The sequence below is a fragment of the Ixodes scapularis genome, unplaced genomic scaffold, assembly GCF_016920785.2.
Source record: "Ixodes scapularis isolate PalLabHiFi unplaced genomic scaffold, ASM1692078v2 PGA_scaffold1__304_contigs__length_218370807, whole genome shotgun sequence".
Classification (NCBI taxonomy): domain Eukaryota; kingdom Metazoa; phylum Arthropoda; class Arachnida; order Ixodida; family Ixodidae; genus Ixodes; species Ixodes scapularis.
Window position 1 is genome coordinate 95,071,088 of NW_024609846.1, and position 72,089 is coordinate 95,143,176.

General features: G+C 46.2%; 2 protein-coding genes across 2 annotated transcripts; both read right to left on the bottom strand.

The window, feature by feature from the left end:
* Nucleotides 1-24,352: 24,352 nt before the first annotated feature.
* On the bottom strand, nt 24,353-37,615 carry LOC120840590. The gene is made up of 2 exons (XM_040211162.2): nt 37,566-37,615; nt 24,353-25,668 (listed from the first exon to the last, which is right to left on the bottom strand). Exons 1-2 carry the CDS (start codon nt 37,613-37,615, stop codon nt 24,381-24,383), a joined length of 1,338 nt encoding a protein of 445 aa, XP_040067096.1. The 3' UTR covers nt 24,353-24,380.
* Nucleotides 37,616-38,650: 1,035 nt separating this feature from the next.
* On the bottom strand, nt 38,651-39,907 carry LOC120840591 (mucin-7-like). Its single transcript, XM_040211163.1, has one exon. It carries the CDS (start codon nt 39,905-39,907, stop codon nt 38,651-38,653), a length of 1,257 nt encoding a protein of 418 aa, XP_040067097.1.
* Nucleotides 39,908-72,089: the final 32,182 nt, after the last annotated feature.

A 72,089-nucleotide genomic window follows, 5' to 3' on the forward strand; every position in this document is an offset into this window, starting at 1 on the left:
TGGTCATTCCGGAATCCTGAACGACCCGTGACGTCATGAACTTCGCGCGCAGAATTTAAAAAAAAAAATCTCTCGCTGTCAGTATTGCTCTAATTATTTTTTCTTGTAATTTTTTGTTTTCTACACGCGTGTTTTAATTACTGTTTAAAAAATGTTTTTCTTTTATTTTCAGGGGCCCTTTAACATGAAAGGCAGAAAGCTCGTGCTCGAGGCAGAGCACCTCCTAGGGCCTCTCAACCTGTCACCGACAATAGTTACACGCGGATCGGAAAAGTTTTCAGGACTGCTTAGTAGATGGCGCAATTGTGTCAGTCTGTTATCTCGATCTAATGCCCGTGTCCCACTAGCGCGACAGACAGAAACAAAAGGCAGCGACAAGCCTCAAAGTCATGCAGCATGCTCGCGATGGTTCCTTTGGCAGGCGTTTATACTCCGTCTCACCTTATGTTGTATACCGCAGCGAAGGCCAGAAGCGCGAGCTCATAGCGTTGGCAGCTGCCCTTAATGCACGAGAGCTTGTGCCGCCGAAGTGTGCCCCAGAGCAAGGAGCTCATGCTTGTAGCCTTTCCTGCGGTACATCACAAGGTGAAATGGAGTATAGTCGTTCGGTGCTCGTGAAGTAAGCACGAGCGATTGCAAGCCTGCCAAGGGTACCCTCGCGTGCATGATGATGGTGTTTTGAGCATAGCCTCCTTTATTCTACAAAGTCTCTCAAATCGCGAAAGACTTTGGTTTGAGGCTTGTCGCTGTCGTTTGTTTCTGTCTGTCGCTCTATAGACGCTTTACACACGCGCCAAATTACAGCCGCCATTGCTGACCTTCTCTTGTCTTACCGAGATGCCGAGCAACTGAAACAGTAGTTGCCGATCCTCTCCAAAAGCCGATGCTTTAGAAAAGAACCCAGTTGAATATAATGTGGCAATAACCTGGCCTGCTATGGTAATGATGAAGTGCAATAAACGAAATAAGAGGAGACAAAAACTGAAGGTCAGTTATGGCGGCGCCCATGCACAGCTGCTGCAAAGCGTCTATACTTCATTCCAGCTTCGCTCCGAGCGTAGGACAAGCTACAGGAGCGAGCTCACCGCTTTGAGCTGGTCTGCCATGCACGCGCGCTCGTGAGGTGAAAACGTAGTTCGAGACAGCAGACTCGTGCTTGCAGCATCGGCTTCGCTTAAAGATAAGATGAAACGTAGTATAGTGGGACACGGGCATAAGCATTCTTAAAGGAGCGATGCAACAATTTTTGTACTGTGCACAAATACCGCTTAAATCGGATCCCTAACGTTAATGACCTATGAAACACGCGTTCGTTTTTCACCCAACGCAATAGAAGTCCCAGAAAAAAATTTAAGAAAAACGAGCGGCGTTCACCCCCTCAACTCGCAGCCAGAACAAGCGGCCACGTGATCTGGAGCCGATTATATGCCGCCAGTGTTGATCATAGCCACGCGCAGGGGTTGGCAAAGCGCAGGACACGCGCTGAGTTCCAGACATTGTTATGGCTCGGCTGTTGTCGTCGTTGCAGCGATTGGACACGGGTCACAACCCGAATGCTTCTCAAGCTAGCAATTGTCACGAGCCCAAGTCGAGTGCCCATGCAATGCTCGGGTCCAATCTGTGAACCGCATTCAAATATCGTCACTTGGGTGTACTGCGATCCCCGAGTTACGTCATCAAATTTTGCAAAGGAGAGATTGAATGAAAATGATCGCTTTTGTCCTTGAAATTACACCACAACAAAGGAGTTTCTTGGCCAATGGTGTTGCGTGTGAGTATCCTTGAGTCCGAGGTGTGCCAGTAAGCTAGTGTAGAGAGAAAAACATTCCAATTGAATATCGTTGCACAGCTCCTTTAAGCGGTTGCAACGGACACTCGGATACTACTTAGAAGACAAGGCCTGATCCTTTTCCCCCAAAACGTCATCACATTTGGTTCCAGGCAGCGCCGTCTATAGCCTGCGTCAGCATCGCGGTAAGTGCCTCACAACCGACGCGGCGCTACCAGACCCCAAGACGGGACACGTCAGCCGCTTTGCGGACACCATCGGTCGAGCTTCGGCGTGTTTGCCGCTTCGAGCGGGTCGGGGATCCACTAATGATTACGTCATGCCCAGGCCTTGTTTTCAGGTCGTTATTGTTTGAGCATATTCAGTGGCAAACGTGACCGGACAGCATGGATGCCTCAAAGTGGTACAACAACGGCAAGTACTGACCCCTTCCTTTGCAGAAGGACGTTGTCGCTGAATGCCGCCAGGCAGGTCCAGGTGGTTGCGATGCCGGCGAACACCAGTATGGTTGTGGACGTCATCGTCTTGGCCAGGTGCGGGAGCATGCTTGTGGGCGGGCGAAGTTCCCTTTGTCGTTTGAGCAACCGGCACGTCTGGACCGCAAGATCCTTCAAATTGATTCGAGACTCTCTAATTTAGAGACCGAAGTTGTACGCACGTAGTCAGGTTTCAAGTTACAAAGTTTTCAATTATACTCTTTAAAAAAAAAAGCACAAGCAAAAACATTAGTGGAATTGTAGATGGGCGTTTGCCGTGGAAAAATACGAAAATGGGCCACGTGCTTGCGAATTTAGAGCGCTGCCAAACAAAGACCCGCCTTCGCGTCCAGCATATCGTCACAGAGTGATTGCCGAACCCACGTCTGCATGATTGGGTAAAAGTTCGTATTCTAACCTCTCTTAGATTAATCGTAATGAAACAACAAAGCAAGGAAGACCGCTTCACTAAAGATTGCTTTAACGACAAATACAAACTGGCTGATTCGTGAATTATTTTTGTTCTAAATAAAAACAAATAAAAGCAACAAAAACAAAACCGGCTAAATACGTTTGATAAGGATATATTTCAGCGCCTTTCATTAGGACGCCATGACTCAGTTTAATATATTTTAATAAGTGCATGACTATACTTCGTTTCACTTTACGCCAGGACTCAGCCAGGCGCTGATGGTACCAATCAAACAGCGTGAAAAGCGCGCTAACATGGTGTTCGTCGTGATTCTTTATGTGTTCTTTCATTGCTGAACCAATCACGTGCAGGGAAGAATCAGTAACTTCCACTTCTAATGCGGTTTGGTTGGTCCCATAACCTCGTAGCATTGACTGAGTCCGGATTTAGAGTGAAACGAAGCACAGTATAGAAAAGGTAAAAATACAATATAGCCAAGTGTGAAAAAAAAAAAAAAAATACAGTTACAAACTTAAAGTGTTTAATCGAAATCGAGCGCACGGTCCGCTGTCCTTGCGTGTTTTGGTCATGGACACAACAGGCGCTGCGCTGAGTAATACCATCACCATAACAATTAAAGTCAAGTGGCACAAAACGAATTGTAACGGCCATGGGACTAAATAATTACGATTCCAACGAAAGGCTGTAATGCTGCACTATACTCTGTGTCACTTCAGGTCCGAGCGCAGCTGACACTACGAGACCATAGGACCAACCAAGCAGCGACAAGAGCGCACTTTTCGCGCCTGATTGGGTCCCCCGGTGATGCACTCCGTGACGTTGCACCTTTGCCGCTATTTGATTGGCTCTGTCGTTCCGTAGCGTACGCTGCGCTCGAGCTTAAGGTGAAACTGAGCATAGTGAAAAATGCACCGTCAGTGACATTGATCTGTGTGTGGATTAAGTCACATAAATGTTAAGGTGACTCGTTTTTGAGCACCCATGGAGATATGAAAACGGAATTTGGCGCGACAACAACCTGGCGCGTGATCGTTGCGTGTGAAAACTGCTCCAAGAAGCCCTTTTGCGGACTACCGTGCTGATTCCTAGTCCAATCAAGAGAATACTTATTTTCAGGCAGGCGTTAAAGAATTTTGAGGACGCTTAAGTTGAGCCTTTAAGGCGGAACACAATAGCGTTATCGTGCACTAGGAGTTCGCTTCCGGCTTTCGACGAGAGCGGACGGACGATGATGCGCTCCGATAACGGCGCGTTATCCGCCCACGCGGGCCGAGGAAGCATCGACGCTGCAGCCAGTAGCAGCGATGAGTATCGTGTGGTGTTGCCCCGTTTCCCGGACTGAAAAATTTGCCTGAATTCCGTGTTTTTGAAACGCGGACTTCATGGGAAGACCGTACAGTGCTCCGGATTTTCGAGACGAACTGAAGGACATCGTGGACATGACGGACGTGGTTTCGATTGGACAATTCTAAATGAGCCGCATATGGATGATCACTCTCGCGAGCATGGCCGCCACAAAAAAAGATGAAAAGATTGGACAACTCACGGTCAAGGGGCGGAAGTCTCTGGTGCTCGATCCCAACGCAAAGGATATTAGGGTAAGGCTCCTTGGGCTCCCAACGTATCTGGAGGACAGGCGTCTGGTGGAAGCTCTCGAGCCTTACGTTAAAGTTCCTAACATCGTTAGGGAGAATTGCGAGTCCCGGGAATGGAACACCTGGAAACCATGAACAGAGAACTCAGCATGACGCAGCACAACGCCGTCAGAACTTCCGACCTGCCACATATGATCAAGGCATACGGGGTGCAATCTCTTGTCATCGTGCCCGGAAGGCCACCGCTTTGCTTACGGTGCAAAAAAGTAGGCAATATATGGAAACAGTGCCGCGCACCAAAATGTACATACAAAGTGCAACAAATTTGGTCACGAGGACAACGAGTGCTACGCGACCTATCTCGACCAGTTCGTGGACGTGTCCGAAGTAGGGGGAGCCAACGGCGAAGTGGGCGGCCCTGCCGACAGTTTGCCCTCCGTACCAGGCGAGACTAGAGCAACCAGCGACCACCAGCCACACTACCCAGGAACCATACCTGTGTCATCGCAGACTGGGGATGATCCTGCCGTAAAGCAAGGCAGTGACTGCGGCAGTGCTGCTGCACTTTCGGAACTGTGCGAGCGTGACCAAGGGGAAACCAAGCAAGCAGGTCCCCTTCCCGAGGGTCAAGGGAACAGATTCGACACAAACGCCGCTATGGAAACTGGTGTCAGCGACGTCAAGCGAAAGAAATTGGAACCGGGGGTCATATACGCAAGTAAGCGCTTAAACGCGTCGAAGTTGCTTGCGCGGCAAGTCCAGGAAAAGCCTCCTCCTTAAGCAGCGATAGGCGGTTTCCGCTTCGCCAGCTTAAATGCACGCGGTTTTCATTCAAGGATAAACCAGAATCAGCTACACCGCCTACTTGAAGAAAAGGATATAGACTTTTTAGCAGTACAAGAGACAAAGCTAGAGAATGAGGAAGAGGTTAACAGCGCCTTACGACTTTTTTTGAGCAAATACGAGGTATGTGTCAGCAATTCTGTCGGCCCTTGGTGAGGGTGTTTCTTGTTTATAAAAAAAGTCCGTCGAGTTAAGCGAATTAGCTCTGACGGTTCACTTTCAGGGCCGCTTTGTTATGTGTGATTTCCGGGTGCAGGACTGCAGGTGGTGGGTGATTTGTGTGTATGCACCAAACGATTTAAATTCTCTAGTTTATCTTTTCAATCACTTGCGCTCATACGTGGTGTTTGATAGACTAGTTGTTCTCCTTGGAGATCTCAATTGTGTTTGCGACTTAAATGACCGAACGCCGACCAGACCCCATCTTGATAGAAGTGAACAACTATAGGGAGTATTCACTGGCGGCCATATCCGTGTGCGCGACTGCTGAGCGCGTGCAGATAGCGAGCTTCCACAGCTCTTTTGCAGCGTGCATTCGACACCATCAAGATTGCCGGTCTTAGCAACCTCTTAATGTGAGTTCGTTCTGAGCATGCGCTCTAAAAAGCACTCACAAATATGGCGTCCAGTGAATACTCCTTATTGCTCGAAGTAGTCGAAGAGGGAGACTTGCTAGACGTAGCCAACTTTCAAACAGGAACCAAACTCACAGTTTACGCACTTTCAACTGGCGTCGCATGCCCGATTAGACAGGCTGTATTGCTCTATTGATCTAATACAACTTTTAAATGCTTATACCGACGTTACTAAAACACTCAGTTGGGAAACTGTCATAGAGACTAATCTGAAAAAGTGGCCCCGATCTGTCCTCGAGAACCGAGCTAATGACGAACACAACGCCGCCATGTCTCCCGCAGCGGAAGAAATGGCGGCGTTAAATGACCGAACGCCGCCATTTCTCCCGAACACCGCCATTTCTCCCGCAGCGGAAGAAATGGCGGCGAGAAGTAACGTACAGTTCAAGGAACTGTACGTTACTTCTATTTTGGCTTTCATCGGCCATTGTGTAGCCGAACCAGATACAGCGGAAGAGGTTACAGGGGCGCCACCCCCGGCGGACGCGCCGCGACTTACTACGCAAGTTAAAATGCACCTAGGTCGGGACGCGCTACCTGAAAGCACCGGTGAGGCATGGTTGTATAAAGACAATATTAATTGTGCCGCAAAACCCTGCAACCTAAAGATTTTAAAAACATGACGCGCCCATCATTTGGTACTAAACTCCCATAAATTTTATACAAAAAGAGTCTTTTCCGTTTGTTTTTACGCAAAAACATGCTTTCTAAAAGCTGAAGGTGACCACAGTACAGACAAATGATAAAGAGTGGCGCTGTTGTCGTATTTAGCTCGGTTTCGGTGGACGCCAGCGGCTCAGGTTTCGACGGCGAGTTTCCCAACTGAGTGTTCTACACTGTTAGCAAGTCCCGTGTATTTGACGAATATTTGGGGTGAAAAACACGCTATTTACACAAATTACCATAAATTTACACGATGAGTAACGGATAATTCGTTCAGAAATCATGCGAGGTTGTAAAAAACGTGTTTTGGTTCGCTCATACACGCATAACCGTGTAGCCGACCTCGATAACACGCATCGCCTCCGGCGACGACCGCGGCATTGCCGGCTATCGAAGCACCGGAATGCTTGGGGACACACTTAGAAAGGACCGTCGAGACAAATGCCGCCGAAAGAAACATGTCTCGGAGGCAGATATGCACCAAAAGCAATTGCGCCATGTCGCAGGACGTTGGCGAAACCCGCGCTTACCGTTTCTCGCCGCCATCTTCTGGTCGATGGCAATGCGGCTTCACTCATGTCGCCCATGTTTGTATTTAGTTTAGGGATCCTGATAACAGTTTCTTAGACACCACAAATAAAGTTATGGGTCTAATTATTCGTTCCAAACAGTTAAAATAGATATAAAAAGCGTGTCCTCGATGTGAACACGTGACATTGCAGTTGGTTTTGTTTTTGCTTCAACCTGCTTCAACTGCAAGCGATCTGGCCACGGCACAAGCAGCGCAAGCGCAACGCCGATGTACGCTGGAAGCAAGCGCCGGTTGGCTTTCGTTGTTTTTGTTTGACCGGAGAAAATCTGGCAAGTACGCATGTCGCCGCTACTGTTTTGGTTTGACGGGACGCGAGAAGCTTCGCATAGAGCTTCGGAGTTTGCGAGCACATAGTGAAGACGTGACCGGAGAAGTGCCCCTGTAATGTTCCTGGAAGACGGAAAGTAGCATTCGTAATCGTCGTGTGTGCTTTGAAAGCGAAGGGAGTCACAGGGTCCACGAGTTCGCAACCACAAGCCAAGGTTCACGACAGCGCGGCGTTGACTTCGGCGATCTCGTTCTGTTTGGTGCAACCCGGCGATGCGAAAAAGAGCTGAAACATTCGTCGTGTGTGGTGCGGTGCTTTGTATTCCGGGTCTGTTTGAACCACGCTTTTAACACGGAGCGCAAATTGTTTGTTGCGTGGTGGAGGTTCAACGGGTACAGTCCCGTCGTCGTCAGCTGATCCGGTCCAGCTGGTCCGGGAGGACGCAGCGAGCGTTTTTAAAAGTAAATCTTCCTTCGTTCCGTTTCGAACTGTGGAAGTATCCCGACACATACCGTGAGTAAGAAGCAGCGGGCGTTTTCAACAAAATTCCGTTGTTTTAATTGAATAATGGACTCCGGATTGTTGTCTTAAATCTGCCGTTTTTTATGCTTCGTGTTGGACTGCGTTTGCATAGCGACGCACACCGCTCGAGTAGATGATTCGGTCCTGCAACGAGTTTGTCGCGCCAATCATGCGGCGTGAATAAATTAGGGCAAGGTTTCCTACCTGCCCACAGATGCATGTACTGAGACCATTTTTTATGTTGTGAACGTAGTGCTCTTTCTTTATTTTGGAAGTCGCGTTGGAGCATTTATTATGGTACAATCACTTGAGAGTTGAGAAATTGGAGAGCGAGCAAGCTTTCTCAACTTTGTCTCTTTCTCTCTGGCACTGCCCTGTTTCAGTTTCAGTAGGCATATATACTAGCAGGTACCAACTGCTCTAAAGCAGGTAAAAAACGGGAAGCTTAGGACGGTGCGGACTCCGTATTTCGCGCTTTTCGCAAGGCGACAGGGTAAATGCTTTTGTGAGATATGCGGAATGTGCAAGCGATTTTGTTATACCCGTCGTTTGCGTCTCTCCAGCAAAACGAATAAGATGATCTACTACAAAGGCGCAATCACAAGCCAAGATTTAAGATAGCAGTCGTTTGCTTCGGTGATCCGTGTAGCTGTATTTTACCCTGCTCTCTGCAACACCGTGTCATGACGAAGAGCTGAAATGGTCACGGTTTGTGCTGGCCTCCCGGTTGACAGAAACCCGCGTCGCCCGCATCGGCACCGAAGGCGCTTGGGTTGTTGATGCTCAAGCCTTTCATCCGCGGCTTGTCGCCAGCTCATCCTGCTGCTCAACGGTGAGGAAGCGGCGAAAGTAACCTCAAGAGGGAATGTAAATCCTCGTTCATTCAGTTATCCGGTGTCAAAGTGTGGAAGATGTCCAACGTGTACTGAGGGCGGGAACTACGAGCGTTTTGCCTTGCTTTTATAACCGAAACCAGAACAACGAGATAACTGCCTTGCGTACTCTAAAATGACGGAAGCAATAAGTTTCAACAGGTCGAGTACGTCACCGGGGATGTAGGCGAGACGGTGCACACTGTTTAAACGCTTGCAGTATCCACGAGTGGTACCAGGAAAGCGACGTCAACAGAAGGAGCTCGCGATTCAGCATAATGCACTGCTACGGGCCCGTGTATCTTCAAAGTTCGGGGTGGTGGCAGTATAAAAAAAAGACGCATCAGCGCCCCACACCAGTGTTCACGAATAACACCGGTCACAAACTCCCAAGCCCCACCGCTCTTCTCGACACCGACACGACATACAACAAACTGCATCAAAACGCCCCAAAAGTGAAGACGTCTGCTCCCGTACTGCAACTGCTGCAACTAGCGGAAGTGAAGTGTTGGGCGGATGTCCGGATGTCCTTCACAAAAATATATAAAAAATGCTTTGCGCAAGGATCATTTTCATTTATTTTTGTATACGTAATGACAAAATCCCAATAATTTGTTTTCCTATCTGATTCAAGCTAGTCGGACTGCTCATAACACTGGTCAAGCAAGAAAATAACAAAAATTTGAACTTTTTAATGACCGGTTTAAGATTTATTGTTAACATATCGTTATTTATTGCAACGGACTAACATTATAGATTTTGCCTCCGTACTTTTTAAATGCAAACAGTTCTAACACACGGCTGTCCATTGCGCCGTGTTTTGTGTATTCTTCTATAAATCTGTAATGGTCAGCGACCAAAGAGCTCACCCGCACATGTCAAGCTTATATGCGCCGCGGGGAGAAAGTGATATTGAGTAGGAAGTGTCGGGCGTAGTGTCGGTTGTCGTGTTTGTGTACATGTCGGTGCTGTGTAGCTGTGTGCTGTGTTGACTGCGTTGTATGTAGGGTTGCTGTGTAGTCGTGGTCGTTCGCAGTGTTAACAGACTCGTCTTTTTTTTTTTAAACATGCTGCTAGAAATCTCGATAGGTGGCGCAAGTTACCGCCCGATTCTAAATAGTTTGCTCAAGTTATTTATCCATGTAAGTTCGGCATTCGCTTTTTTTTTTTTTTTTTTGTCTAGCGGCTCGTTGAAGCTACTGACGCCGCCGACCGCCGACAACGCATGTACGTACACTCTAAAAAAAAAGGGTGTCATGGGGTACACCCATAGGGGGTGTAAGTGCTTGTCACATATACTACACCCTTTGGGGGAATACAAGTGCACCCCAAATATGGGAGTTCGTGTACACCCATTGGTGTGGTGCACATGTACACCTTTTTCTACAGAAATCTCATTCGAAGGGAACACAGGTGCACCCCATTCACTGGTGTACGGCTACACCTTTTTCTACACCCAATGAAATGAAAGGGAACACAGATGCACCCCATTCGATGGTGTACCATTGCACCGCTTCATACACCCGCCTCACTCAAAAGGAACACAGAGGCACCCCCTCAATAGTGTACCATTACTCCCCTTTCTACACCTACTGCTCTCAAAGGGAACACAGGAGCACCCCGTTCAATAGTGTACTGTTACACCTCTTTCTACACTCACTGAATTCGGAGAGAACACAGTTGCACCCGATTCAAAGGTGCATGGTCACACCACTTTATGCACCCATTTCATGACTTCATAAACCTACTTAGGACATCAAGGAAAACAGTAAAAAATGTGTGGGCCCCGGTGATTTCAAAAAGGCAGGTAAACGGACACACGGTATTGTTTTCAAATATCATAGAAGTTTATTAGACAGCCTATTCCGTAAACATGTACAAACTTGCAAGCAATCCGTGATATCTGAAGACGTACAAAGAAGCTGTTACACAACTGAAATGATTACTAAACCAACAAGAACCGGAGTGAGTCAAAGGTAGTGTCCAATCTGCCAGCAGCCGTAGAATTATTTCCACACAATTCCACCGGCAGTCGCCTTTAATTCATCGAACGACGTTTTATCGACAGCTCAGATTAGCTTTTCCATATTAGCTTCTCTCCTTTTTTTTCTTGCAATGAGCCGCCCCAGGATGTATCCGCGAAATGACGTGTATGGGTGGGACAGGTGGGTTAACATTTTTATAATGAGCCGCCGCAGACTGTCGTTGGTGTCGATGAAACGTGTTTTCACAAAACGCCAGGATAATAAGAAAGTCAGTATTCCACATGCAGTCGTCGCATGATTGTAGACAGCTAATGGCAGGCGATTGCCGATAGAATTTCGGGGAAATTATTCTCCCGGCTGCTAGAAAATAGACACTGCCTAATTCTAGAGGTAATCCGGAACAAAGCGGTCAATTGATGCAAAGGAGTAGGTTGCAGTGCACTTACGATGAAAATACCGGACTTGAGTTATGTAATCCGGTATATATGTCGACACGGGCGCTGCAGAACCACACAAACACAAAAACGAAAAGAAAGGGGTCCGTGAAGATTCAACACGATGTGGCAGAAGCAGTAATTTGCCGAACCGAACACCGAACACATCACATGAATTCCTTGGGCTTTGTTGAAGAAATCCCCTGTTGCCGATATACGCGTAGGACTTTTCAAACACTGGAAATCTTGGTACACTCGAATACGTTGTTGCGGGCGAAATCTACGGCAGCCCCGCTGGTCGCAGCACAGCACACAAGCAACTACCTATGCCGGGAAGCAGACATTCCGAGGTCGAAAAAAGCTACTACGTCATCCGTGAAACCTCTACCACATGATCACGCTCCTGCCGTTATCCGCGCTCAGACAGAGAAGTCGAGGCATAAAAAAAGCCTCCGCTTCATTGGTCCGGCAACTGCGCGCCTTCTTCCGTGCTTTCAGCTTAGGGAGAGAAAGAAAAAGGTATGAGTCTGAAAACTGCAGCTCCTTCAAGGCCAAAAGGGATAATGAAGATAAGCCTCGCAAAGGCTTATCTTCAGGGGCAACCCAACAATGAAAGGATTTGTCGCTAATATCCTCTTGAAAGTTCGACCCAAAGTTAATAGTGCAGTGGATGCTATCCGTGGCCTTGGCCTTCAGGCAGGTGCCGTGCTCTGCCTTATCTTTAGCCTGGAGACTGTAGTCATGTGATCCTACCCGGAGACCCGATTGGCCTAAAACAAGCATAGCGTCCACTCTACTGTCAATACCGAGGGAACAGGATAGCTCCATACTTCCTAAGAGACTGCCCAACCCAAAAAGTGACCTCCACGGGGGAATCCAAGCACAAGCTGATCGGGGCGCGTGGCTAGCGTGGTGGTGCATTGGTACACCCAGATGTTTTTAAGGGAGAGGGGGATGCTCATTGTCGGTGTACAAGCACACTGGCTGCTCAACGGAGGGTGCGTCTTTCAGGCAAAGGGTGCATGAGCGCCTGATGCACCCGCCTACACCCTTTTTTTCTTAGAGTGTACCTTTGCAAGTAGCTACGTCCGCCGCTTGGAGACTTTACTGTGTATAAAAGACATCGAACGAGAACTAACGCGCCCTGTGTGCTTTCAATTCGGCTGAAAGGCGCGCGGCTCGCTGGGCTCGTCTCTCGCCTGTTCTCGGCCGCTGGCCGCCATGTTTCCTAAGGAACACGCTCGAAACGGTTTTGCGGAAGGCAGACACGGTGTAGCGTGTTAAGTTTACACAGCACCTCATGTGTAGACGAAAAACACAGATGGCCTCGTGTAAAACGAACACGTTTCGACGTGTCCGCTATGGGACAACGGTTTACACGTCTGGGCGTGTTATTTTTGCTAACAGTGTAGTAACGTTGGCTTATACTGTGGAACCTGTGTTCTTCACAGATCACTGCATGGTTTCGATAACGATTGGACAAAAACAGAGGAAGCAGAAGCGCATAAATTGAAAACTTTGGAAGCTAAATTTTCGTGTCCAAAAAGCGAAAATTACTTAGACAAGCAGGTCAAAACGGGGAACAGATTTTTGCGAGGTGGGAAGCCTTTAAGCAAGACGTAAAACAGTTGGCAATTGAAAGAGCAAGCATGCTTAATTATTACAAGCACAAAGCAACTCCAGCGTGACTTGCATCTTTTATACGAGCTTGAATGCAAAAATCCTGGCCACGGAACCAAGAACATAGAGCACATAAAAGCTCAGCTTGACACACTTTATCGGGAGCTGTGCGCGGGCGCGGTTTTGCGGTCGAGGGCAGGGAAGTTCCTCTTGGGAGAACAACCTACAAAGAAGGCGTTGGAAGATGAAAAGAGACACGCACTGAGTAAGGAAATAATAGAGATAGAGCCCAGCAACAGAATCGTCGCTGATAAGGAGGAGATCGAACTCGTCTTTATTGATCACTATCCAACATTGCTAAGCAGTCCCGCATTCGCAGATGATACCGAGGTTCTTGCAAAATTGATAACATTACTGTCGCGGCTGAGTGAAGACTGTGCTGAAACCCTTGAAGAACCGATTAGTGAGCAAGAAACTGTAAATACTGTGGATGCTGTTCCACAAGGGAAGACTCCGGGACGCGATGGTAGAATTACTGAGTTTCATAAAGTGCACTAGAACGAGATTTGTCTCGTGTTACATGAAGTTTTCGAAGAGGCCTACAAGGCAAACGCGCTTCCGCCTTGGTTTCTGCGGGCACACACGGTGTTTATTACAAAAGAAACAACCAACAACCAACGACGTTACATGAAAGGGTACCGCCCGATAGCATTGTGTAATGCGGACTACAAGATATCTGCAAAAGTACTGGCAAACAGAATGCAATCTAATATTTTTGAAGTAGTCGGGGAACATCAAACGTGTGGAATAAGGGGTAGAGCGATCCGGAGCAATATTCACGTGGCCCGAAGTGTGTGTCTGGAAAAGGCGACGAAGTTGCAATGTTGCAAATCGATTTAGAGAAAGCGTTTGACCGCGTTCAACATGTCCTTTTCAAAATATATGTAGGTGTTGGGAAGGTAATATTACAAGACGTTAAGACGTCATACACGAACTGCTATACGAGTTTGGTACTAAAACATAACCGTGACGGAAAGTATACCAGTCCAATCTTCTGTGTGGCAAGGGTGCCCACTGTCCCCCTTACTTTTTTGTCTGTACCTCGAGCTACTGTATCAGAGCATAATCCAAAGTGCAGATGTCTGAGGATATATCTTGCACAGTGTCGAAACCAAAATCTTGGCTTAGGCGGATGATGTTGCGTTTTTCTGCACCGATAAGACGAGTGTAAGCCACGCCTTACGATTGGCGCATACTTTCTGCAAGGCCACGGGTGCCTCGGTGAACCTGCAAAAGTGTAGGTCTGGCACGGAACTTGAACGAGCACGCTCGAAGTTTTTGAGGATACCCAATGAAGCAGCATTCCGTGCAACTACCTCGGTGCGCCATTGGAGAGCCACGAAAGCAGCACGACCTATTGGTCGAGAGTGGCAGCAGATATCGACAAGAGCTCCAAGCGCTGGGTTCACCGAGATATGTCGATTTTTACGAGAGAAACTATCTGCAACGTATTTTTGATTGCCAAGTTTTGGCATGTGTTACAAGTTCTACACTGTGCAAGGAGCAATATACAAAAGTTTCACCGTGTCTTTGCGGTTCTCGTATGGACTTCTACTCGGGAGCCCATGCGACGGGAAAACCTTTTCCGCAGTGTCGCAGACGGCGGTGTGGGCCTGCCCCACTTATTCATTAGGCATTTGGTATCCAGTCTTGGGTAAGTTACTTTTTAAAAGTATTTAGTTACAGTTACTTTCCTTACAATGTGTTCAAGTTACAGTTGCAGTTACTTAAAAATAGAAGTAACGCGTTACAGTTGCATTTACTTCGACAGAGTAACTTAGTTACTTTCAAGATACTTATATGTGTGTGCAACTATGAAGACATGGATGACAGAACAAAATGAGCAACATTTACAGTTTTTGGGAATTTCTGAAAACTCTAAACTTCTCGAGATATATTTAATAACGCCGTGTTATTATTTACTCCATGTTGTATCGAAGCAGCAACTGCTTTTAGAGGTTCTTGTCGCTTAGCGTCCCCCTTTTGATGCTGAAAACGTCCCGCCCCTTGCTGAAAAGACGCTCAACAGGTGCGCTAGAAGGAAGTGCAGCATTGAGGCGTAAAAAAAAAACTTAATGCTGGGAATGTCGTTGAGGCTGGATAACGCCGTCGATGAGGTGTCAGTCTTCCATCGCTGTGCTTCACTGGTCAACTCAACATTAGGATGCAGTCACAAGAAGGAGTCGTCGTCGTCATTATTGTATATGTTGGCTCCCGTGTAACTTCCTCGGAAGAGCGTAGAGCGCTACATTCATCTTTAAAGAACGAGTTTTCTGCGTTTCATACATCTATCAAATTTTTAATATTGAATGCACCGCTGTATCCAGAAGGAGCTTGTCGGACCTGAGGTTTTCAGAAAATCAACGAATGAAATAAAAACATTTACTCATATCTGTAACATTAAAAATTAAAAACAAACGTTTCATGAGCGAGTCGCAGCACAAGTGCACTAGCAGTTACGTCCACAGTATTCGCCATATGATGAGTGCCTTAATAAAAAAATTGTAGGATTATTGTGGCCAACGCCCTTTAGGTCGGATATGTAAGAAATTATTTCAACCGTTTTGCTTATAATTTAATGAAAATGTGTGCATCACTTGTCTTGATAATCGTGAATGAGCCTGCCTGGCAGACGTAACTTTCTACAAAAAGGCGCTAACAAAGAGGTCGTACATTTTCCAAAGAATAAGAAACATATCTCGTAATCACTGCGATCTTCACTGTGTCTACAAGCAAGCTGCAAAACTTGAGCGTAGGCAGTAAATGTAGCTGCCGCATCTGCACCACCAGTGTCGGCACCAAAGCGCCCATGAACATGCACTGCTCACCTTGTAGGATGTCGAGCGTCTTGGCAACTCCTTTCATAAACTGAGGAATAAAAAAAACAGATAAAAAATATCGAGAAAACGTGACAGAGCTTTCGGCATACCTGGCAATTCTACTCGATGAACTTCTGATCCTAATTTTATAGACGCGGCAGTGCGAGGGAGTCGCAGACAGCTTCGATCTTGTCCTTCTGGGCCTCGTCAACAGACTTAATTGCTTGATAGAGTGAATGCCAGCGAGTAGTTTTAGGAACCGGGAAATATCTCCCTAGTTTATTTTTGATGACTTCCGCCGCTCGGGTGGACTGGCCCTGCTTATTCCAAATAAGTTCCAGTTTTCCAAACACGGCCGTTGCCATCTGACGGTACGTGCTGATTGTGCATCCTTTGTCTACGTCCACAGTCGCCACTAAGTTCAAAGTATGCGCGGCACTTTCTCCTGGTGCTTGGGTAGGTGCAGCACTTTGCCCGAGGAGTTGTCCATGCCAGGGCGAACATTCAAGAGGCTGTTGAGGTCTTCGAGAGTCGGGGTGCCTGCTTCCTCATCATCGTGCCATGTCATGCAAAGTGGCTAATTAAATGAACAACGAAACTATTCAAAATAGCAACATCGAAAATATACCATAGTCAAATAATAAGAAATCTATACACTCGAAGTTTCATTGACGTAACCTACGATTTCGCTGCTTACGATATCAAGGGCACACCCAACGCTATATAATTCTGCCGCGTTTTGATGATAATGTACAGGGGAAAGACGGTTTTGCGAGATTAATGTAATTTAGCCCGAGCCAAGAACCCCACTGATCTTCAGCTCCACTTTTCCGACACATTTAAAGGGGTGAGAGAAATAATTTTGGATAGTATGAATGTCAAAGATTTTCCACTAGCGTACTTACACAAGTCTGACCTAAAGCCACTGGGAGAGCAAACGAAATATTTTTTAGTTCTTGTTTTATTTTTTATTTTTTTGCTTTTGCTGTCAATGGTTTAACTGCTCTCTTCTGATCTACAGGCTGAACGCCACTGTAGGCATCAAGAGAGGCAGGGTTCATTTTTAGGAAAGTAACTAACCTTGCCGTTACTTTTCCGTTCCTTTTTAAAAAGTAATTAAGTTATCGTTACAGGTACTTTTTGAAAATGTAACAAGTTACCGTTACAAGATACAAAAAAAAAAAACGTAACGAGATACAATATCTCGATATTAGTAACCCGATACTACCCAAGACTGGATTTCTTTTCTTGTGGCACCAGGAAGTCCCCTTTATTCGTGAAATCATCTAGAATCAGCTGGCATTCTTTATCCCCACTTTTGTTGTGTCAACTGTTTAATATCACCCACCAAGACTGGTGGGATACCTGAAAGAGGTTGTTGACGTCTTTAATTTTTTAGCAGTCTGTTTTTCTCTGGAGTACCTCGCAACAGTGTCGAGGAACAAACTAACACGGGAACTTGTTGATATTCTCTTCCCAACGCCAATATACCGAGTCTTGTACAAAAATCACCCCGGGCACGATGTACTGTGTCGCGTAAAAAACGATGAGACTCCTTCCTAGGATCAAAGCATTCTTTTTCAAATTACATTGTTCTATTTTACCCACCAACGTATGGTTGCAAGAGAAGGGTAACTTTGTCCCATGGACTGTAAACTGTTTATTGTGTAAGGAGCCCGAAACTGTTGAGCACATTTTTATCAACTGCTGGGACGCAGTTATTTTTTTGGGATGTTTTTCACCGAACTTTACGCAAAAACCTAGATATTACAGCACATTCCATTCGTTTTCTGCCCGTAATGCAAGGGGACACCGTTCCGTATGATTTCATTATGCTCCTTAGTTTATACAGCAGGTTGAAATCTCGAATGGACGTGCAAAATGCTGTTCAGACCCCGAAGTTTGTGCACTGTTATTTCATTCAACTGGTAGCACAAGTCATTAGCGTGTACGAAGGTCGCGATACAAAGCCCGACTAGGTGCCATTGTTTAACAAATTGTTACAGATGAAAGAACTGTAGTGATAAACGAGGGACATATTTTTGTAGTACGATATTTTTGTATGCTGTGACTTTCCGTTTTTGTTGTCCATGCAATAAAAAAAAAAGTTATCGTGCCCTGTTCGCATTGCCTCCGCATTCGCTATGCAAGCGTGCCTTGCGTGTCTGGCTCGCAACAAAAGGGTTGTGGGTTCAAAACCCGCCTAAAATTCTTTAAAATTTTTTTTTGAAGGCAGATTAATTACTTTGTACAGTGAAAACATTTGATACACACGGCGACCTTTAATTCGCATTACATGTCATGTTTTTTAATCACTTTCATTCCACGCGTGTAAGTTGTTTGAAATTCCCGCGTGAGGTTATGTGGCTGTGGCGTCATGACCTTATTGACCAATCGGGAGTTTCGATCACGCCGCCGACACCGGTTTTTCTGTCACGCCATCGCCGGCGGATTTTCTACGATACGAGCTCCTTAACGCTATCACGTTAAAATGATACAAATAAAACGTTATTAAGCAGCATAGACGATTATGTCGTTCGTTTTGCATGTTGGCAGTCCAGACACCTCAGCGAACGTTCGGGTATACACCTTTCCAAAAAACACTCGACTCCAGGGGCAACAAACCGTTTTCGAGCCCAGTCACTGAGTTTGAGGCTAGACTTTCACCGGCGTCCCTCCTAACCCTAACCGAGTGGACTGTGATTTCAATAGGCACAGCCTGCGTAGGCGCAGTTTCAAACGCGGCTGGCGACTAAATTCTCGTCTTTTCCCGCTATATTTTGTGTTTCATCGTACATGTGTGTTCCCGAGGACATTGAGAAAGCATTGTGCCACATTTGAAAAAACAAAGAAAGCAAAATAAAACTAAACTATTTTTGTTGGGTACGCGCGCGACAGAACGAATGCGACTGGAATGTATAGTTCTAATTATTTGTTTTTTTCTTACGATAAGTTTTGCCGGCGCCGCGGGATTCGCCGCATGTGGAACGACAAAGTGCTTTGCTGTCAAAAATAAATTGCAACGGAAGATGGCCGAAAGTCATGCATTTTTCACGCTCACAAATAACCTGTTTGCCGATGGAGAGGACACGGACAACTGAGGAAGTGTTAACATTCGAACAATATCTCGTACGTACCACACGATGGAGCGTTATCCGAAAATAATTTATTTGAGAAAGATCTCAAATAACACAGTCACAGTCGACGGCAGTCACATCTTGACGATCGGACGGAATCCGAGATGACTTCGTTTTGGGGCACGTTTTGGGAAGAGCTTCCTTTTTTCACAACCGCACCAAGGCAAAGAAACAAACGCGACTGATTTGCTTCTCACCCCAACCCGGACAACTATTTTTAGAGATGAGTGAGGATTCTACGCGGATTATCTCTGGGAGGGGGGAGAACAATGTTCGCAAAATCGCGTCGAGGGTCGTTCGACGTCCTTCACCTCCTTCGTTTCCCGTGACTGTCGAGCAGAAAAGCTCGAATGGCAGGCACTTACCAGCCTTATTTCTCACAATGGAGGATAACACAAGAAGAGTATGCAGCACGCATAAAAAAAAAATTAAGTGGAAACTTTCAAGAGAGGCGAGAAAAAGTCGAATGCAAAACCGCAAAAACGTAGGTAGAGAACCGCGCTGAGCGGGTCTTCACAGTCCCAGAGAGTGGCAGAAAATTTCTAGCTGATAGAGGGCGCGAGAGTCGCACCAGCCGCATCAGCATCAGCAACATGGCGGCAGCCAAGGAGCGTTTTTTGGAAAAGTGTATAGTAACAGGCGTCTTAGATCAATATAGGTGTTCGCACGTGACGTTCATCCGCCATTTTGTTCTTAAATACGGATTTAATGGCCACAGATGAACCCCTGAAATATTTGGAAAATTGGCACGGACCAGACAGCCCATTACAAAATGGTGGAGATATGACGACAGTGAAAACGCCCTATACTCCTAAAAAAATGTCAGATGTTAAATATTTCCTTACATTCTTACTTTTTACAGCGCCCCAAGAGGATTAAATATTGATTCTAAATGTTCATCTTCGATGGCTCTGTTAAACACGATTGCAGCTCCCACGCAGTGGGATTAGTAATGGTCAAAAGGATGTGCAAGTATTTTGATTCAAAGTCTAAACCCGAATTCTTTGCACGAACAATCGTGCAGCTAAAATATTTCTCCCTCATTTATTGCCACCCAATGTCTCTTCATCACTATACGATTGCTAACCGGGGGACCGGAGAATCACGCGTACGCCCGCCGGTGCGAAGTCTGTCTATGGAATCAAACCATTTAGTGAAAGCGCTAGCACCCTCATGACCACGACCGCAGCATCCTCTATGCTGACAAAACCTGGCAGATTGTCACGAAACGCAGTCGCCGAAAGTGAAAACGTGGACCGGCAGACAAGAGTCATTTACAAGAGTCACGTAACGGGCGCCCCGCTGCGGCTAGACGCCGAAACACACTTGTCCCGAGCGATGGAATGTCCGCTCGTGCTCCTCACGTTCCTCGCACTTCCGCTTCTTTTCTCGTCGGGCTTGAACACGGCCGGACTGAAAGCGCGCGCTCTCTTTCTCTCAAGAAGAGGAAGAGTGCGCGCGCGTCCAGTCCGGCCGTGGTTTGAAAACCATGTTTCGGTTCCTTGCCGCTGCAAAAACTGTGCGCTGACTACAGACTCCCCAAGAAATGCTGTGTGCTACCACATCCTCGCGCTCCAAATCTGTGACCGGGTACTCAATGGCTCCGTCGTCGAACTGCCAGGCTTTGTGAGTATAGAGGAGGCTATGCCGCGACCTACTGTAGTCATGACCTGCCCACAAAATGGCTCCCTATGGAATACGTTGTCACCGATGAAGTGTGTTACGTTGCCATTGGTGGCGTTCGGTAAAGGCGTTTCTGCAACCTAACCGCGGTTCACAGCCTTTTTAAATCACCGTCCGCATGGCGCGCGGCTAGTGATATCTGCTTCTCGGGAACACCTATTGTAGCGTGGCGCCAGCAAGGTGCTGTAGCAGTAGCACGCAGCAGGGTAGATCGCTTTCATGTTTGCTTTGATCGAAAGAACGCGTTTCTCAGGCGCGGAAGCGCAAAGGCGTTTTTTAGCCCCGACAGCTCTTCTGCCATCGTCGGAAAAAGGAGCGTTCTCGGACCACCCATACATAATCACTCTAGTGACGAATTCGTCACGCGACCACCGACTGACGAGATCCCACGAGGCCCGGGAGGAGAGCAGGTCAGGGCCAGATAAGGCCGCCGCGCCTTGCGCGCTTTCGATTTATATGCGGATGCCCTAGGATACAAAAAGGCCTCACTGCAGCGCCGCGAAGCCATAGCGTGACGAACGCTGCGGCCGAGGCCATGTACAGCGCTAATCACACTTGTCTATAACGCGCGAGCGTGCGGCTTTCTCCGGGGAGCGCTAGACTGGTGGCATTCGCGGAAACTAAGGTAGTCATTATTAGAATGCAATTAAATGCAAAGGTGCAAGCGAGCTGGACAAGAATGATGAAAGTAATCCCTGGAGAAGGGGAACAAGAGGGACAAAGGACAAACACAAAACTCCAAACACAGCTAGGTGACTGGTGCGCGACCGAAAAAATCCGTAATGGAGAGGTCCCGGGTTCGATACCCGGACCAGGCGGATTTTTTCGGTCGCGCACCAGTCACCTAGCTGTGTTTGGAGTTTTGTGTTTGTCCTTTGTCCCTCTTGTTCCCCTTCTCCAGGGCTTACTTTCATCATAAGGTAGTCACGTGGCGCTACATGGAACGGCCCGCTCGAGGGGTGTCCTGCCCACTCTATCAGCTTGATAAGCGATAAAAGTAAAGTGCTTTATGATATATTTTTGTTTTTTGATGACGACATCGTTGATACGCCTTCATGATTTAGTTTGTTTATTGTTCGAGTAATTGTGTTTGTAAAAAGCGTGGGAGCAGTCTTTCGCGTTCGCCGCTATACTTCGTCTCACCCTACGATGGACTAAAGGCCAAAGCCACGGGTCGCCAGGTCCAATCACGTTAAACGCTAAACTATGACACGCTTAGCGTTGATTAGGTTTGGACGAATACTGCTCCAAATCCAAAAACGCTGCATCATTTTTTATAGCTTCGACGCTGCAAAGAAACAGTACGTCGTGGCTTTCTTTGTAATGTAATATTGTTGAGTCACTCATTGCTCGATCCGAACCACTGTCCGCCCATTCCCATCAGTGATCCGAGACGCGGGCACCAATAAGTGCATCGAAGCAAAATACCACGCAATGACTAAGTGGCTCGTGATTGGATCTGGCGCTTAGTAGCTTGTGCCTTTAGTCCATCGTAGGGTGAGACGAAGTATAGCTGATAGAGTGGGCAGGACACCCCTCGAGCGGGCCGCTCTATGTTGCGCCACGTGACTAGCTTAGTTTTCGCGAATGCCACCAGTCTAGCGCTCCCCGGAGAAAGCCGCACGCTCGCGCGTTATAGACAAGTGTGATTAGCACTGTACTACAAGGTGCGCGCTGGCGCATGCTTCTGGTGGCAGGTCAGAATTACAGTAGGTCGTGCTCCCGAGATCTGAATCTCCGCTCTAGCGTACAGTGAACACAGTATCGTAACGTTAAGGTGGCATGCAGAACCATCGGGTGTTTAGAGCGTACCGGAAAGATCGCCTGAATACTGAAATCGATGGCTTCACTATGCAGCCTTCCAGGTTTAACCTCCCAGGTTAAAAATGTAATCATCTTTACCCTGAGAGGGCATATAGCTGGCAGGCCTAACACTACCTAGAACATTCAAAGCCTGTGAACATCCTCCTCTACCTCCAATAATGTTAGCGTATTCGCATGACACAAACTCATTAATTGGGCTCAAGTCGGATGCCGAGCGTGTTTCGACGTCGACGCGTCGATTGGGTACGAGGCTCAACCGAACGCTGACGAAGCACTGTGATGACGTCAAAATGTTAGCGCACGGACTTTGATTATTCGGCAGTTGGTGAATTCGCTCACTAGCTGTAAACGCTCAATCGCCTGACCTTTTCGGATCAAAAACAAAAATTAACGAACCTATCACTTACCGTTTCATCGTAAATTCGTCAGCTGTTCAGAGCTCGCCCGTACAAGTTTCACCTAACTTCTTCTTTCGCGGCTTCAAGATGGCTGACTTTTGGCAAACAGAAATTTCCATTGACTCCATTTTCTAGTTTAGGTGAGCGCTATGAAACTCGGTGCTCTGTAAACAGTCAGTAGTTCTATTCCGAAAAGCTAGCAGACTAAGCGCCAAACTCATGACTAGAGTATGGCAATCAAAGTTGGTCTTGTCAGACCAGCATCGATCACTGCTGGTATAAGGCTTACTCTGCTTACCCTGTTGGTTGATCGCGCGTAGATCTGGCTCCGCGTTGTTTCTTTTTCCTCGAGGACGAGTCTGTAACTCGGTTGTCTGGCCTCAGATACTCCGTTCCTAATCCACGCCGCAGTTTCGTGTGTCGGTCGCGACGAAGATTGGCTATCGCAGTTCATCAGGAAGACGCTGCGCGGAGGTCACGTCGACGATGATGATGGCGGCATCACTGCAGTTGCACAACTTCGGTGATGATTAATGAGCGCTGAAGTTCTTCACTTTCACTTTCCGAGGAGTTGCTTCTGGGTGGCATGTCGGCGACATTTACAAAGAAACAGGCCCAAAAAGTAGGGCCATTCTTTTACTCACTTTTAGCAGAGAGCGCTACCAGAAAGCATCGCTGCCGACGCCTTTCCCTGACTCGTTAGAACTTTGCTGTGACGTACATCTGACTGTACGAGGAGAGGGGAGTGTTCTAGAAACTGAGGGAGAGAGGAAGACACTAGCGCGCGGGGACGTGAAAACTCCGAGCTCTGGTATAATGATTAGAGGGTAGACCTAATGCCAGCTGCCTTTGTCTCTACTGGGCTCGTCGAACGCGCTCGAATGCGAAAGCCAAACGCCGGACTCCGGCGTTCCGCGTCCGAACGCGTTCGACCAGGCCGCAGCGCTCCTCCAGTGACGTCATATAAGTCGGCTGGCGAGCGCCGCGGAAAAGCTCCGGGCTGAGGGCATCATGCATAGATTTACAGACGTAGTATGGGCATTTTTATTGACACAAGCGTTTGTTATTATGTAAAAGGGGAGTTATAAACACCTATATGACCGATTTGTTGTTTTTTTTGTTTTTTTTTTTGCAGCTTGTTAGGACGAACAATTATTGTGATGATATGCAAATACAAGGTAAACGACGTATCAAGAAAGGTGGGTTTTCGTTTTAGGCAACCAACTTCTGGGCGATTTAATTATCTCTAGAAGTGACGAAGGAAGAATGATTGCCCTGAAACGTTATTGTAAAAAGTGAAAGAACTTGCCAAAATGAATACCCTTACAAACATTTATATCTGGCCAGATTTGAAAATTTCAGATATGGCCATAACAAAAATTGGCCACACATACCCTGATAGCCTGATAGGGTATATCTGTTAGATGTAGCCTCATAGTGCGAGATATAGCCTGATACCCCTGGCTAGGTATGGAGATCCCAGATCCGGCTAAGTAAGGAAATTCCAAATATGGCAAGGCATTTCAGAAGGACACAAGCCTGAAATCACCACTTTATATCTTTTTATTGTGTACAATTCACCCAAGTGCCCCGGCCTGCACTCGAGGAGTTTTGGAAACGGTGGTCCTTCAGCTGTTCAGAAAATTTTATTCCACAAAAATGCACGCTCGCTGCACGCAACAAACATATTCAACGGTCTCGCGGGGGACTGGTCTGTAGTATCAACTAGAGTTTAAGGCACATTAAACAGTAAAAAGTTGATCATGACGCGACCCCTCACCACACAAAGGTAGCGGCACGACCACCGGCGGAGGAACTCTTGTTCGCCAAGGGAGAACCGCTGGTCGTCCAGGTAGGCGGTGAGTTCTTTTCGGATGTCCCACAACAGCGGCCACAACGCGCGGCGTCGTTGTCGCTGGGCCGTCGCGACACAACGGTTTCGCCACAGCACCCACTCACATATTGCCACTAGTAGCAGCGCAAAGGCGCCCCGCGGGCAACGGCCTTGTGTGACGTATACGTCCACCCCGAGACCTCGAAACGAGCGCTGTATTACGCGCCATAGGTCCCTCGCCGGTACACACTTTCTCACGACGTGCGCGTTTGTTTCTATTGCACCACAATTGACGCACTGTGCGTCCCGTACCACTCCCCAGCGGAAAAGCCTGTCTTTTGTTGGGAGGACACCCCAACCCTTTAACCATTCAAAGTCGCGCACGTGGTCCGGCAGCGTGGACGACATCAATGCCAGCCACGGGTACGGCTGCACCGTGCCCGGCGGCGGCGGGGGTTGGTCTGCCACCACTAGGCGTTCAACAAGCCTAGACGCCGGGGCCTCGAGTATCTCTTCTCGTGACACGTGGACGCTGAGCTTGTCGAAGAGATCCGCGGTAGACCTGTAAAATGCAGGGGTCGTCTCCGCTCGGGGCCGAAGAGGGCTCGGAAGAGAGTCTCCCAAAAGACGGTTATTGGCGCCGAGGAAGTAGAGCGTGAGTGGCCGTGCTGGGTTGTCGTGGTCGTCAAGGATTGCCGGGGTTGTCTTCAGGGCCAGTAGGGGCGCTGCCAGCTCGATGCACGGAAAGCTCCACCCTCCTTCACAGCGGGGGAGGCATAAGCGGGAGCGCCTCACGAGTTCTGTGCGGTTGTTCCAGAAGAAGGTAAACAGCGCCGAGCGCACTTGGAGGATGAAGGGGCGCGGCGGGAGGGCTACGCGGGCCACATGCCACAACCTTCCGCAGAAAACCGTCTGAACAAGGTACCGCCGCACAGCCATGGGGAAGTCGTAATGGCCAGCCTCAGCGGCCTTCTCTATGATCTCTTGACGCAGGTTGGACCAGGTCTCCGGAGCCACGCCGGAGGCGTCGTACGAGATTCCAAGAATGGTAACGGACTGGGCTCGCGGCAGAGATGGCGGGCACGTGTGGGGAGCCCCGATACAGAGAGATTTGCTTTTTTCAGGGTTCAACCGTGCGCCGGAGAGGCACGCGTACTCGTCGAAGAGTCGGAGGGCCTTCACCAGGCTGTCTTCGTCGCGCAGGTAGAGGGTCACGTCGTCCGCATACGCCGAGATGCGAAGCTCACCGTACCCAGGTAGAGCAAGTCCGCTTATGCTGGGGTGCCTGTCGACTCCAACCAGGAAGGGCTCTAAGCTGAGGACGAAAAATACCGGGGACAGCGGGCACCCCTGCCGAACTCCTCGCGTTACCGGAAAGCGCGCCACTAAGGAGCCATTCATGAACAAGTCACTCCGCAACCCTTAGCGAAAAGTCGTTCAAAATCAGTACACTCGAAGTGTAATGAAGTATACTAAAAGTATACTTTCAGTGCGGTCTTCGTACTGATTGTATACTTTAAGTGTACTTAAAGTATACTACTAGTAAAAATGGCGGTGGACTGAAAGTACACTTGTCCGTACAAAACTAGTACATGTAGTAGAACCCTTAGCGAAAAGTCGTTCAAAATCAGTACACTCGAAGTGTACTGAAGTATACTAAAAGTATACTTTCAGTGCGGTCTTTGTACTGATTGTATACTTTAAGTGTACTTAAAGTATACTTCCAGTAAAAATGGCGGTGGACTGAAAGTATATTCGTCCGTACAAAACTAGTACATGTAGTAGAATCGTAGTGCCCACGGTAAAAAGTAGTTCAAAATTAGTATTCAAGGAGTGCACTCAAGTGTACTAAAGGCTTACTTTCAGTGCTTGCAGTCGGCGTACTCAAATTATAGTAATGGGTATGTATATAGATATATATATATATATAGTGCGATTGTTAACATCAACACACTAAAAACGCGATAGATAGGCCGATGCCGTTTTCACAAAATATTTGTGGGGCTCGGTCGAAATTATATAAGTAAATAAACGTCACAGTACGTTGTCTAATTAGATTTTTTAATTGACCGTGTAATTGACCATGTTGAATTTTCAATTTTAAAGGGGCTATGAATTAACTCTAGCCCAACTGAAACAATTTGCGAAAAGGTGACGAGTTTCGAGTTATTCATAGCTAAAACTCTGCCTTTCGTCGCCTGGTTAAAAACAACGCATTGGACAGAGCGCAGGATGCTACTCTTACGTATTCCCTTCAGTCGAACCGTTGGAAGTATGATGCTGGAGCATCCACCAAAGACACGCTATCAAAAGAGTGCAACTTCGTTCATTCTGAATGCGACAGCACTTTATGAGGGTTGTAACTTCACTAGAAAATTAAATAATGCATAGAACTCCAGTATGAGTAGTTCTCGCTAACACAAACAAACATGCCATCACCGATATGCCATGTCAAAACCGCTAAGTCACTCTCCACTTTGCCCGCCCCTGCCGCGCGTGGTTCTTGAATCGAGGAAAAAAGTGCGAAATTTGATAAATAAATATCTTAAAGCCCCTTGGCTGTTTCGTGAATAGTTTTGATTGTGCTAGGCTCTAATAACGACTTTTGAAACAGCAATAATAAAAAAAAAGTAAATTTACGGATTTTAACTACTTAAAAAAATGTTGCCACGGTTATTCACCCATGTAATGTCCGCCGAGTCGCACGACACACATGAAGAGTGCATCAACATGACATGAGCCCCCAATTTTCCTGAAACCAGTTGATTAAAAAATATCACCTGGTATAGCTGACATAATGTGACAAAGCGATGCTTCATTTATGTCAGAGCATACTAACGTCGCAAATGCAACATGGACTTACGCCTAAAAAAAGCATAAATAGAAAAATTAGCTACATTGTACACCACGGAAAGTAGCGTTATCTAACTTGTCAATAATTATTTTAGCTAGTCATTTATACCATATTTATCAATTGAACAGTCTACTTTTATTGCAAAGATAGCTTTTATTTTCCCTGAGCTGTATTTGTTACCTTTATAGAAGAATAAAAGTTTACTATAAAAAAGCTGTTAGCACTATTCGGAAGCTGGCGATCGAGGGCAATCGCACCAAGTGTTTAATGCTGCTGATGAAAAAGCATGCACATGACTTTGTTTTCAAAGTGCACCGCCACTTGCGTGCTGCTTCATAGGCTAGTAGACAAATTACCTTTGCAGGATAATCCGGTGTTTTTGTAATGCAGGTCTCAGCGCAACTATACGCAGTTTCAGATATCTGCATCCACAGCAAACAAAAGGACAGGAGGCAAAAGAAACCACGGCTAATAATGGGGACATAAGATGCTCCACCTTGCATGGTCGCATGCAGCGCAAATCAACTTCCGAACCGCGTAAGCGAAGTGGTGTTATGAATGGAAGCTATCTCTGACATTGGCTGGAGAAATCGGCGCCTTTATGTAACAACCTCAAGCTTTCACCGAAAGTGTTTCATGGTGTAGATTTATCTGGCAAAACTCTAAGACATCTCAATTCACGTGAAAAGAGATTGACAATTGCAACAACGAAAAAACACCGTCGATCGAGATTTCCACACTAAAAAATCGACGTAAATTTAACGTGTCTTTCCCTCGTCAAAAAAGACGGGCACGCTCATTGTTTCAAAACGCGAGGTTGCCCTCATTATTTATGTGCCGCCAGAGCCGATCCTTCCAGAAAACCCGAAATCCCAGCGGTGCAAGCATGCGCTGATGAATCAAAATAGCCTTGGCGACAAGGGCGAAATTGCTTGAGGTAGTTTCGGTTTTACACTGAAAAAGAAAACCGAAAGTTTAGAAAAAACCTAAGATAGACTAAACGTTTTGTTAATTTTTTACGAATATAATAAAGTTACATTATTATTATTATTAATATATTGATTTGCTTAGTTTTGTCTTAAAAAAAAAGAACAAAAAAAGAACAAAAAGACAAAAAAAAAACAAAGAACAAAAAGAAGAGACTTTTGAAAACTACGCGAGACCATCGCTATTGCAATCAGCTTCCGTTCGTCCGCCGTTGGAGTTCCGGATAGTTCGGGCATCGCTTCCGTTTTACGTTTTAGCCGTTTAAGCGGATATTTTAGATAGCTTACTTACGAATACTGTGTTTAATAATAGCAGGCGATTACTGAGAGCTGTGAGACACAGCGTCGCAAGTGGCGGACAGTCATGGCCGACTGGTGCAAGCGAAGGTGAGGAAGTTCTTTTGTTTCTGCGAAGTACGCCGCTGTTTCAAACTTTGTCTTGTACCGTGTGCTTGCTAAGCTATGCTTGACTCTCACTATGCTCTACCCGGTTTTATTTCGTTATTCGAAAAGAGCGTATCTTCAAATTTTATGGCTCTCTCCGCAGAGTGAGAAAGATTCGCGTGCGGCGGAACCGAGGGTCAGCCGAGGGCCTGTCCTGCGCGCCGTCCCTACGACGGTCGCCCGACGACGCTTTTGCGGAGCGTTCAAGTACAGTTTGACGGCAGTTCAAGCAATCACAGGTCATACTAGTTCTGACGTGTAATTCCAACAGTCTCTCGCCAACGATTTGTTTCATAAAGCGGGAGCGAGAAAAACGTTACAAGAGCGAGCAGCATGATTTCTTGCCCGTGCTGATGCCTGTGCCGTAGAGACGGGCGATCTCTTTGCGTATGCCGAAGCGGCACGCTTTCCAAGTTTGCGATTGTGTGTTGTGAATAAAGCGAGTTTGGATGTCACGTTTTTTAGTGGCGGCGAAAGCCGCTACAAAAGGCAGAGCAGTTAGAAAAAGCAAGAGCATGAAAAAATGTTAAAAGGACCTGAATATTCGATGGAGTTGAAAGACTACCAACGTACCAACTCGCCCAGTTATTCTTTGTCAAAGAATAATAGCCAATACTAATAAATTAAATAAATGCCAACTTTTAATTGGTTAGAAATTTATAATTGATGCAGTACAGCCCTACCCTGCTCTAGTGCGTTTATGATATCAGATAATGTGTAAATATATAGGATAGTTCATAGCAACCATTTATGTCCGACCCATTATATTCAATCTTTTTCTCTAAAAGCTTGAAGTTATATAAAAAAAGTACTTATCATAAATTAAGCCGCACCACTGAATGTGTAATAGCGTATGACCTGGTATGTGTGTTCACAGCAAAAGAAAAGGAGGCATTAAGAAAATGCCAATCGTTTTGTTTGCTCTGTGTTAGAGCTTCTTTCAGGTATCAGGCTTTGCAACGATATTGTCCGATTTTCCTCGCCCTTTTGTCAGGATGAAGTTGTTACTGTCTTGCCTTCCTCACAAAGTGGTCCTTTGAGCGAATTATGTGATGTTATATCATAGAGTGGCATAGGGTAATTTTCTCTTATCTTTTTACGCAGGATGTAATGGCATACCATCATCACAAAGGAGAGTGTACAGTGAGGCAGGCTCGGAAACTTGAATAAAGTGATAAGTAAGATTTCAATTTCTGTATTATCAATTACGCGAACTCTGATCATAATGTTTGTATGCTACACATACATACTTTCAGTTCAAAAATGCAATGCACCTCTTCTTTATGGCTTTTCTCACACAGTTTCAGAAGACGCCGGTACGTCATTCTCACGAAGAATAGAGCTGCCAAAGATTTCCTCGTTAATTTCCTGACTCATTTTTAAGAGTGCACCTCCCGATGGTGGCGCCTCTGCATTATCATCATCAGTTGAGTTGTCAACGACGTTTCTTAACATTTCACGAGAATGGAGCTATATGACATGAAATTTCACAGGTTGGAATACAGCCGTTCAAAGAAACACATTTGAAAAGTCGGCTTTTTAAAAACAGGCGCCGATTTTTCTGGTCAATTTGAGACCGTTCTTTCCATTCAGAACGCGCGACATACACGGCGTCCCAGATTAACTTGCACCATACTTAAAAAAACACCGGAGGGCTCTGCAGGAGTGAAATCAACTGTCGTTAGCAAGTGTCTTGAGAAAGTGCACAGATTTTTGTTTTTATAGACGCTTTGCAGCAGCTGTGCATGGACGCCGCCATAACTGACCTTCAGTTTTTGTTTCCTTTTATTTCGTTTATTTCACTTCATCATTACCATAGCAGGCCAGGTTATTGCCATATTAGATTCAACTGTGTCCTTTTCTAAAGCATCGGCCTTTGTAGAGGATCGTCAACTACCGTTTCAGTTGCTCGGCATCTCGGTAAGACAAGAGAAGGTCAGCAATGGCGGCTGTAATTTGGCGCGTGTGTAAAGCGTCTATAGTGCCTGGTTATGTAAATAACTAAGATTAATGAGCTAACCTTTCAAATATTCTTTTAAGGGCCAAGATATCAATTGTAAAGTTGCAGGGCGCATTGAGAAACACCCAATTAAAGTGTTTGAAACATATGTTTTCGTGATTTTTTCCGGCCTTCAAAGAACGCACATTCGCGGCGCGCTCGCACGCCGTGATTGGGGAAGCGAGTTGTCACGGGGTATTTTTTTTTTTGTATTTTGCGGGCGTTTTTTTGAAGGCTAGGGAAAAGGAGCATGCAAAGTGCACCTTGTTGAAAAAGGTTTAATTGGGTGTTTCTTAATGCGCTCTACAACTTTCCATTTCACACCTCGGCTTTTAAACAAAGATTTCAAAAGTTAGCTTCTTACTGTTAATTAAATAAATAGGCGCACTAAAACAATTTCGTGCACTTTCGTAAGAGACTTTCTAACAGTGTACAGATGGTTTCACTCCCGCAGAACGCTCCGTTTTTGTTTTTTTAAAGTTTGGTGCAAGTTATCTGGGGCACTCCGCATATATGTACTAATAGTGTACATCTAGTACACCAAAAGCATACATGTAGTGTACTAAAGGTGCACTTATAGTATGCTAAAGGTACACACGAGGTGCACTTATGGTATACTACATATGTACTTGGGGTGTACTAAAGATATACTATTTTGTTTCATAAAAGTGTGAAACTAGTACGATTTCAGTACATACCCTAAGTTCACTATTAGTATACTTTCAGTATACTGATTTTGAACCACTTTTCGCTAAGGGAAGTCACTGTGCAAGGCTGCGAACAGCTGAGCACTCTCGGAGGAGAAGCCAAACCCGTCGAGAACACCGAGCAGGTATTGGTGCTCGACGCGGTCGAACGCCTTGGCTTCCCTTAGCGAAAAGTCGTTCAAAATCAGTATACTGAAAGTATACTAATAGTGAACTTAGGGTATGTACTGAAATCGTACTAGTTTCACACTTTTATGAAACAAAATAGTATATCTTTAGTACACCCCAAGTACATATGTAGTATACCATAAGTGCACCTCGTGTGTACCTTTAGCATACTATAAGTGCACCTTTAGTACACTACATGTATGCTTTTGGTGTACTAGATGTACACTATTAGTACATATATGCGGAGTGCCCCAGATAACTTGCACCAAACTTTAAAAAAACAAAAACGGAGCGTTCTGCGGGAGTGAAACCATCTGTACACTGTTAGAAAGTCTCTTACGAAAGTGCACGAAATTGTTTTAGTGCGCCTATTTATTTAATTAACAGTAAGAAGCTAACTTTTGAAATCTTTGTTTAAAAGCCGAGGTGTGAAATGGAAAGTTGTAGAGCGCATTAAGAAACACCCAATTAAACCTTTTTCAACAAGGTGCACTTTGCATGCTCCTTTTCCCTAGCCTTCAAAAAAAACGCCCGCGAAATACAAAAAAATACCCCGTGACAACTCGCTTCACCAATCACGGCGTGCGATCGCGCCGCGAATATGCGTTCTTTGAAGGCCGGAAAAAAGCACGAAAACGTATTATGTTTCAAACACTTTAATTGGGTGTTTCTCAATGCGCCCTGCAACTCTACAATTGACATCTTGGCCCTTAAAAGAATATTTGAAAGGTTAGCTCATTAATCTTAGTTATTTGCATAACCAGGCGCATTAAAAAAATCTGTGCATTTTCTCAAGACACTTGCTAACGACAGTTGATTTCACTCCTACAGAGCCATCCGGTGTTTTTTTAAGTATGGTGCAAGTTATCTGAGACGCCGTGTATGTCGAACGTTCTGAATGGAAAAAAACGGTCTCAAATTGACCAGAAAAATCGGCGCCTGCATTTAAAAAGCTGACTTTTCAAAGGTGTTTCTTTGAACGGCTGTATCCCAACCTGTGAAATTTCATCTCATACAGCTCCATTCTCGTGAAATGTTAAGAAACGCCGTTGACAACTCAATTGATGATGATAATGCAGAGGCGCCACCATCGGGAGATGCACTCTTAAAAATGAGTCAGGAAATTAACGAGGAAATCTTTGGCAGCTCTATTCTTCGTGAGAATGACGTACCGGCGTCTTCTGAAACTGTGTGAGAAAAGCCATAAAGAAGAGGGGCACTGCTTTCTTCAACTGAAAGTATGTATGTGTAGCATACAAACAGTATGATCAGTGTTCTTCGCGTAATTGATAAGACAGAAATTGAAATCCTACTTATCACTTTATTCAAGTTTCCGAGCATGCCTCACTGTACACTCTCGTTTGTGATGATGGTATGCCATTACATCCTGCGTAAAAAGAGAAGAGAAAATTACCCTATGCCACTCTATGATATAACATCACAAAATTCGCTCAAAGGACCACTATGTGAGGAAGGCAAGATAGTAACAACTTCATCCTGACAAAAGGGCGAGGAAAATCGGATAATATCGTTTCTGAAAACCTGATACCTGAAAGAAGCTCTAACACAGAGTAAAGAAAATGATTGGCATTTTCTTAATGTCTCTTTTTCTTTTGCTGTGAACACACATACATGTCATACGCTATTACACATTCAGTGGTGCGGCTTAATTTCTGATAAGTACTTTTTTTTATATAACTTCGAGCTTTTAGAGAAAAGATTCAATATAATGGGTCGGACATAAATGGTTGCTATGAACTATCCTATATATTTACACATTATCTGATATCATAAAAGCACTAGAGCAGGGTAGGGCTGTACTGCCTCAATTATAAATTTCTAACCAATTAAAAGTTGGCATTTATTTAATTTATTAGTATTGGCTATTATTCTTTGACGAAGAATAACTGGGCGAGTTGGTACGTTGGTAATCTTTCAACTCCATCGAGTATTCAGGTCCTTTTAACATTTTTTTCATGCTTTTGCTTTTTCTAACTGCTCTGCCTTTTGTAGCGGCTTTCGCCGCCACTAAAAAACGTGACATCCAAACTCACTTTATTCACAACACAAAATCGCAAACATGGAAAGCGTGCCGCTTCGGCATACACAAAGAGATCGTCCGTCTCTACGGCACAGGCATCAGCACGCGCAAGAAATCATGCTGCTCGCTCTTGTAACGTTTTTCACGCTCCCGCTTTATGAAACAAATCGTTGGCGAGAGACTGTTGGGACCACACGTCAGAACTAGCATGACCTGTGATTGCTTGAACTGCCGTCAGACTGTACTTGAACGCTCCGCAAAAGCGTCGTCGGGCGACCGTCGTAGGGACGGCGTCCAGGACAGGCCCTCGGCTGGCCCTCGGTTCCGCCGCACGCGAATCTTTCTAACTCTGCGGAGAGAGCCATACATTTTGAAGATACGATCTTTTCAAATAACGAAATAAAACCGGGTAGAGCATAGTGAGAGTCAAGCATAGCTTAGCAAGCACACGGTACAAGACAAAGTTTGAAACAGCGGCGCACTTCGCAGAAACAAAAGTAACTTCCTCACCTTCGCTTGCACCAGTCGGCCATGACTGTCCGCCACTTGCGACGCTGTGTCTCACAGCTCTCAGTAATCGCTTGCTATTATTGAACATGGTATTCGTAAGTAAGATATCTAAAATATCCGCAAAAACGGCTAAAACGTAAAAAGGAAGCGATGCTCGAACTCCCCGGAACTCCAACGGCGGCCGAACTGGCCGAACGGAAGCTGATTGCAATAGCGATGGGCTTGCGCAGTTTTCAAAAGTCTTTTTTTTTTTTTTTTTTTTGAATACAAAACTAAGCAAATCAATATATTAATAATAGTAATGTCACTTTATTATATTCGTAAAATATTAACAAAACGTTTAGTCTATCTTAGGTTTTATCTAAACTTTCGGTTTTCTTTTTCAGTGTAAAACCGAAACTATCTCAAGCAATTTCTCCCTTGTCGCCAAGGCTATTTTGATTCATCAGCGCATGCTTGCACCGCTAGTATTTCGGCTTTTCTGGAAGGATCGGCTCTCGCGGCACATAAATAATGAGGGCAACCTCGTGTTTTGAAACAATTAGCGTGCCCGTCTTTTTTGACGAGGGAAAGACACGTTAAATTTACGTCGATTTTTTACAGTGTGAAAATCTCGATCGACGGTGTTGTTCGTTGTTGCAATTGTCAATCTGTTTTCACGTGAATTGAGATGTCTTAGAGTTTTGCAAGATGAATCTACACCATGAAACACTTTCGGTGAAAGCTTGAGGTTGTTACATAAAGGCGCCGATTTCTCCAGCCAATTTCAGAGCGAGCTTCCGTTCATAACATCACTTCGCTTACGCGGTTCAGAAGTTGATTTGCGCTGCATGCGACCATGCAAGGTGGAGGATCTTATGCCCCTATTATTAGCCGTGATTTCTTTTGCCTCCTGTCCTTTTGATTGCTGTGGATGCAGATATCTGAAACAGCGTATAGTACGCAGAGACCTGCATTACAAAAACACCGGATTATCCTACAAACGTAATTTGTCTACTAGCCTATGAGGCAGCACGCAAGTGGCGGTGCACTTTGAAAACAAAGTCATGTGCATGCTTTTTCATCAGCAACATCAAACACTTGGTGCGATTGCCCTCGATCGCCCAGCTTCCGAATAGTGCTAACAGTTTTTTTACAGTAAACCTTTATTCTTCAATAAAGGTAACAAATACAGCTCAGGGAAAATAAAAGCTATCTTTGCAATAAAAGTAGGCTGTTCAATTGATAAATATAGTAGAAATGACTAGCTAAAATAATTATTGACAAGTTAGATAACGCTACTTTCCGTGGCGTACAATGTAGCTAATTTTTCTATTTGTGCTTTTTTTTAGGCGTAAGTCCATGTTGCATTTGCAACGTAAGTATGCTCTGACAGTGCCGGTCGTTTCTCCGGGGAACTTTTGGACCACGTGGTCTGCAGTGAAATGAGAAATGAAGCATCCCTTTGTCACATTATGTCAGCTATACCCGGTGATATTTTTTAATCAACTGGTTTTAGGAAAATTGGGGGCTCATGTCATGTTGATGCACTCTTCATGTGTGTCGTGCGACTCGGCGGACATTACATGGGTGAATAACCGTGGCAACATCTTTTTAAGTAATTAAAATCCGTAAATTTACTTTTTTTTATTATTGCTGTTTTAGAGGCAGTCGTTATTGCAGCCTGACACAATCAAAACTATTCACGAAACAGCAAGGGGCTTTAAGATATTTATTTATCAAATCTCGCACTTTTTCTCTCGATTCAAGAACCACGCGCGGCAGGGGCGGGCAAAGTGGAGAGTGAAATTAGCGGTTTTGACATGGCATATCGGTGATGGCATGTTTGTTTGTGTTAGCGAGAACTTCTCATACTGGAGTTCTATGCATTATTTAATTTTCTAGTGAAGTTACAACCCTCATAAAGTGCTGTCGCATTCAGAATGAACGAAGTTGCACTCTTTTGAAAGCGTGCCTTTGGTGGATGCTCCAGCATCATATTTCCAACGGTTCGACTGAAGGGAATACGTAAGAATAGAATCCTGCGCTCTGTCCAGCGCGCTGTTTTTAATCAGGCGACGAAAGGCAGAGTTTTAGCTATGAATAACCCAAAACTCGTCACCTTTTCGCAAATTGTTTCAGTTGGGCTAGAGTTTATTCATAGCCCCTTTAAAATTGAAAATTCAACATGGTCGATTACACTGTCAATTACAAAAGCTAATTAGACAACGTATATGACGTTTATTTACTCATCTAATGTCCACCGAGCCCCACAAATATTCTGTGAAAACGGCATCGGCCTATCTATCGGGTTTTTAGTGTGTTGATGTTAAAAATCGCACTATATATACATATATATATACCCGTTATTATAATTTGAGTACACCGACTGCAAGCACTGAAAGTAGACCTTTAGTATACTTAAGTGCACTTTCTGTATACTGATTTTGAACTACATTTTACCGCGGGCAGTACGATTCTACTACATGTACTAGTTTTGTACGGACGAGTATACTTTCAGTCCACCGCCATTTTTACTGGAAGTATATACTTTAAGTACACTTAAAGTATACAATCAGTACAAAGACCGCACTGAAAGTATACTTTTAGTATACTTCAGTACACTTCGAGTGTACTGATTTTGAACGACTTTTCGCTAAGGGTTGGTCCAACGACACGAGAAGCCCGCTCGCCCGTCGGGAGCGTGTGAACTCCAGGATGTCGCGAGTGAGAGTCGTCAAAGTAGGTATGCTGCGGCCCGACACCGCGAGCACGTCTGTCGGGGGTTTACCAGCTCCGGTAGGAAAGTTTGCAGACGCGAGGCTAGGGTCGCCGCGAGGAGCTTGTAGTCACTGTTTAACAACGTTATCGGGCGCCATGCCCCGGGGTCGGCATGGTCGCCACCCTCCTTGGGGATGAGTACGATCCGTCCCAGCCGAAAGAATGGCGTTAGGAGGAGGTCTTCAAAGTAGACCCGCACGACAGCGGTAAAGAAGTTACCGAGAATGTGCCAGAACGTGCGGTAGAACTCCGCTGGGAGACCGTCCGGTCCTGGTGCGGAGCCGTTTTTCATCCGCTTCAAAACGTTTCACAGCTCGGTCGCGGACGGGGGCCGCCGCAGGCCCGCGTCATCCTCGGCGGAGATCTTGGGGAGGCCGCTGAGGAGAGGGTGCGAGGACACCGAATAGCGATCAACCGGCGCGTCCGACTGGGCCAGCGATCGGAAGTGGGCTGCGAAGCGACCATTGTCAAGGTGGCCGGGCGACCCCGATGCGGAGGGCGTCTGCTGTCTTTCAAAGGCTTGTAGGCTTGTGCGATGGGTGTAGCGCAGTACCTCCGGGTGGACCGACGGGCTCCCCTGAGCCTGCAAGACAGTAGCCGCGGTGGAGTCCCACCGAAGGTATCGTTCGTAGCGTCTCTGCAGCTGGTCGAGGTACGCCCTCATGAAGGGGGTCAAGGCGCCCCCTCGGCGGACGATACGGATTCGGAGTATAGTGTCTTGTAGAAGCCCTCGATGCCGTTCGCGGAGGTGCCGTCCCATCAGAGTGCTGAAGCTTTGCCATTGACCTTTTAGGCGGTCCCAAGACGCCGGCTCTGGGCGCACGCCCACTAGCGACTCCTTGACCAGGTTGCCTAGCGTGCGGCGCGTGGTCTCGTCGTGGAGGATCCTGGAATCCAGACGCCACGGACGTGGGGAGCGTGCGACGGCAGAGTCGAAGCAGAACTTGATAAGTAGCGGACGGTGATCGGAAATCTCTTCTGGGCACGACGGGAAGTCCACCGCAGTACAGGTCTGTAGCGCGGCAGATAGCGTGCGAGGCAAGTACAGCCGGTCTATGCGACTTCCCGAAGCCCCTCTGTTCCACGTCGACTGGTGGGTGGATCCATGCAGTAAGGACCATCCGTCTACGAGGTCGAAGTGCCTCACAAGCCGCCGAAGTTCACGGGCGGACCAGGTTGAGCGACCCTGACCAGGACCCCGAACGTCGGCGTTAGAGTCCAGAACGCAATTGAAGTCGCCGACCAAAAAGCACGGGCCCGCGTCGAGTAGATGCACGTCCAGGCTGCGGAAGTACTCGTGCTGGAAGGTCGATACAGTTGGTGCGTAGACAGTGACGAGGCGAAATTTTCGTTCACCGAAGAAAAAGTCCAAACGAAGAGTCCTTCCCTCCGTATCAAAAAGATAAGTGGCATTGCGCAGCAGACTGCGATTGCAGACAACCACGCCCACGCCCGTCGCGCGGCGCGGCGCGTAAGAAAAAAAAGCAGTCACAGAAAACCGGGATTCGAAATCCGCAACGTCACGGAAGCGGGCAAAGTTGGTGTCTTGTAAGCACAGAAGATCGCAGTTCTGCATCCTCGCGAAATGCATCACTTCAGTTTGCTTCGCTGGGTTTCGAAAGCCCCGCACATTCAGGGATAATATTCGAAGTGTGGCCAGTATAAAGTAAAAAGGGGGATAGGGACGCCGGCGTGTTGCTTAAAACGTGGAGCTGTCGGACGATGCTGGAGAGGGGTCCCGACGCGGGGGGGAGGACTTTCGCGGTTTCTTGGGGCACGTGGCTCGTGGGCCCCCACTGTCAGTTGAGCGGGAACCGCTGCTCCTGAGGGGACGCTTGGAGTCCTCGTGCATTAGTCGGTTCGAGTCGGACTCCGGTGTTTCAGTTGTGGTCGTATCCATACTGTCGGTCGGTGTCTCTGCGGGGCCACCTGGATCGGGGTTCTCGTCGATGACGAGGTGGTCGCTGTCGCTGGACACCTCGCCATCACCCGACGCTTGGCTCCACGCTGCATAGGTGGTGTCGCCGACAATAACCGCGGCGGTTCGGGCAGAGTCCGTCGCTTCGGCTGAAGTCACCCCCGAGCCGGTCGGGCTTGGCTCAGGTGGGGCGGGTGGGGGCGGCGACGGAAGAGGCGGTGGTGCGGCCGCGGCTGCGGCGTCAGGTGGTGACGGAGGGGCGACGGTGGAGACGGTTGGTACGGCCGTAGCTTCGGGGGCGATGGGACGGGTCGCGTTTCCTGGGTCCAGGGCCGGGAAATCGGTGGCGTAGTTTCCGGTGACCATGGAGGAGTAGCTTCTCTTGGCCGTGCAGTCCACAGTCGCGTGGGTTCCACCGCAGCGTCCACAGTTGGCAGTGCAGCCCTCGGTTGGGTGCCCGAAGACACCGCAGCGGTCGCAGTAGCCCGTCGTACACTGTGCCCGGACGTAGCCCTCCTGCCTGCAGCGTCGGCATACGCGCTTCAGGCCGCGGTAGTCAAAAGTAGCACGATGTCCGGCGACGCGCAGGAAGTTGGGCAGGGGGTTAGCCTCCTTCATCTCCATGCGGATGAAGCGGGTTCCTGTTTTCACAGTCGCCGTTCGGTGGTAGGTTGCGTAGGAGACGTCGATGACTTTGCCGTACGGGGCAAGGGCTTGGACGAGCTGGTCGTTGCGCACAAACGTCGGCAGGAAGAGGCAAGTCACATTCGTCATCTGCGGACCCGTCGGCACGATGGGGACTGACTGGTTGGCGATGGAGACGCTGCCGGCCTCACGAAGCTTGAGGGCGGCTGCACGGGTGTTGACGACGACTTGGAAGTTTGTACCTCCTAGGTGCTGCGCCGAGAAAATTTCGGGCAGCCCCACAATGGCGGATATCCCATCAATGAGATTGTCCGCCGATGTGCCTACTGGCACGACAACGTTGAAAGCGTGCGCTTTCGGCGGGGGAGAAGATTCCGTCGACGCGGCCGCCATGGCGGTTTGCACCCTCGCCGGGGCGCTCGACGACACGTAGCCAGGGACCGCAGAACGCAGGCCCCGGACGAGATGCAGCCAGGAAACCAGGAACTCAGGAACAGCGACGAGATGTTTCAGCTCCCTAGTGATCGCTAGTTTTGACCAATCCCATGGTTACACAGTTTCGAATGTAATTCGAAGTCACCCTGAACAAACCTCCCATAGGGCTCAAGTACCTGTCATATCACTTCTAAATTTTCTCGTCAATGGCAGCGTTTATGATACTGTGCATTCTGTCCAAACTTCAACCAGGCTGAGCCGCCGAAATCTCTTACCATATTATCATTCTCGTGATTGTTGTTTTAGCAGGAATTACTTAAAAGCCGAGAAATCACAACCAAAACCGGGATTTAGCTCGGATTCAGCGGAGCTGTTTATGACATTTTTAGCGTAACTTAATATCAGCGTCCTTGAAGCTGTACGAAAATGATAATAATGTAAGAGATATGTCTGCAGCTCATCCAAGTTGAAGGTTGGACGGAATGCGAAGTACTGACATTCGCGGGACATTTTATAATTGGTATGGCAGGTACTTGGGTTCTGTACGGCACGTGTTCAGGTTGACTCCGAATTGCACTCAAATCCGTGTAACCATAGAATTGGTCGAAATTTTCGATCACTATGCAGTTGAAGAAACACCGTCCCCATGATTAATCGAGTACGGGCCGAGGCGTTTGGGGGATTTAGCAAATTGTCTATTCGGGCGTAATGTTAACTTTGAAATAATTAAGCTACATTGAAATCCTCGTGACAACTAGCACAAATAATCTCAAACTTAAGCTTGTCAACGCTGAAGTTTTGGGATTATTTGTGCTAATATTTAGCTCGCGAACTACGAGTCATTCAGAGATCGCTAACAAAGATATTTTTTTACTTTTTAAACTTTTTAATATACTGAAAACCGGCCGCCAGATGAGTCTGTATATACGCCAGATAAGTCTGTATATACGCCATATCAGGCTGTATATATGCCAGATAAGTCTGTATATACGCCAAATAAGTCTGTATATACGCCATATCAGGCTTTATATACGCCAGATATATCTGTATATACTCCAGATTAGGCTGTATATAGGCCTTTAGAGTTTAAATCAAGGATTTCCAAAAATTTTGGTTAAGGGGCCGGACTGGGGACCTGTCGCAGTCTGGAGGGCCTGAAAACACATCAGGCTACTTAAATGAAGAACAAATAAATAAATAAGCAGAAATAAGCGCTTCTAAACAAACTTTAATAATCTAGAGTAGTGGTTCTCAACCATCGATGTTTCGTGGACCCCTTTTGGATTGTCGTAGATGATGGAGGACCCCGTTCTTGGTGAAGGGAAGGGAAATGTGTAGTTTAATTTTGATAGTGATTTAATAAATTGATAAAACTAAGGATTACTGTGAAGTATACTTGTCTTATTGACATATGCACCAGAAAACTTCCCCAAAAAGTGGAACGTTTCACATGATGGAAAAAACAGCTCAGAAAACACGGGCTACGAAGAGGAACACACACGGCAGGACAATGCTGTACTCGCAACTGAAGAATTTTAATAAAGGAAACAAAGACAGAAAAAACATACACAGTATCTTAAAAGATTGCACAAAAACAAAGGACCATTCTCGCCAACCGTGAAGCGTGTCAATAAACTACCCGTTCACTACGTGACTCATGTTTTGCCGCAGGAAGGAAATTTCTTTGGCTGACAGCGCCAATGGCGGTTCACTTACACAGGAATGACCATGACACAGAATGTGGAAGGCCTCAATGATTTCTCTCGTCACCCTATCCTTGTGCGCTCCCAGAACGGTGACTCTGCCAAAGTGCAGGCCGACACTGGCAATCTCTGCAATGAACGGGCAAAAGTCTCCCAACCGTATCTCCGAGCGAATATGAGTGCTCACGTAATCTATCATTCAGACATCTTCCTGTTTGCCCTACGTAGCACCTGTTACACGACAAAGGTATTTTATATACCACACACGAAACACAAGGGACAAAAGGTTTTCTGTGCGCCTTGGTGCACTTCGCGCTTGAACGACCAACTATCCCCGCACTAATCCTGGAACATATCTGGCCTATTTTTTGGGGCGCCGAAAACACTACAGGAATTCCATATCTGCCATTACCTTGTTTCAGGTTATGGGAAACACGGTGGAGGTAGGGGACCACTACCACCCGCTTCTTTTCTCTTTCCGGCCTCGACCTCTCCACTCCCTCAGCTTTCTTAAGAAGTGAACTGGCTACTTCCGCCAAGAGTGTCGACGGGAACCCCGACTCCTTCAATCTACTAATTTGTTTTCTAAAACTGTCGGTCATCTTGTGGGCACATGATTTTTTGAGGGCCGACCCAAGGCATGACACCGCTATGGACCTCTTAACCACCTTCGAATGGGAAGATCTAAAATCCAGTATCGCCTTTTTGGAGCGCGGACAAAACGACCAACATATAGTGTTATCACCCGGGTACATCGTCAAATCAAGTCAAATCAAGGAACTGTAGAGCCCCTTCCTTTGGCTCTTCACACGTAAATCTCAGGCCCCCACCACACTTCTCAAATGCGTCTAAAACTAAACACCGCGTATCGTCGTCTTCTACCCCCTCATACAAAATCAAAAAATCATCTACATATCGAAACACCGTTTTTACAGTCGACGCCCCCAAAGCACACGCCACAGCCCTATCAACCTCGGAAAGGTAAATGTCGCTCAAAATTGGAGCAACACAGGACCCGATACACACTCCTTGCTTCTGTAGGAAAAAGGAATTGTTCCAGCCTACAACACTCTCAAGAAAAAAGGGCGTCCAAAGGTGTATTCTTACACCCTTTGTCCCATATAATACACCCCCAAACTTTTCAATTCGACATACAGCGCCCTACAATCGAACAGACAGCCCGAAATTTTACGAGGGGCTTGATAGCCGTGTGGTACAACTTATTAAAATAGCTAATGTACGTTTTACTGAACACGAAAAAAATAATCCGGGTTTTCTTGGCCCTACTGTAAAAACTCGGTGTTTTCTTTATGTGGTCTTTGATACGTACTTTAGCTATTTAAAATGTTGCACCACACGGCTATCAAGCCCCTCGTAAAGTTTCGGGCCCTCTGTTCGACTGTAGGGCACTGTATGTCGAATTGAAATTCTTGGGTGTATTATATGGGACAAAGGGTGTAAGAATACACCTTTTGACACCCTTTTTTCTTGAGAGTGGTTAACCATGGAATTCAGATAACCATGGAATTCCGAATTCAGACGTTTCCTCCGAATCTGAGAAAATACAATGTTTATTGCCGTGTTTGACTGATGAGGCTGGGCTTTGCGGACCCCCATTTGAGGACAACTGACCTAGAGAAAAACAAAAGTAGAGTGGATAAATACATATGATTTATTTTAAATGCAATAATATTGTTAATTATGACGTTACAAAATAATTTCCTATTGAAAATCCATCTATTTCGCCGACTATATTTTTGTAATGTTTTGACATGGCATTCAAAACATTTTGAGGCGTCTGAGATATCCGTCAAAGTTTTCTAAAGCGCCTGACGTACCGTTCAAGAATTTTTAAAGAGTGTAAGAGACCTGGTCATAGTTTGAGAGGCCTTTTGGGGTCCGTCTTCATATTTTCCCTGGGAGCACGGCACCCATAGAAATTATTTTAACAGGTCTGTGGGAGAGATCAGGATATGTGGGTCAGGGTGAAGTGTAGTGCTTTTTTTATCATTTCGGTTACCAGCTTTTTGTGAGTTTGCTTGGCTTCTGGTAAGATTAAAATTAACCCTGGGGCGACGCGTTTGAACCCCTTGGCGTCGAAGGTTGTCGCACAGGCGTGTTGATATATTTCATGGAGACACTCTTTAACTCTGGACAAAACACGGCGTCTCTTTGCGTTGGGCGTCCGATTAACTAATCGTCATGATGTTCGACGTAACAGCGCACCCGAAATACTATTACTCTAAGGAGACAAGCACACAACCAAAAGAAACACCCACTCAGCGCCAACTTACAACTCTTGGTCTGCTGCTTCTCGTCAGAGGCATATGTCAGCTTCCCTTGTATTTTTCATTCCGAGCCCGTGATTCCGAGTCATAGGCGAGCAAGCCGTACCATAAGCTCAACTTCACCTCAGAATAAATTATGCCACCAAGCAGACAGGCCGAAGACGTTAGCAAAACGCATCGCGCCGCCGCACGTGTACACTGGCAGATGGCGCAAAGCACCTCCCAATATGTGGCGCACAGCGCGTACGTTCTCTGTACGTTGATGAGGGAACCTTCCGTTCTGTCTCCGTTTTCGCGATGGTAGCAGACGGTGTCCACACGTAGACCAGCTTGGTCAAACAATTTGTGTTCTCGGTTACAGGAATCCTGCAGTGTGCGGAGACTCAAAAAAATCGACAATCGGCTGTGAGGCACGCCGCTGTCCGGGCAAGCGGAGGCGTGTCGTCGAGCTTTGGAGGTGGTGAAAAGCCGTTCGGGGAGTCTGATACTCGAAAGGACTACTACCGATACCAGCGGAGTCGCCGCCAGCTCACGGAGCACTATCCCCGCCGCCGCCAGCTCCATCTTGAGCGGACTCGATGGAGCTGCACACGGTCGGCTCCGCCGACACCGGTAACCCTCTGCGTTTCATTCCACAAGGCCGGCGAACTTCACCCAGTGTCTCGACCTCTGGGCGTCCTCCCCTTCTGACATCCAGTTGGTGACTCGCGATCAGCGGGAGTGTCATTTCTATTACCTACCGTTGCTTGTTTCGAGTGCTGTCAAGTCCGTTTGAGTGGTTCCAGAGGTTTGCCTTGTGATTGTGCTGTGTGACGCCCAGATTTGGAGTTCGCTGCCACTCCATCGTAAGTGCGCCACTGAGTGGTATAGGCCTTTCACGATAGTTCGCGCGAAGCGTAATCAACACTGATGCGGTATGGCGTTTGTTTTTGCTGTTATTGTTTCGTATCCTGGTTGCGAATACCTCGAAAGATATTTTTTGCGACTAAGATCTCGGTTGTTTCTATTTAGTCTGATCTCTTTCGTCTACAGCTGCTTGCGCCCGGGTTCGAGCACAGGTTGGTTCTTATCCTATTTCTGACTGACAGTATGCATGTAAAATTAAATGTCTAAAATAAACTTCCAATAACGTTTTAAACTGCATTTTAGTCTATGATTCACACTAATTTGGGTGTCTAAAGGGTTGAACGGCTGAGGGGGTCTCAAGGGCTGAAGGGATTGTAAGCGCTGAAGGGAGTTGAAAAGCTCAGGGGTTTGATGGACTGAACGGGTTTGATGGACTGAGCGGGTTAGGAGGGCTGAGGGGGTCACATAACACATAAGGGGTGAAGTATTATTTTTAATAGGGATTACCCAAAGAACCCACATTTAAATCAAAGCGCATATGAACGTTGGCATATTAACACAGGCCAGAAGATTGATAAGAATGTAAGATCTGATGATGACAGATAAGCAAGAGTTATGACACAGATCATAGTTAAACAGACATGAAACAGGAAACTGTGATTAATAATGCTGGTATTGACAATGTGCAACAAATACCACGGCGAGAGAACCCGCGTTTCGATACAGATTTTCTTTCATTAGCTATTACATCTTCGCCCGCTCTTTTGAAACGCGTCTCGCCGCCGCTTTTTTTTTATATACACGCTTATTTTTTGCGGTTGTACCAGCGGTTTAGGGGCCGAGTCACTCGAATGACCGCGGCCGTCCGCGGGCCTAACGGAGCGCCTCCTCTGGCCCGCGGGCCGAGGCCTGGAGACCACTGGTTTATATTATAGCGTTTCCTGACCAGATCCCCTGAATACTTTCGCTCCTTGTAATTCAGTTTCCAAACTCTCCAATGATGATTTCTTCTTGTAACCTACAATGGTGTTTCTTTGTTGAATTTTTGTCTTGGCAATTTAGTATACTTTTGTCTACTTTCCACTTGCTTGTGTACCGCCACCTGCAGCGTGAAAATAATGATATTAAAAAAAAAACTATAGGTACTACACGGGGTCTCACACCGTCGGCGTCATCTCGGGATACCTTGAGACGACCTTAACGGCGAAAAGGCCCTGCGTGACAGCCTCGTTTTTTTTGTTTTTGTTTTTAGAGCGCAGCTCTTAGGGGCCCGTTTCCAGCCTGAGCGGCGTCGCCGTCGGCGTAACCGGGGGGGGGGGGTCACGTGACCCCCCCCCCCGAGGTCACGTCACCCCCCCCCCCCCGAGGTCACGTGACCTCTCGAGATCACGTGACCCCCCCCCCCGAGGCCACGTGATCCCCCGAGGTCACGTGACCCCCCCGCCCCGAGGTCACGTGACCCCCCCCCTCCCCCGAGGTCACGTGACCCCCCGGGGTCACGTGACTACCCGCAGGTGACGTGACCCCCCTCAGTACCCTTCCCTACTCCTCCTCAAGAGCTGCGCTCCAATTCGGCGTTACAGGGATTTGTAAACGGCTTTCACTTTTTTTTTTTACGGGGTTATTGACGTTTTCTTGAACGATCGTTTTTTTATAGTGTGAATGCGCCTTCAACCCTCCAGCCTAAGTAAGACTAAGGGTGGAGTGTTGAACGTTCTATGTCACCTAAAGAGGTAAAAGTGGTACATCCGTTTTCCTCTTTACCTAAAGGTAAAGAGGTACATCCGTTTTTGGCCCAGACCAACACCACCTTGACAGCTTTAAAGCCTCCGCGTTACGTCAGATGACGTGACTTCTGGGAGGCCGGCGCAGGCACTGATTGGATGCAAGTGCCGCGTCAGTGTTCGCGTGAGACTATGATAGGAAACGAGCCCCATGCGAAAGCTGACGCGCACTCGCATCTAATCAGCGCTCGTGCCGGCCTCCCGGACGTGACGTCATGTGACGTAACGCGTACGCTTTGCTGTCCAGGAGGTGTTGCCCAGACCCGTGTTCGATCCGCGCGGACACGACTACCAACCGAGAGCTGACACCGCACGACACAGACTGATGACGAAGACGGTTAAATATTGAGGCACCAAATACTCATACAAAAAAACATTAAAAAATGACGGACGTCCCTATTGTGCCTTTCAGGGTGAGAAGGAACAAAAATACACCCGCTCATTCTAATGCAATGATTTCTCTGTAACTTGGTTAAACTAGACTGTAAAATTTGAATGCCTCAAAAACAACGCCCGTCGAGCAACAACTAGACATGAGCAGCGTGTAATAACTTTACTCACATAAGATTGCCATTAACGGGGAAAACAGCTTTAACAATCACCATAGTCCCAATGACGTCCATCCGTTACGATGACGCAGTCTTTAATCTTTTTAGGAGATTTACCAACGGTATGGTGCCTGGAACGCGCCTTTGACTCGTGTGTTTAGCGTCCTATCCCGCCCATACATCGAAAGTGGTCCCCAGGGCCGGTTTGCTCATCTTGCGGCCGCGGACGCGGCTGCGGCCAAGAGGAATTTTTCTGTCACGTGACCAGCTCCACGGGGACAAGGAAGTACCTAGCGTCCCTGCCTAATGGCGGAGAAATCCGTATCGCTTCGAGCACAAAAACCTAATTTCGCTAGCAGAAACGGAATGCAGGAACTTTTAACTGGAGTTCAGTTGACTGCCCCTTTATACTGTAGGAGCGGCAGGTAAAGTTACGGCCAGGAAGGGTAAATATGAACCAAAAGAAAGAAAAAACCACGCGAGGTAAAAGCGGCGGCAGTATATTTATATACCTCCGCCAGCAGCGTCGGCTCGCGCCTTCTCCGGTGGTCGAGAGGTTAGAGCGCCGGCACTAGACGTCGCGGCGTGAAAGTCGCGGGTTCAAGTCGCGCCAGAAACTCTTTTTTTTTTTCTTCTATTTGACTGCACTTCAACTAAAAATGTAGACAAGGCCCTATGAGCTCTATAAAATCATTGGGCGGGTAGTTCTGTCTCACCAGTTCGTTGTTCATCACCTCGGAAGAGCGCATACATGTCTCTGACTTCCTTTACCAACTTCCCCCACGCCTACTGCATCTGCCGTACACTCCGCGGAAAGTTGACATTATCTTCCCATGCCCGTCTCTTCGATCGCCAGGTAACTGTGCTGCTGAATTTCTCTAGAATATTTTGTTTCCGTTTTCCAACTGCACTAATTAATTATATGTGTTGATCCAAAGTCATTTTAGGTTTTTGGGTTAGAGGTATGGTTTGCGGTGTCGACGCCTGATTCCTTCTTACATTCGGTTGTGATTGTCTGCTGTTCTAACTAAAATTCAACAAGTAATGTGTTAATATTAAAAGGTGATTGCCACAGCAAAGTGTAAAGAGTAAAAATATACCTTTTATCACATTCCATGCAAGTAAAAGTATGATTTCTTTTATTACTACTTTCTCAGATGTTTGACTTGCTGCCTTGCCTGTAGGATTTCGCTCAATCGATGCATGCACAGCTGCTAGTCTTTATTACTTTTTGCTTATTTTGTGGAAGTTTTTTCTTTTAATTGTCACAACTGCAGTTTCTACTAGTACTAAATGGGCGTCTCCTGTTATTGAAATGAGTCGTAGCAAGAGCGTTGTATATTTAAAAACACATAAACATATAGTTGCTGGAGAAAGGATGCTTGTTTCGGCTCCGTTTGTGTGAAAGCCATACCGATGCGGTTACCTTGGTTTCCTTTTAATGAACATTATGAAACGATTGTATTAGCGCGTTAAATTGCCTTGATTTTTTTTTTTCCTTCCCGGTGTTTCGATTCAACCGGGGAGACTAACAATAAAAACTGTGTAAGGCGAAGTAGTGCAAGTGGATGATTCGTAAAAAGGATCACAGTAAAAAAATTAGACACGCGCAAAATACAAAAAAAAAAAAGGGACTGCCTAGCGCGATTTGAACCCGGAACTTTCACGCCGCGACGTCAGGTGCCGGCGCTCTAACCTCTCGGCCACAGGAGATGGCTTTTTTTTTTCAGAAACATTTATTTACATTTAATGATGTTTACACGATGATAATTTGAGTTAGATTATATACAAGCGATGAATTATGGTGGGTGATGTAGCGATGTTGGATAGGTATCACTTAAACCTTCATTTGGCTTGACCTCTTCAACGCATGACATCATAGCCTATATAATATCAGGCGAACGACTAAGGTTCTTTACTATTAATTTCCATTCATCACTTTCATTACAGGTGGACAATATGCCTTGGCCTACCTGAATTGCAATATTTTTTAAATTAACCCAGGATGGCTTCGCAACACCTGCCTCTGTGTCTGCTTTGCGCGTTTTCCACAGGCTGTAAAGACCTAGTACTACTAGGGATGCCGCGAACTTTTTTCGAATCGAAGTTTCGATGATCGAATCAAGCGGTTCGAAAGGTTCGAAAGATTTTGATTTTTCGAATTGTCTATATCGTGAAATTCGACAGAAGTCGAATTTTCGAACTTGTTGAGCTGAGAAGTTCGACGCTTTTCGAACCGTCGAACTTATTACGCCAAAAAATCGATCTTTTTCGAACTTATTGCTCTGCAAAGTTCGATTCTTGTCGAACCTCCGAACTTGACTGACCAAAAATTCGATGAATTTCGAACTTTCGAACTTATTTATCAAGAGAATTCGAAAAGTTTCGAACTTTCGAATCCTGAAAAGTCAGAAGTTCGACGAACTTCGACCTTTTAGGATTAAAGTTCGACGTTCGTCGAACTTCGAAAGACCGGCGGACGGTTTCATTTCAATTCAAGTAGTGAGGTACATTCGTAATTTTTTTTCTCGAACTTTTACACGCGGTGCTGCGTTCCTTACGAAAGACAATGCCGTTTGTTTCAATGTTCTGGCATGCTTAGTTTTAAAGAAATAAAATCCCGAAGGGGCGAGGAAGGACGACGAGTTTTTAACGATTATCGTTTGTGCCAGATTTCAAGCGCGCTGTAGCCGAAGCTATTTATAGTAGAGATGTTATACTTTTTTAAGAATGAGTTCTGTCTTAAGATGTGATTATTGTTATTGAACGTGAGTTTCGAAGAAATGTCCAAACATGTATCTACATGCAATTATGCCCTAAACTTGATATTTATTTTCGTCTAAGTTGTTTGAGGTATCGCATTTAAATTAACACCACAGACAGTACATATCATTGCCATCTGCAGAATACAAAATAATGTGTTTATTGTTTTTTCGCGTTAAGGAATAAATTAACTCATGGGAGAAGATTTCTAATAGTGTTCAAGTTCAGCACGTCATTAAAAGAAAAATTTTTTTTTTCGCTTCACGTTCCTGTGTTTCTTTTATCCTGTACGCATTTTGGTAAAAGAAACTTGTTTCGAAGTTCTGAACCTCTGAATATGCAAGAATACAACACTTCCGCCGAATTCTTGATAGTTTTTTTTTTCTTCAGTTTTTTATCCCCGCAATTTTTTTCTTTCTTTTTTTCTTTTTTTACTATTGGCACAGGTATTTAGGTCGAAAAGACATAGCTTTGAACTTCCAAACACTAAGCATGTGACGAGTAGTGTCTTCTGACAACGAGTTTCTAACAATGACCGTATACGCAATCTTTTATGCAGTGAAGAGCGACAGTAGCTATACATATGAATAAATAATTTCAGATTAAAATAAGCTCGACCACGCCCTCTTTCCCCGTATTGTTTTCTTTAACAGTCTGAAATATCTGGAAGGGGGGGGGGGAGGGAATTGAAGCCCCCCACTACCCTCTTTTCCCCGTTTTTCCTCTTCCGACGCCACTTGTATGGTATAACGCTCCTCGACCTCGAGTTGTGTCGGCTTTTTGCGAGGCGATTCCTCCGTCCCAGAAAATAAACCTCCAGGACAATTACAAACTTAACTTACTATATGCCAGCGTCACTCGGGCGGCGTTCGATCGGACTACTACCAGCGTGCAAGGGGTGGCGAGGTAGTTTGCCAGGTCGCTTCAAGGTTTTTCTGAGCCTCAACCTCCTGCTCGCCCCTGGCCGTTTCGAACTGGATGAGTCTCGTAAAACAGTGTGTTCGTCTGATCACTACTGCTTGATGCAGGTTAAAGACCCCCACGGGCTGGCGGTCACAATTACTGATCTATGGTCACAGGTCACTCTGCACTGGCAAATATTCCAGCACATCCGGGACACTCGTCGTCTCATTTAATTGCCTGACCAACTTCTCAGAGTCTAGACATCACACCCTAACTTTTCTTAACTTGATTTTGTGAAGACCAGTCAATCGTGAAAACGTTATTTGAAACTGAAATTGTGGAGGAACTTGAAAACCGGACTTCGAACTTTGAAAATTTGGACTAGAAAAAAATTCAAAATCTTCGAAGTTTTTTTTTTTTTTTTACTTTAGCGTTAAAAGAGAATCGAAACCTTCGAACTTTTTGAACTTTATGCAGAAAGAAATTCGAAATCTTCGAATTGTTCGAACTTCATGTCTATAAAAATTCGAAGCGTTCGAAGTTTTCGAATTTTATTTCCAAAGAATTTCGAAATTTTTGAATTTATCGAGCCTGAAGTAAAAAAATATTCGAAATATTCGAATCCGAAATTTTAGAAACCGTGAAAGCTTCGCACTTTTCGACTTCGAAACCCCACTGTGATTGAAAGTTGCGAATTTTTCGAAATTGAACCTCGGTCGGTACGAAAATATCGAAAATTTTCGAAATCGAACCTCAGTTCGCTTCGCAAATATCGAAACCTTTCGAAATCGAACCTGGGGTGGTTCGCGACATCCCTAAGTACTACTAATATATCTTGGAGTGTCAAGGTGGTCAGTGAAATGCAAATACCTAAAGTTTGCCTCTTCCACTTCAAAATCTTTTCTGAGTGTTCTCTTGAAGACATCCCAAAAGAACACAGCGTCAACACAAAGAACGAAGGCATGGGTGAACGTTTCGGTTACGTGGCAAAGTCTACAATTAGTGCTTCCATATGTATCAATGCCTCGAGAGTCGAGCCACTCTTTAACTGCTGTGGTACGAGAATGAAATCTATAAAAGAAAGTTTTACACTTCGGTGGTATCGGCATTGTCTTAACTCGTTTCAAAACATCAGTTATGCAGTTCAGGGGAGGGGCGTAAGGGTACACTCGAAACACTGGTTCTGGGAACAATGAAATGAGTAATTGAGTAACTAGTTTCTTTTTAGTGCACGAAGCCAAAAAGGCATTGTCAAATCTTGCTCTTAGAAAGTCTAATGTGTCCGCGACTTCTTTATAGAATCCTCGTAATTTTGTTTTATCGCTTGTGGTTGTTGCATCACCTAGAGATACCATATATTTCTTCAAAAAGAATTGTTTGCACAACTCTAAAAAGGGGTGCTGCTCCTGTGTGAAAAATTTCCACCTTGCGATCAGCTGTCTTACGAATATATGGCCTAGGCCAAGTCCTCCGTCGTGCATTCGTCGGAACAAGTTGGATCTTCTCATTGGCTCGTATGGTGACCTCCAGATGAACGTCGCCATTATTCTGTTAAATACATTAACTGTTAGCCTTGAGCAGTGCATAACCTGCAGAAGATACGTTAATATTGACAAAAGAAAAATGCTGCATACAGCGACTCTACCAAAAGTAGAAAGATAACGTAAGCTCCACATATTAGCGTTTTAACGTTTTTCCTTACAGCGTCCCACATAGGCTTGGGATTATCCATTGCGCTCAATCGCACTCCCAAAATGTGTGGTTTTGTGGTGGACCATTGGATATCTACGTATTTAGATGGAGTCGTTCCCCACTCTCCACACCACGAACCGCTACTTTTGTCATTGTTTACCGCTGCTCCTGATACGGCACAAAAATTTGAAACATAGAGCATTGCGTTTTCTATGCTTGGCTTGTTAGTACACACCAGCACCAGGTCATCCGCGTAGGCTAGAAGCTTGACCTCACAGCTGTGAAGGCGAAAACCTTGAATCTCGTTGTTGGTTATGATGTTTCTGCAGAGGGGCTCAAGGTAGAGGTCAAAGAGCAGTGGCGACATGGGGCATCCTTGTCTGACCGAGCATTGGACTTTTATGGCTCTTGTGAGAGTTCCGTTTACTAGTAGTCTTGTTGATATATCATTATAACAGAGCTTGATTCCACATTCGATGTTTTCTCCTACTCCTATGTGCTTGAGAATATAAAAAAGAAAGGAGTGTTGAACTCTGTCGAAGGCCTTGGCAAGATCAATCTGTAGAATGGCCGCTGGTTCATACGTTCGTTGACAAATCTCTATTATAGACCGGATGATGTGAATGTTGGTTTGTATGTTCCTTCCTTTTATGGAACATGTCTGGTGGTCACCTACTAATGTTGATATCACGTTCTGTAAACGACCAGCAAGCACTCGTGCAAATATTTTGTAGTCACAATTAAGTAAGCTGATCGGTCGATAACCGTCCACTCGTTGGAGCTTGTCCGGATCTTTTGATTTGGGAATCAGTACAGTGTGTGCTTCCCGGAACGATGGAGGTAAGCATTTACTTCTGCATGATTCTTTAAAAACATTTTGAAGTATTGGCGCAAGTTTCTTGCTCCATTTTTTGTAGAAGCTGGCTGGCAAACCGTCCGCTCCCGGAGATTTTCCATTCTTCATTTCTTTTATGTGTAGTTCGACTTCATTCCCCTCGATGGGTTTGTCTAATGTTTCGGTCATTTCTGTTTTAAGCTTTGGCAACCCAGTTAATATTCCTGCATTTGGGTTGTGACAGACAGCAGTGTTGAAGCGAATATATTATCATAATAAGAAACGAAGGCATCTTCTATTTCCTTCCTTTCGTCCAGTAGGCGACCGTTTAGGCTTAATAATGTAATCTGTTTCTTTTTTATGTATTCTCGCTCCGCGTTGAGGTATCTTTTTGTCGGTTGTTCTCCCTCTATCATTTCCAGAGTGCGTGTTCTTACAGCCGCGCCCCCATATCGTATTTTATCGTGTTCTTCAATTTGCTTTCTTAGATTCTTTATTTCATCTTTGCACTTTCCGGGCTTTTGGCATTCTAGACGATACAGGTAGAGGATGTCATTGTTCAGATTCTTTTCTTGTATTTTTTCATGGTATGCAACAATTGATGACATTTCTATCGCCATTTTTCTTATGTCAAGTTTAAAGGTTTCCCATTTCTGACCCCATCCTTCTTTGGTGCACTCAAGTATGTCTAAGGCTGATTCTACGCCTTGTTCAAAATCGTCATTTTCAAGGAGCCTTTCGTTCATTTTTCATAGTGACCAAGACTGTGGTTTTCTAATTTTCTGGTGTGTTTTTATACCTACACGAACTTGTACCATGCAGTGATCAGTAAAAAAAGCAGGGATCACGCTGTAGGTACTCAACGCGGTACTAACTGAAGCCGATATGTATATCCGATCTAGACGTGCATGAGACGATCCTTGAAAGTGTGTGTAACATAGCGCGTGATTTGTGGCGGAGTCTATCAAGTCACAGTCTCGAATCAGTGATCTTAAAACTTCCGCACTTTGATCTACGATGTTTGTTGATGGAACCCTGTCTTTCTTATTTAAAACACAATTAAAATCGCTCAGTAGGATGACGTTAAATCTTGTGTTGGCGTGAATTCTGGCTTGGCAAAAAAGGCTTTCCCTCTGTGCTGGGTTGTTGTATCCATATATAACAATTATCCGCCAGGGCTGGTCTTGCAAGAGAACATTAGCTACCATGAGGCGACCACCGTCAGTCCCTTCGAGAAGGCTGCACATTCGGTACTTCATATCCTTTTTAAACAGAATTGCGCACCCCGCTGAGTACTCAACAGCGGGACAGTGGACACATCGTAGGAATCCTTCCATAAGCTGCATCCAGAAAATAGGGTATTTTGTTCGGACACTTTTGTTTCTTGGAGGGCCACAATGTCGCTGTCATATTTCTGTACAAAGCGAAAAAGTTGGTATTGTTTTTTTTCTCGAATTTATCCTTCGCACATATATCGTGGAAATAGTGAAGGGACTTGTCTGGGTGGTCATGGTAGTGTTAGCTTCTATTCCTTAGTGTCAAGTTCAGAAGCTGCCGGAGAGGTGGTTTCCCGGTCCTTGAATTTGGGCTTCAGCCGCGGCTCTTTAAGCTCCAGTCGAAGTTGCGGCTCCGTTGAGTCCATTGGAATTTTAGCGGCCTCAAGTTCTTCTATTGTGTTGTCGCTGATGTTAACTTTGGCTCTCTTGTAATGCCTTCCTTCCTTCTTGCCAACCTCGGCCGACTTCTTGGTGTGTGTGGATTGCTTTCTCATTTCTTTCCCTTTGTTCAGTGAAGTCTCTTCTAATCCTGGTTGTGGTGTTGGGATGATGTCTACACCGGACATGTGCTCCTCCATCAAACTTTCGCTTGAACTGCAGGAGGGCTCTTCGCTTTCGGTTGTTGGTTCCTTCCCCGCCAGCGTCGGTTGGATTTCCTCATTGCACATTTCTTCTACGTCCATTATGTGCTCGCTATGATCAGCTTCTGGTGTTACGATCCCCTGGAGTTTAGGAGCGTATGTCACAACGCATTCTTCGTTTGTGTGGCCAAATCTCCAGCACTGCGTGCACCGAGGAGTGCAGCACTGTCCACGGATGTGCCCGATTCCTTTGCACCTAAGGCATAGCGGTGGTCTTCCGGGGATGACGACGACCGTGTTGGTGCCGTACACGTTTAAGAGGTGCGGGATCTTGTCGACTGTAAGGTCCTGCTTCAGGACGAGCGTCACTTCTCGGGTAGTAGTTTCGAGATCTTCAAGTCCTGAGAATCTCCATGTTTCTCTTTTCATCTCCTTGATTGTGCCAAAGGGCTCTAAAACCTTCCTCACCTCGGAGTCTGGCATCGGGATCGGCAGCCACAGGAGCCTCAGTTTGATCTCCTCTTTGCACGGATCGATGATTATGCACTTCTTCCCTTTGATGAGGAACTCTTCGTATGCCTTGATCTTGAGCTTGGCTGCAGCATTTCCGAAGGTCACCATCCATACGTGACTCATTTGGCATGGGCCTAGGCCCAGGACGTCTTTCCGATCAACGACAGAAAAGATCGCTTCCTTGAAGTCGCTTGCCTTGTAAGGCCTTCCGGTGATGTCGGAATGTAGAAATAGAGAGTTTGTGACAAGTATACTTTGCGGTAGTCTTGGTAGAATAACCTTGTAGTCTGAAGATTCCGATGTCTTCTTAGAAACCCGGCCGTCAAATGCCGTCGAACTGCTCCCGGTGGAGATCATCTCTCTCCTCGTAGACGACGCTACCGTCTAAAAATAGCGTTTCGGTAGACAGGGTTACCCGGGATGACCCCGGGCCCCTGTTATTGAAATAAATTGTAGACAGGCAAAATATCGCTTCTACTCACAATCACTTCTTCTTCGTCCTCCCGCCACAGGAGAAGGCGCGAGCCGCCGACGCTGGCGGAGTTATATAAATATACTGCCACCGCTTTTATCTCGCGTGGTTTTTTTCTTTCTTTTGGATCATATTTACCCTTCCTGGCCTTAACTTTACCTGCCGCTCCTACAGTATAAAGGGGCGGTCAATTGGACTCCAGTTAAAAGTTCCTGCATTCAGTTTCTGCGAGCGAAATTAGGGTTTTTGTGCTTGAAGCGATGCGGTTTTCTCCGCCATTAGGCAGGGACGCCAGGTAATTCCTTGTCCCCGTGGAGCTGGTCACGTGACAGAAAAATTCCTCTTGGCCGCAGCCGCGTCCGCGGCCGCAAGATGAGCAAACCGGCCCAGGTGGCAACAAATGACGTCACAGAAGCTGTCGTACACGCTGTCGTGTGTCGCGGTTGGTGTTGCAAGTCTTTGCAAAGCGTACGAGCGAACGCGAGTGTCGCTGTCGTCGCGGCGTCCCAACTCCTGGCCGATAAAGCTTTCGTGAAGTGTCAAGTTGCCGAGAGACCTGCAGCAGTACATGCGTCTGCCACACCCACAATCGCTATTATGATCCCGCCAGGATCGCAGCCGGCGACACCATATTCTTTTATCACGTCATCACGCCAAAATCTATGAACCACTTTTCAGGACGCGGTAAGCACGACATTCAGAGACGCATTATATGCACCGTACGAACCGTAAATGGTTATTACTAGAACTGACGGATCAGCTGCACCACCTCATTCCGGTACGTGGACTTCAATTTTTTTCCGAAAGCTTTCAAGCCAATGTACGCTGAAAACATTCTTACTGGTAAGTAAAAAAACGTATTTTTAATGCTAGACACCTTTTTTAAGAGAGTATTCTTACTTCAGAAATAATTCTACATTATAACACACATACGATTTCAGAAGGCACAGCATCGTCATACAAGAACAGGATAAGGAACGTGAAAGCCTCCTTTAGAGAGAAGCTAACACTGCGGACGGCTTTACTTCAGCTTTTATTTCAAACCTAAAATGTCGAGAGAAAACGTAGAATACTACTGAATGAGGGCGCCTTGCAGAAAAACACATCACCAACAATAATATAAACATATCCGATCTGCAAACCGGGCCCAAATCATACACATCCCTTACTACCACACCAAACAGATAAAAAACTTTGTCTATTATTTGTAACTCTAAAGAATACATAAAAACGAGAGCACTTAACCGAGTTTACTAAGCTAAAAAATGACGGTGCATAGCAAAATCGACAGGAATTTCGGCTGCACTCTTGCAAATTACATGTCGAAGGATTTTAGAATGTAGTGTTGTTGAGGTCAACACGCTTTCGCAATCTGTGAACCTACCTTCTGGAAACACCAGACAATAGAACGTAGACTAAATAGCTCTAGTACAAAAAAAAAATCAACGATTGACGATTCCAGCAACAAGAATTTGTTGTTTTAAGCAACCAACAAAAAACTGATATATACGGAAAAGCAACGGGGTTTGATATAAATAATAAAAAAAAGGTCGAAATTGCTGTTGCCGCCACGCTGATTTTCGAACAAATGCGCGAGAATTTCGCGCAGTGGAGAACGCTAAGTGAATGCCGTCGGTGAATGCCTTCAAAAGCATGGGTAATGCAGCCTCTCAGCACTTTCCCGAAATCCCTCTTCTCACTGGTGCAAGCCGACCAGGTCACTTAGCGTGTGCACGAAGGACCTGCGCGCGACAGTTTTCAAGAAAAAAGCCCGAGGAACACCCGTTTCTGATGAAAGGTACTTTCGTCAAAATAGTCTAAACAAAAGTGATCCACCTGGTGAACGGAAAAATGCAAAATGCAATTGACTTCCTAAAAAAACAGAAAATGAAGAGGAGTGTGCTATACTGATCAATATAAGCTGAAACAGCCGATCCGGTTTTTTTCCGTGTCTGCGGTTCCCAAAAGCTCTATAATCTCTCAATTTATTGCCCGAAGTATTATCCCTTAACTTCGCATTCTATTCCGGACCAGTTCTCTCAGAAACTGGCAGGTACACCAGAGGAGCATGAAAGACTGTTTCAACTCAACTCGATAGTACAAAACTATGTATTTTATGCAGTTTTGTATTTTATTTGTATATGTGCGAGTTCAAGTTAGTTAATCGTGGCTATTTATAACAGTAAATGTTTATTGTAGATACCAGTAAACCAAGTGGTCTGTGCAATGCATTAATTACTCGATATTATTTATCAATCTACAAGACTACTAGGCTATTGTCTATATTTCAAGTGAGAAAACCCGAAAACAATTTTCACGGGGGTGGGGGAAGCACTAAAAACACTACAGACACACATATAAATATATATATACATATATATATATATATATATATATATATATATATATATATATATATATATATGTGTGTGTGTGTGTGTGTGTGTGTGTGGTGTGTGCGTGTGTGTGTGTGTTTGTGCGTGTGTTTGTGATGTGAGATCTATTAATGGTTCACATATTCTAGAAATATGCCTATGTGGCGGATTCGAACCCGGCCGAGGTGCCCGCAATCTGACGGAGGCTTATTGCGGAGGAGGCACCGTGTAACCCGAGCTTTCGGTTGGCCCAAATTAATCCTCAGTCCTCCGCTGGGGCATGCCAGATGCCCGTCGTTGGTTTGGCATTTTAAACCCCCAAATTTGACTAGAAATATGAAGACATCTGTTCACGCGCTCTAGGAGATTAATATACTATCAGAGAAGTACACACTTTTAGAAAAAAAGGGTCTAGATATTTTTATATAAAGGGAGGTACGCTGTTGTCCCCTATGTTTCTTGAGAAACGGATTAACATTCGTCCCCGCAAACGGGGGAGTAAAATTCCTCCCTCGTCTGCATCGCAACATGGCGGCGGCTCCGAACTGAGTGAATGGAGCTCAGTGCCGGGATGCTACGCACATTGTCTCTTTTTACGCGGAAGACGGCCGCGATTCAACGGAAAGGACTTGCATAGTTTGCGGACACGCATACACCTCACAGCACTGGCGGCCCTCGGTGCTTCCTTAGCAGCACTTTCTAGAAAAGCGGCCAGCCGCTTCGCACCCGGTCAAGCAAGTTGCTTCTTTCGGCACACGATGAGCAGTAAATAAAAACATAGCAAGAGCGTTTCATAAGCTGTTCCCGTTGTCAGCACTTCCATGTCATACGGCGTCCAGCGAAACCCGCCCACTCTACGCACTTCGCGTATTTCCTTTTCTACTCCTCGCGCCACAATTCCTTTGTATGCGCAGCACATCACAAAGGAGTAGTAAACCAATCGAGATACTCAAAGTCGCTCTCAGAAAAACTAACTCAACCAATCTACCACCTTCTTGACCGATCCTAAGGTAAACAGAAAATGTTGGGAAAGTTGAAACAAGGTTATATACCTCGCCACCAGCTGGCAAGCTCAAGCAGAATAATTGTACTTAGTTGAACTAGCTGGCGCAAGCTGCCGCCCAATTCAAAGACAGCAAACGACATTTTGTTTGCTTGCGCAGCTATTGAGCTTCTGGCATCTTCATCTACCCACACTAGCATTGCACATTGCAACGGATGCGTTAACATCAACGGTACAGACCATACACTGTGATCACGTATACAGAGAACATACAAAGACCATCACGAAGGCACGCCACCGCCTACTGACTCCCCCGTTGGCTGCTCTTCCGCCTTTCACGCTCGTCATATTTAAGGAACGACTTTCCTCGTGATAACCTCGGGGGGAAAAAATGTTAAAAGTACCTTTTTTTTCAGAAATGTCCTTACACAGAGGTTATTTTGAGTCACCCGAACAGATAAATCTTCTATAAAGAAGTGCCCGCTCCCGATGCGATTATTTGCGACTGCCAAAAAAACCTACTCTTATACTGAAGTTCCTAGCATTCATGTGCTCGCTTTCCCGCAAAACACGTCGTAAAAAGGCGCGAATGACGTCAGGTCTCCTAGTAGTTTCTGTTTGTTTCTACACTGATCGAGAGCAGCTGCGATTGTCTTGAACTAACCTTTGTAAACGGGGTGTTATGAAGGCACTTCAGGGTATTCACTCTGCTAAAGCGATGCTGACGACGCTTCACGGGAATGGAAATCGCCTTTGACCACCATGAATGTAGTGAAAATCGCGATTGACTGCAGGTGTTGTCTAAAATATACTCCGTGGTTAGTTCAAAAACGAGAAAATGATGTGGATAACTGCGGCAATACATTTATTTTAGTACTGGGCCATATAGGGTCAGCATAGGGAAAAATAAATAAATTGACCGGTTCTTGTGCCAATGGACAATGTGCAAAACCGAGGCGCACCTAGCGGCCAGGTGCATTGTGGAAATTACTTGTCAATGTAGATTTTAGTGTCGGTTTCCTCCATCGTGCTACGGCCAGCAGCAAGCGGACACCGTGGACCTGCATTACGCCCCTCAACGCAGCGTACCTCGTCGAGACTTCGTAGGTTGGCCTACGTGTGCATGTGTTGCAATAAGTACACCTCTCTTTTCGAGACTTTATCTAACGGCATCTGATTTTAGATGAAGGCAAGCCAAGCAAAGTTAGGGAAAAAGGAAGACAAGGTGGCAGCCAAATGTGTCGAGGCAAAAAAGGGGAAAGAAGCAGATGGTTAAAGAGCGATGGATTAAATACGACATAAAGACATCGTGAAAGCCTGATGCTAATCTTGGTGCTGGCGCTCCTCGAAATCTTTGGAAGTCGAAACGAACACCCACAAAACGTCGGTGCGTAAAGCAGAGTACGCCGATAGACATTAGGCTCAGTTTCGCTGAAGCGACGTGGTTTGTCTTAGCCTTGAGTCAGTTGCCGTCTGATATAGTCACGAGAGGTATAGGCCTCCTGCGTTGCCCAGAAAGCTGTGCGAAAAAAAGACTTGTTAAAACTTGTGTTGGGTAGTACAAACTTAAGCGTCTCAAACTGACACACATGTAGAAGCGTGCATGCTCTGGTGCGGAACGCGACATCACGAGAAAGAAATAACAGGCACGTTCAATCAACTAAACGTGATGAAACGCTGTACCTTTACAGGAACGTCGTTAGTGAAAGCAATTATGAAAGAAATGGTAGGGCGATGAAATGGTTGTAATATGCCGTGTGCGCATAGAAGACGACATCAGGGACGGCGTCTAGGACTACGTCTAGGACGACCTCTAGGGCGACCTCTAGGACGACGTTAAGAACGGCATCGAGGACGACCTCAAGGGCAATCTCAAGAATGACGACTACAGTGACCTCTAGGACTACCTCGAGGACAACGTCAATGATGGCGTGGAGGACGACGTCAAGGGCGACCTTCAGGATGACGTCTTAGAGGACGACCACTAGGATGACCTCTAGGACAATCTCGAAGACGACGTCTAGGACGACCTCTAGGATGACGTCAAGGAAGAAGTCAAGAAAGTCAGGTCACATCAGCCTCAGCAACCGACGCTTACGAGATCACGTGATTGGCGCTTAAGCGAACGGAGCATAGGCAACCGGCGCTCATATGACCTTGATTACTCGACCTTGCTCTTTAGCCACAAGCGTTAAGTGACCTTGATTACGTGACCTTGAAGACATGATCATGAGGACATGGCCTTGAGCGTGGTTGGGCCTATAAAGCTACCGCTTTAAAATAGTCGAATGATTATCTCATGGGTCTGCACGGATTGTGGACCAGGCTCAGACGTATTACTAAGAAAGCTCCTGGATAGGTTAAAATATCTACATGGGCAGGGGATGTCCAATGAGGATCGGGATATTTTCGCATTCCATTTTGTTTTTAGTACGAGGCTCCACGTGGTGTTTAAACGTTAAACATGTTAATTCACCTCATACGATCGATGCTAACATTATGGTTGTCCTTAAAGTTTGTTTGGCCTCAGAGCGACCGCATTCACGGGAAAAATAACTATACAGGGGAGTGTACTGCGGCAACTACAAAATTACAGGCACGTTCGTTCGACTAAGCGCGCTGAAGTGCGGTGGCTTTACAGGAATGTCGTTTGTAAAAACAATAGGCCACCTATCTTATTAACCGAAGACTTTAACTTGCCAGAACTAGAATGGCCTGATAATATTTATTCATGAAAAGTTGGTACCCGCATTAATTTAGTAATGAAAAACATCGTAGATACTTTCGGACAGGTACAATATGTAAAGGATCCAACTCGGAATAACAACATTTTAGACCTTTTGTTTTGGAGTTCACCCAATCTTATTAGCTCTGTCACTACTGTGCCGGGAATAAGGGATCACAACGTCATCATTGCAAGCGTCAAATCTGAAACAAACCCACCGCAGATATGCGCATCAAGGAAAGTTTTAGAGCGCAGCTCTTAGGCACCCGTTTCCTGCTTGAGCGGCGTCGCCGTCACCGTCGCCATCGGCGCAACCGCGCGCCGCATTATGAAACGCGTGACGTCACTGATGACGTCACACGTGACTTCACTGGTGACGTCACTGATGATGTCATCAGTGACGTCAGCAGTGACGGCATCGTCATCGTCGTTGTCATCGTCACTGATGATGGGATCAGTAACGTCACCAGTGACGTCACGTGTGACGTCACTAAAGGAAAAAGATTTCCCACTAAATGTAGCAAAAAATTTCCCCGCTAGGTTTAGCGGAAAAAGTTTCCCTGCTAAATCTAGTGGAAAACAATTCTCTGCTAAAGTTCGGGGAAAAAATTGCCCCGCTGAATTCCCACCAAAATTACACGCGATGCTCTCGCCAGAGATGTGCATTTTCTGCGACTTGCACACGTCGATCCACACCCATGTTAGTAGTGGGGGACTTTCCATCTTCTTCCCTCAGTACCCTTCCCTCCTCCTCCTCAAGAGCTGCTCTCTAATTCGGCGTTAAAGGGGATTGTGAACGGCTTTCATTTTTTTTCATTGATAAAGGTGATTACGGTAGTATATCCCAAGAGTTTCTCCACCACTTGCCGGTTTTTGAATGTCTAGCTGAGACTATGACATTCATAAATTATGGCGTGTATTTAAAAGCAAGCTACTAGAACTTACGAACCTTTAGGTCCCAAGCATAGATTGTACTAGGCTAAAAAAAAGAAAAACTTTGGATGGCCTTGCGTATTCTCAGGATAATTAGAGAATGAACGAGAGCATTCGTCAGGTACAAGAAAACAAAAAGTAACAACCATTTGATGAGATTATCCGAAGTAACGCACGAGCATAAATTTAATTTAAAAAGTGTTAAAAAACTATTTCAAACGACTTAATGACAGGATGAAAACTAACTCTAAACTTTTTTTTGGCGGTTGATAAAAGGGTGCGGATAAATTACCTGGGAATTAAAGAGATTGTGCACTACGAACACGTCTTCTTAGACGACACCGAAAATTCAACGTGCCTGAATGATTACTTTTGATCTCTCTTCCTACCTAAAGGTAGCAACTGTCCTCCGACACATGCAAGCACAATTCCTTTAATGAAACCAGTTGAACTAGGCGTGAGGGGTATCGAGGCGCTCTTAAAAAACATTGACGAAACCAAGGAAAATGGTCCCGATGGTATATCTCCACGTACACTAAAGCGTTGTGCCGGATTTATATTGCTGTATCTTTATTTAATCTACGATAAATCACTGTCCACCGGTACCCTATCAGACGACTGCGAAATCGCCCATGTTCTCCCTATTCACAAAGGCGGTTAAAAAAAAGAAGTTTAGGCCAATGTCACTAACTGCTATCTCCTATAAAATTATGGAAAACATTTTATATACAGAAATAATGGGGCATATAATAAATAACAACAAGCTAATTAATGAAGAACACGGGTTTCGTAAAGGACTATCTTGCACGATACAGATTGTAAGTGTTATCACGAAGCGTCTAATGTGGTTGATGGAGGGCAAACTGGTTATGTTTTTGTAGATTTTCGTAAGGCATTCGACACTGTATCGCACCCGCGCCTTGTTCGTAAATTTAAGCTGTTAAACTTAGATTTTAGTGTGTTCCGATGTATTGAAAATGACTCATTTCAGCGTCGCCGATGTGTTGTCTTGAACGGAAAAAAATCGGGGTATGTTGACGTCACGTCAGGGGACCCACAGCGCTCTGTCCTAAGTCCACTTTTGCTTTTGATTTATGTACAATATATTTCCGTTGGACTTTCCTTGTGTATAGGGTAGTTTGTTGACGACTGCGTTGGGTATAAAAAAGTAAGAATGAAGAATATACTGCTTTGTTGCAACGAGATTTGGAGTGCATTTATATATTGTGCTCCAAGAAAGCGTGTGCACCTGAGTTTTACAAAGAAAAAGAAAAAAATGTTGAAAGCCACTACCCAATAGAAAACAACTTAATAAGTAACGAATCTAAGTATACGTACTTTGGTGTCACTCTATCATCTGACTGTTCTTGAAACGCTCATGTTGATGACGTGATCGTGAAAGCTGGTAGGGCGTTCAATTTTATTCAAAAGAATTTGAAATGCTCAAAAACCTGATTTGGAGAAAACCGCGTACTAAACGTGTGTCAGACCAATGCGCCTCGCAAGTGGGCTCATTTTCTTCTTCCGCGCATGAGGAAGGAAGTAGCGGTGACGTCAGAACGCCGAGCCCTGATTGGCTGATCGCGACCCCCTATCTGAGCACCGTTTGCTCCTTCGCAATGTCGTCTGCTTGCAACGTCGTCTGCGTCTGTCTTACCTTTCCTGCGACTTTCGGAAGTGCAGGTCTTTACGAGCGAGGTCGACTTCGCCTTTCAGAGAGGGCAGACGAAATAACTCGAGCGGTACGTTGTTTTTGTCTAACAACTAGCAGACGCGCATCAAGGAGAGAAGTCAAAGGACTCACTGGCGAGGTGTCCCGAGGCGCCGAGGTTTGTTTGCTACGAACCTAGAGTGAGGGTGGTTAGTGTCCGCAAGTTCCCTCCCGAATACTTTTTCGCTCCTTTCGTGTGCGGCGAGGCTCCTCACTCTTTAATGGCGTCGGCGGGTTGGCGCAGTTAACGTCGTCTGCTTTATGTCTGCTAGTCAAAGCGATAACTGCTTTACCTTTCCTGCGTCTGACGGAGATTCACCACTTTTTCACCGGCGAGAGTCACCGCTGCCTCGGAAAACAAGGAGATGACAAGAGGAAGAGATTGACCTCTTAATCTAAAATTGAAGTCAGCGATCAAAGTATAATACGGGAAGGGTTAACAAGGGTTCACAAGGGTCCTGCGGGCGTATTCCATTCAGCACGCCAGCCGGTCGTGGGCAGACGGTCTTGGCCAAGGACCGTACACTGTTAGCAAAAATAACACGCCCAGACGTGTAAACCGTTGTCCCATAGCGGACACGTCGAAACGTGTTCGTTTTACACGGAGCCATCTGTGCTTTTCGTCTACACATGAGGTGCTGTGTAAAGTTAACACGCTACACCGTGTTTGCCTTCCGAGAAGCACGGTTCAACGTGTTCCTTATGAAACATGGCGGCCAGCAGCCGAGAACAGGCGAGGGACGAGCCCAGCCAGCCGCGCCTTTCAGCCGAACTGAAAGCATATAGGACGCGTTCGTTCTCTTTCGATGTCTTTTATGCACAGTAAACAGTCTCCGAGCGGCGGACGTAGCTACGTGCAAAGGTACGTACGTGCATCGTCGGCGGTCGGTGGCGTCGGCAGCCGAATGCAGCTAACGGAGTTCCCGGTTGGGCCGATTGGGGCGCCGCGTCGCTGGCTTCTCTCTCGTACGTCCACCTAAAGAGCATATTCGTTGGTCTAGCCAACAGTCTCACGCCAGACTGTTTCGCCGCTGTACTTTTGAGCGCTGGCGTCGTGAATAGGATCTTCGCTACCACAACCGAAGCACTCTGAGCTCTTCCGACCAATCACCAACCTTCAGTGTGAGGGCAAACGGGGCAAACGACCGTTTTTGTCTTCTCTTTTTGCTTGAGCTCGTCACTCCAAGCTTTCAAACCGTTCCGCGCGTGTTGAAATCGAAAGTGTAGATTTTACGGAGTACGGAGCTGCGCGTCTGCGCTCAGAAAATGATTAGAGGGATTAGAGACGTCTCTAGTTTGACAGAGATTCTGCCGAGTGGGTTGCGTGCCTCATGACGGCGTATTACGGAGTCTACTGCGCGGCCAAGTGGAGTAACAGTTCTTCAAAAGAACTCGGAGTGCTTATTCTTCCAGTTTCCAACAAACGGCGGGTGAGCCTTTATATCAAATTTTTTTGTCAACGCTCGAAACTGGAAGCATTAAAATATATGATCTCTCAATCTTTCCATTACAGCATCGAAATGGATTGCGTATGCAAAGCGCCAGGACTTTGGAAGCCTGCCGGTGAGCAAGCTGCGTCCGTGTCGTCTGTGCAGCAAGCACGCCGGTGCAACCGCGTTTGCAAAATGTAGGAAGATTCGTTTGCGGAAAAACACGTGCCTCACCGTTCTTGTTACGAATCCGTTGCTGCAAGGACTGGTTCCTCCAAGTGAGTTGCTGTCAGAGTCTTTAGTTAATTTGACAGCTTCTAGGATAGAGTACCTAAAAGCGCCCACAATCAGTCACTCCAGAAGATTTTTTTTTTCTTCTTTGCGTTGCCAATTAGCGAGTTTGTTTATGGTTTATTTATCGTTTATTCTTATGGAGCTCGCCTGCAACCCTGCGTTAATTAAATTAAAATGCAAGCCTGCTTTATATCGGAGTTGATTAGTTTGTTTGGGTATTCAGCATTTTTGTTTGTAGGAGTTGTTTATAGACGCATTTAGATAATTCGATTATAAGTGCTGTTCTGTTAGTTTGTACATTAAAGTAGTTAATTTGGTTTTTACATATTTGATAACGTTTACTCCTACTACAGCTCTTGGTTCCGCTCAAGGGGCGGTGGACTGCCGACGGAGTTTGTAAATACGTGCTTGGAATACTGCAACTAATTTGAATGGTGTTCAATAAAATATACATTTCAATGAACGGGCCGTTTTTGTTTTATTGCACTGGTAATTAATATCTAGCGAAGCGCATTTGTTGCGAAGTGTAGCGCGCGCGGCTCGTCTGCTCGACCGGTGCCGCGCTGGCCGCTCGCAGCGGCCAGCGCGACACCGATCGAGCAAACAAAGAAAACAAACCGAAAAAAAAAAAAAATAATAATAAAGAAAGGAGCGGGAGGGAAAGAGAGAGGGGGAGGAGGAGGGCCGGAGGGCGCCTGCCGCGCCTGCGCACGCCAACGACATTGGTGGCGCCATCTGGCGGTCTCCCAATATTTGATTTGATTTTATTTTATTCACGATACCAGAGGCACTCCTCCTACAAATGCCCGCCCTGTTTTAAAAAAAGTTTTGGCCCATTTGACTGACTGACTGATTTACTTTTTTCAGTCTCACGCCGTACTTTCTGCCACTTGCGACTTGTGGCGCTAGTTTCTCCTTACCACGGTGGAGGCTACAGCTGCACTCGGCTGGCGTCGGCAGCTACGACAAAACCGCTAGACAAAAACAAAAACAAAAAAAAAACGAATATTGAACTTACATGGATAAATAGCTCAAGCAAACTCTTGTAATCGGACGGTAACTTTCGCCACCTAGTGCGATTTCTAGCAACCAATGAAAAAAAAAAGCAGGAGTCCGTTAATACGCTGGGAACTATCACGAGTAGACTGCTACTCTACATACATCACAGACAACACGAGCACCACGTAGGACGCAGCAGCGACACATACACAAACACAACACCGACACTACGCCACAGAGATCATATACTAAATCTAGAGGAAAAGGTCCGCCATTTTCCCATACATTCTGGCTGCCGCAAGCGGCGGACCATGCAGGCAGACCCTCGGGGTCCCAAACACGGTTACATCATCAGAGCAGTTTCGTGAACTTCAACAATCCACGAACTTACCGGTGGAAAGATACTCGCGTTCTTTTCGAAGGTTTCTTTTTGCATAGCGCGCAGATGTACGGCCTCGCGTTAACGCTAAACTAAACCCACTGATCTCAATGACAATTGCTGGATCGCGCTTGCCGCTCCCGCAAGTGAAGCCACCGGGCGTCACTCGCTTGGGATACGATTTGCCGTTTTTGCTAGCCTTTGCTGCGGTTTTCCAGCGTGCTGACGACAGGTTTTCTACTCGTTCGTCGTCATTCGCCGAAGAAGCTTTTTGAAGACTCTGTGTATTGTTGAGACTTTCCGTTGTGAACACGTGGAAAATTTTACGAAAGTGCAGTGTCGCAGGAAAAAGGCACAACGCGTCGAAAGGAAGGGCTGGCGGCGTGTTCAAAGCATCCTTGGCACGCCGAAGTGCCGTGTCTCTGTGCCTTCGCGCGCTTGGATACCGACCAAGAACCGACGCCGTGTGAATGTGTTTAGCGAGTGCAATGTGCGTGAAGCCGTATCAAAAGGTACAACTCGTCGAAAACGTGTCGCCGGTGTCGCGGCGTGATCAAAGCTTCCTTGGCACGCCGAGTGATGCATCTTTGTGCCTTCGCACGCTTGGATACCGGTCAAGAATTGACGCCGCGCCAAAGTTCTGAACGTGTGTCGCGCGTAGATGCCTTTAGATCATTTATATATATCGGCCACGGAGTTCTGGATCGTCCAGCTGTTCCGGTGGGTTGCTATCAATAAAAGGGGGAGATCTGTACGTATTCTTATGTACTATATTAACCATGGCTATGTCCCAAATCTACTCTAATAGATTCCGTGGGAGCACGAATAGGGCAACGTTGTACGTGGAGCCAGGGGGGTTTTCGAAAGCAAATGTACAAGACGGCGAGAATGAAAATCTTTGAAGCGCGGCCGATATGGTCGTGTGCAATCTGTTGACCAATTACAATTAGGCGAGTCGCGTAGGTTGATAATAAGCCAGCACTGATCAGTGATGAGGAGCTGTTGTGCACGGTATTGTGTAAATCGTCTAAAGACGAAAAAAAGACGTACCTTCTCCCCATCTCCCGTCGCTAGTGGACGCTGGATTAAGCTCGTTCCTAAACCGCGAGGGGAAAAGACGCTGATCCAGAGGCACGAACAGCTTCACGCACATTGCACTCGCTGAACACATACACACGGCGTCGGTTCTTGGTCGGTATCCAAGCGTGCGAAGGCACAGAGACACGGCACTTCGGCGTGCCAAGGATGCTTTGAACACGCCGCCAGCCCTTCCTTTCGACGCGTTGTGCCTTTTTCCTGCGACACTGCACTTTCGTAAAATTTTCCACGTGTTCACAACGGAAAGTCTCAACAATACACAGAGTCTTCAAAAAACTTCTTCGGCGAATGACGACGAACGAGTAGAAAACGTGTCGTCAGCACGCTGGAAAACCGCAGCAAAGGCTAGCAAAAACGGCAAATCGTATCCCAAGCGAGAGAAGCCCGGTGGCTTCACTTGCGCTGCAGCGAACAAGCGGGGAAGCGCGATCCAGCAATTGTCATAGAGATCAGTGACTAAACCATATACCCGGCTTCGCTGGTGGGGCACGGCTGGGCGCGGTTGAGGAATACGAAACTGCGCAATCACCAGATTTCCGAGATTTCGACAGAAGGGAAGTTAATGCAGCGTAATGACTTTATTGCTTTTTATAAGCGTTAAAATAGCTCAGAATTTAGTTTACAACGTTAAATTATCACTGTTTATATTGCTGGGAGTTTTCACCCTTCGTGTTTACCATGGCAACGTTGCTTTCTTTCTCTCGTGTTCTGTCGCTCTCTTTTGCGATCGTTCACTCGGGACCCAGGATGACGGCGCACGGGATTTGCCACTCCTCCTCACCCACCTTTACCCCCCTGCACTACGCCCGACACTTCCTACTAACAACGGACTCTCCCCGCGGCGTATATATGCTTGACATGTACGGGTGAGCTCGTTGGTCGCTGACCGTTACCGATTTATAGAAGACACAAAACACGGCACAATGGACAGCCGTATGTAAGAACTGTTTGCATTTAAAAAGTATGGAGGCAAAATCTGTAAAATTAGTCCTTTGCGAAAAACAACGATGTACTAACAATAAATCTTAAACCGGCCATGAAAAAGTTCAAATTTTTGTTATTTTCATGCTCGACCAGTGTTATGAGCAGTCCGACTCGCTTGAATCAGATAGAAAAACAAATGATTGGGATTTTATCAGTACGTATTCAATAATCAATGGAAATTATACTTGCGCAAGGCATTTTTTATATATATTATTGTGAAGGACATCCGCCCAACACTTCACTTCCGCTAGTTGTAGTACGCGTACGGGAGCAGACGCCTTCACTTTTGGGGCGTTTTGATGCAGATTGTTGCCGTATGTCGTGTTGGTGTCGAGCGAAGCGGCGAGGCTTGGGAGTTTGCGACCGGTGTTATTCGTGATCATTAATGTGGCGCTAATGCGTTCTTTTTTGTTTTTGTTTTTTAATATTTCTATATAGCCACATTGAAAATTCACGAGCCCGTGGCACTGCATGCATTATGCTAAAATCGCGAGCTCCTTCTCTGTTGACGGCGTTTTTCTGGTAGCACTCGTGGATACTGCAAGCGTTTAAACAGTGCACAGTCTCGCCTACATCCGCGGTGACGTACTCGACCTGTTGAAACATATTGCTTGCGTCATTTTGGAGTACGCAAGGCAATTATCTCGCTGCTCTGGTTTCGGTTATAAAAGCAAGGCAAAACGCTCGTAGTTCCCGCCCTCAGTACACGTTGGACATCTTCCACACTTTGACACAATTTACATTTACTTCAGAGGTCACACTCGCCGCTTCCTCACCGTCGAGCAGCAGGATCAGCTGGCGACAAGCCGCGTATGAAAGGCTCGAGCATCAACAGCCCAAGTGCACTCGGTGCCGATGCGGGCGATGCGGGTTTCTGTCAACCGCTAGCCCAGCACAGACCGTGACCGTTCCAGCTCTTCGTCATGACGCGGTGTTGCAGAAAGCAGCGTATAATACCACTACACGGACCACCGAAGCGAACGCACTGTTATCGTAAATCTTGGCTTGTGATTGCGCCTAAATTTGTAAATAATCTTATTCTTTTTTCTGGAGACGCAAACGAAGGGCATAACAAAATCGTTTGCATATTCCGCATACCTCGCAAAAGCGTCAGTCACCTTGCGAGAAGCGCAAAACACGGTGTCCGCACCGTCCTGACTTCCCAGTCTTTCACCTGCTTTAGAGCAGTTTGTACCTGTTAGTAGGTATGTCTACTGAAACTGCAACTTGAAACTTGGGGCAGTGCCAGAGGGAAAAGAGACAAATTCGAGCCTCTTCCCAATGTAAAGAAAAACCACTATGTTCTCTACGTAAAAAATTGGTCCCAGTTCATGCATCTGTGGGCAGGTAGAAAATCTTGCCCTAGTTTATTCACACCGCATGATGAGCGCAACAAACTCACACGAGTCACACGAGATTTACAGGAAAACATCGGTGGTGACTTAAGTTTCCCTGAAATTCTGTATAACCGGTCGTTTGCGGGACCGAATCATCTACTCGAGCGGTGTGCGTCGCTGTGCGAACACGTCGCTGTGCAAATGCAGTCTAACGACACGAAGCATAGAAACGGCAGATTTAGGGAAACTATCCGAAGTCCCTTGTTCAATTAAAACGACGTAATTTTGTTGAAAACGTCCGCAGCATTTTACTCACGGTATGCGTCGGGAATCTTCCACATTTTGAAACGGAACGAAGGAAGATTTACTTTTAAGAACGCTCGCTGCGTCCTCCCCGACCAGCTGGACCGGATCAGCTGACGACGACGGGGCTAAACCCGCCAAACGCAACCCCACAACAACCAATATGAGCTCCGCGTTAGTGCGGGTTTCTACCTACAAGCACCGCACCACACACCACGAACGTTTCGGCCCTTTCTCGCATCGCCGTGTTGCCCCAAACAGAACGAGATCGCCGAAGAACGCAGCGCTTTCGTGAACCTTGGCTTGTGGTTGCGCACTCGTGGACCCGTGACTCCCCTCGCTTTCAAAGCACACACGACGAATG

Coding starts and splice junctions, on each gene's coding strand:
- LOC120840590 (XM_040211162.2), bottom strand. CDS start 37,615: ATGAGGGCGTACCTCGACCAGCTGCAGAGACGCTACGAACGATACCTT. Junction 25,669..37,565: donor CGCTACGAACGATACCTTCG/GTGGGACTCCAC, acceptor CGACGAAGACAG/CCTGGTGAAGGCCCTCCGAC.
- LOC120840591 (XM_040211163.1), bottom strand. CDS start 39,907: ATGGCGGCCGCGTCGACGGAATCTTCTCCCCCGCCGAAAGCGCACGCT.